Genomic DNA, 56,875 nt, shown 5'->3' with positions numbered 1-56,875 from the left:
GCCCTTACTACTACACCCGCCCCTTTTTAACCATAATTGAACACTGACTCTACAATAACAATATATTTAATAATGTTAAGCAGTATTTAGGTTGTCTCAATATTAATTTTGATTACATGATTTCTTACGAAACACTCTACTAGATTTCTTACAAAACACTCTTGGTACAATACACTGATTTATTATATGTTGAATAATTCCAGATATTAAATTATTTAGTCACATTATTTCTTAAGTATGTTATATATGTATTATATTTTCTCCCGACATGAATAATGATAATTAAGTTCTCATGATAGTCTAATTATTTCCTTCATAAGCCAAATGACTTTTTGCCTGAACATATAATTTCTTTCCTTTGTTCTTTTCAGTATAGTAACTTACAAGAATATATCTTGTTGTTGGCTATTCTGGTTCAATATTCTCAGGTACACAAAAGCAGTCTCTAATTATGTATTTTCAAGGTTTTGTTTTAATTTTAGGAAAGTTTCTTCAATTACAGTTTTTAATATTTTTTCTCTTGTTTTAATTTTTTTAATAACTGCAATTGTCCAACTTGTCATTTCTTTGCCTATCTTTAAATTTGTCACTTTCCCTTCAATATCATTTATCTCTTTTATTTTTAAAGAATGTTTTATTTTTTTCTTGAGAGAGAGTGAGAGAGCGGGAGAGAGTGCGAGAGACAGAGGCAGAGAGAGAATCTCAAGCAAGCTCCACACTGTCAGCACAGAGCTCAACACGGAGCTTGATCTCACAAACCCTGAGATCATGAACTGAGCTGAAATCAAGAGTCGGATGCTTAACTAACTGAGCCACCCAGGCTACCCCTTCTGTTCTTTTTAATATTTAATTTTTTTCTTTTCCACATTGCATTTCTTGATCTAAATGGTTGTTAGTTGTGTTTTTTTCTTTCTGTTTCTTCTTTTTAGTTTTCTTGTCTATGTTGTATATTTTGTATGAGACTTGGACTTTGATACTTTTCTTCTTCACCATTTTTTTTTAATTTGGTTTTTTGAACTTGTAAAAAGAGACAGTTCAGATATTTTCTTCTAATATCAAGAGTTCCTGCTTCAGTTTTTATGAAGTGTTAAAAAGTAGAGTGTCTTGCTTTCAGATATTTTCTGATTCAGTAGTAACTTCCACTGGCCCCAAATGGGAAGTATGGAACTCTTTTATTATTTTTCAAGATTGTTTTGTCTATTTGGAGCCCCATGCAATTCCATACAAATTGAAAGATTGGCTTTTCCACTTATGTGGAAAAGACTGTTGGAATTTTGATGGGAATTGCATTAAATCTATAGATTACTTTGGGTTGTATTGACATCTTAACAATGTTAAGTCTACCTATCCATGAGCATGTTATGTCTTTCTATTTTTTTAATGTATTTTAAAGTTTCTTTCAGCACTGTTTTATAGTTTTCAACATGCAAGCTTCTCACCTCCTTGGATAAATTTATTCTTAAGTATGTAAGTCTTTTCATTGCTATTGTAAACAGAATTACTTTCCTAATTTCCTTTGTAATTGCTAGTGAACAGCTATATGTTGGTCTAGTACTCTGCAACTTTGCTGAATTATTTTATTAACTCTGGTATCTTTCTTGTGGGTTTACTGGGTTTTCTATACCTCTGATCATGTCAATTGCAGGGGTGCCTGGGTGGCTTAGTCAGTTGAGTGTCTGACTCTTGATTTCAGCTCAGGTCATGATCTCACGGTTTGTGAGTTTGAGCCTCACATCAGGCTCTGCACTGACAGTGTGGGTCCTGCTTTGGGTTCTCTCCCTCTGTCTCTCTCTTTCTTTCTCTCCATTGCTTGCTCTCTCTCAGTCTCAAAATAAACATTTTTAAAAAGACCATGTAAATTGCAAATCAAGGTAGCTTTGTCTCTTCCTTTCCAATTTGGATGGGCTTTTCTTTTCTTATCTGGTAGCTCTACCTAGAACTTCCAGTATAGTGTTAAGTAACAGAGGTGAAGCAGGATCCTTGTCTTGTCCCTGACCTATTTATGTTTTATTTGCAATGCCTAACTGGCATAATACATTGATGTTAATGTTGTTTGTGGTTTGTCTTAGTCTGCTATAAAAAAACAAAAAACAAAACCAAACTGTAGACTGAGTAGCTAAAAGACAAACATGTATTTCTCAGTATTCTGGAGTCAGAAAAGCCCAAGATCAAGGTTCAGCAGATTTGCTGTTTGGTGAGAGACTGCTTCCTGGTTCACAGACAGCCATCTCCTTGTTGTGTCCTCACTGGCAAAAGGGGCAAAGGAGCTGTCTGAAGTCTCTTTTATAAGGGCACCATCCCACTCATGAGGGATCTACTTTCATGACATAATCAGCTTCCCAGAGGTCACTTCCTAATACAATCACTTTGAGCATTAAATTTTCAGCATATAAATTTTGGGGGAACAGAAACATTCAGTCTATAACAGGGTTTAAAGAAATATTTGTACATACCATTAAGAGAGATTCATGCCTACTATGTAAATTCAGTTTAGTGTTACTGGGACTATGGCAAAAGTCTACACTTCTTTAGGAGGGAAAATTGATAAATAAAAATTGATTAATAAATAAAGAAAGGGAAATTGATCAATCCTATCTGTCAGGGATCACAAAAAGCATCATATAAGTGGCTGCCTTGAATATTCAAAGCAGGAAAAGTGTTTGATAAGCAGGTATGAGCAGAGAGAACTTGAGAAGCTTTTTCTAGGAAAAGAGATACGACAAAAGCTCCAGAGGGCTTATATGGCTTGTTGCTCTAGGATAACTTTCAGTAGTTGAAGTTGACCTGGATTGTGGGATCAAAGGAGAGACTCTGTGAAGATGACTAGAACATACAATGTGATACGGAAAAATTTGGATTTTATCTTGGAGGAAATGGGAAAAATATAAAGATGTTTTAGATTGTCCAATCTGCATAGAATTGAGATGATACTCCACAGATGTTAGTTGACTAATTATAATATTGTGTGGTGGAAACCTGTGGGGAAACTAAGCACACTTTGCTGTCAACTGAGTGCATGGTGTTTTTGTAATCTCACAAGCCAAAGGCCAAAAAATGCCAAACGAAACTATTGTATACAAAAAACATTACCTTTCTTTCATTTAGTGAGTAAAATAAAATGAAGATTAAAGACAGACCTAGTACGATGCTGTTGACAGCTCTTTAAAGTAGGAAAAGACCCACAGCCATTGAATCTTGGAGGAGATGGTATTAGTTTTATTCCTTCTTCATGTTGTGCATCTGATATGTTCTCCTTCCATACTGAACAATGGTGACCCAAGGGACTTGCAAAATTGCGAAAGTTAGAGATCTTTAGAAACCTAGGGCTGAATCTAAGGAACTGCAAAGTGAAATAAATTTGGGGGGCATTTTCTCCTTGTCTTCACCCCTCTCTCTAGCTCTTCAGATGCTTTTAACATTTGACTACAGTCAGAGATCTAAAGTCCCCCTATAACCTCACTACATAGATCTGGGTCTTCTTGGAGGATCCCATACTCTTAAGTTGCCTCTTTTCTTTGATGTCAGCAGTAATAAAATAATACTAGTAATATTACACAGGTAATATTTCTTGACTGCTTACTATGTGTTAGGCAAACTGTGTGATCAAAGTAATTCAGTCATTACATCAGATACCTCTGTTCATCTTTCCAAATATGAGAAAAAACCATGTCATGACAATAACAGGTAATATTTCTTGATTGCTCACTATGTGTTAGGCAAACTGCCATGATCAAAGTAATTCAGTCATTACATCAGATGCCTCTGCTCATTTTTCAAAATATGAGAAAAAACCACATCAGCTACATGATATCTGGCTTTTGAAAAATTCCAACACCTTCTGCATACTTCTTGGCATATGTTACTTTGATTATATCTCCTAACTGCTTCTGATTAGGGCCTTCATGTTCACACAGGTACAGCAAATATTTAGCCTGATAACATTATTTCTGTTTCTTCCCAGTCCCCTTCTGTGAGTGTGTGTGTGTGCATGCATATGTGCATGGGGTGGGGGTGGAGTAGGAGAGACATGTGATGTGAAGGCAGAAACTTTATCTTAACTTTAACTCTATTCTCCTCTCAGTCTTTGTCATCAATGAACACTCCTGATTTTAGTTTTCAAACTTCATTGTTGTCGGTGAACTTGAGATTTCCCCCTTCCCAATATTCGCAAGCATTAATTAATCACATTAATTTATGAAAAATATGTATTTAGCAATTGAATGTGATCAAAGAGTTACATAATTAGGGTAGGTCTGTTAGTACCAGTTTCTCCAGGAAAGTTCCAGTTTAAATGCATTATTAATAGTGAAAGCACTTTTTAAAGTGTTGTAGTTTGAAAAACAAATAATATTCCTAAATTACGACTGGGGGATTCAGGGAAACTGCAATGTAAATGAACAAAAATAAAAATTGTAGTAATAAAGTTTAGGAGAGACTTTGAAGTTAATACTTATGCTTTCAAGAGGTCCAGTATATACTTAAATTAGACTCCTGATTGAATTTAATTCTATCACTAAAATTTACTTTCTTTAAGTCCCAATCTCTGGGAATGAGCTTGAGAATTGTGGATTTATTGATTTATGACTGTTCTTTTAATTCCTAGGGCCTAGCAGATCAGACAGAAAATCTCCAGTGCCTTACATCTCTAAAGAACATTGAAATGATCAGCTTTATGGACAGGAGCTTCTCAGGCTATCTTAGGTTGCAGCAAGCGTAAGTCCAATATTTGCGCTCGTGGTTTCCTGCCACACTAGGCTACTTGGTGTAGATTGATTTTAAAGATTTACCAGTTAACCATTAGAATAAAGTCAGTATACAATCACTTAAAAAAGTGTTTCCTGAGATACTTATACCGAGCCTTGTTGTACTTCAGACTATTGAAGTTCCAACTTGATGAATAATGTCATGTGGAAAAGTCGCCACACCCCTTATCTTTTAGCTCAAATTTTGGTCCAGCACAACAAGCAACAGAGTTAGTAATCCATGCTAATTTCATGAGCCAGGATCTTGATGAAATATTAGCTAGGTTTTTTTTAAAACCTCTTCTTACAAAATGCTGCAACCAACCAATCACAAAATTGGATTTTGTGGCTTATTAAGAATTCTCATCTAGGCTCTGACTCACACCTATGGTGCTTTAGGAAGATGACAGCGTCACAGGGTGAAGAAACACTGTGGGAGTTGCTTAATAATAATTAAGGCTTGAACTAATGTTTTGCAGTATCTGTCTCAGAATCTCTTTTTCTCAGCACTGTGAAGAGACTGGAGAAAGGGATATTATGGGGTTCAAAGCTCTCTGTTTGGGTCTGCTTTGTGCTCTCTGTGCTTCTTACATTTATATCACCATTCCAGGCAACATTGAAGAATACTGGAAAGTAATAGCCTTATTTACAGTTGCTAAAACCTGCACATTTATGGTAAGATTAACATTTTTTATTCTGGATATTGGAATGCCTTGTTGACTAAAAATCAGTGCTTATGAACTTTTTAGAAATTACTGTTTTGAAATAACCATTGCTTCTTTGTTAGAAAAAATTAATTACACAAAATTAACTAAAGTTATAAAACTAGCTATATCTACATCTGTGCAAACAGAGTGGGACAGAATTCTTGCTTCTAAGGAGTTTGTATCCAGATGTAAAGTTTGTGTATACTGTGATATGCATAAGTGGTATTCTTGACAGGAAAGCTTTGAAGCTTACTTGATACCTTACATTTGAGTTATATTTAACGTATTTGAGTTTCCAGTTATATTTTACTTATATATAAGTGATACTTATCAACATTATTGAGACTTGTGCCTATTTGGTGTTAATTTAGGGCTCTCAGTATTTCATTGGTTTCCACTGCTTATCTTTTTTTAAATTTTTTAAGGTTTATTCATGTTTTAGAGACAGAGACAGAGCATGAGTGGGGGAGGGGGAGAGAGAGAGGGAGACACAGAATCCAAAGCAGGCTCCAGACTCTGAGCTGTCAGCACAGAGCCCGATGCAGGGCTTGAACCCACGAACTGTGAGATCATGACCTGAGCTAAAGTCGTACACTGAACCAACTGAGCCACCCAGGTGCCACTCCATTGCTTATCTTTAATCAAAATTTCTAGATTTCAGAGATTGTCTGACTTGAAATATGCAGGGTCGATTATGAATTCAAGCAAAAACAGCTCTTGGTAAGGGAGAGATATGGTTAGAATAGCATTTTTCAGCTCTTAGAATACACAGGTTTTCAGTAATGTATACTTCTCTGAATCCCCACTACCTTCCGACTATTTGGACCAGTTTACAGAGGAGGAAAAGAAGTTCAGAGGAGCTCATGCAGCTAGAAAGTGACCACTTCAAAATTTGAAGCCACAAATGCCTCATTCCAAAACTTGTACTCTTTCTGCCAAATCAAGTGGCTCCCAGAAATGTCGTTTGATGACGGAAACAGTAAGAAGCTGAAAGGAGAAGACAAAGCAGCAGCAAATGATTAGAGAAGAGAGAACAATCTATGATATAAGGAGAGGCTGTCCCATGGTACTTTGCACAGCAGACAGTGGTTCTGTGAAAACACAACTATCTCCTCTCTGCATCTGCCGAGTCCTGCTATTTCTCTCCCTGATCACTTCTAGCGGCTGACCTTAAGCATAACTGCCTCTTTCTCCAATGCTCCTACTCCTTGATTTAACGTAACATGAAAGAAGATGTGGGGAAACAAGTGCCGACTCCATAGTCTTTTCCTTTTTCAGCTATAAATTATTCCCACCATTGTCCATCTATAACACAATTATACACTTTATAGATTTCACATTGTATATGGATTGCTCTTTATTTTTACAAAGATACTAAGAAGAGCACCCATGTATTTACTTGCAAGATTATTCTAGTAAAATTAACAGTCCTTGGCTGTTCTCAAAAAAAATTATTCTTGTCAGTACTGAATTTTGTAACTCAAAGTTGAGATACCAGAAGATAGATTACTGTATCATAGGAAATGGAAGTGAAAAGTAAAGTTTTTGAGTAAGTAATCTTGATAAATAAAATGCATTGCTATGGAGTCATATGTTAACTTGGAAGGCTGAGTTTGGTAAAAGAAAGCATGTCCAATCTTCTAAACTTTCCTTAATCCTCCATTGTACATTTTTAACCTATAAAATGGGGATATTAATCATAAATACTTTAGAGGATTGCTCTGAGAATTACAGATAATGTATGGTAGAACAGCACAAAATAATCTCTAAGGTGATACTTTTGTTATTCAAAAATACTTACCAGCTCAAAAACATAAAATGTCTGAGAAATGAGAAAAAAAAAAGCAATTCACTTTTTAAAATTCACTTCACTAAATGAAAAATTAGCTTAATTACCCATTTCCCAAAATCTTGCCTTAAAGGACACTCTACCTGATTATATTCAATTAGCATGAAATTACTTAAGAATTTTTAGTAGTAAAGAATACTTAAGATGGGTTCCGGAAGATGGCAGCGTAGGAGGACGCGGGGCTCACAGCGCGTCCTGCCGATCACTTAGATTCCACCTACACCTGCCTAAAGAACCCAGAAAACCGCCAGAGGATTAGCAGAAGGGAGTCTCCGGAGTCAAGCGCAGACTAGAGGCCCACGGAAGAGGGTAGGAAGGGCGGCGAGGCGGTGCGCGCTCCACGGACTGGCGGGAGGGAGCGGGGGCGGAGGGGCGGCTCGCCGGCCAAGCAGAGCCCCCGAGTCTGGCTGGCAAAAGCGGAGGGGCCGGACGGACTGTGTTCCGACAGCAAGCGCGACTTAGCGACTTAGCGTCTGGGAGGTCATAAGTTAACAGCTCTGCTCGGAAAGCGGGAAGGCTGGAGGACAAAGGGAGGGAGAGCTGCTGAGCCCCCGGACGGCACAGCTCAGCTTGGCGGGGAACAAAGGCCCAGCGCCATCTCCCCCGCCCATCCCCCAGCCAAAATCCCAAAGGGAACCAGTTCCTGCCAGGGAACTTGCTCGCTCCGCGCAAACACCCAACTCTGTGCTTCTGCGAGCCAAACCTCTGGCAGCGGATCTGACTCCCTCCCGCTGCCACAGGGCTCCTCCTGAAGTGGATCACCTAAGGAGAAGCGAGCTAAGCCTGCCCCTCCAGCCCCCGTGCACCTTGCCTACCCACCCCAGCTAATACGCCAGATCCCCAGCAACACAAGCCTGGCAGTGTGCAAGTAGCCCAGACGGGACACGCCACCCCACAGTGAATCCCGCCCCTAGGAGAGGGGAAGAGAAGGCACACACCAGTCTGACTGTGGCCCCAGCGGTGGGCTGGGGGCAGACATCGGGTCGGACTGCGGCCCCGCCCACTAACTCCAGTTATACACCACAGCACAGGGGAAGTGCACTGCAGGTCCTCACCACGCCAGGGACTCTCCAAAATGACCAAACGGAAGAATTCCCCTCAGAAGAATCTCCAGGAAATAACAACAGCTAATGAACTGATCAAAAAGGATTTAAATAATATAACAGAAAGTGAATTTGGAATAATAGTCATAAAATTATTCGCTGGGCTTGAAAACAGTATACAGGACAGCAGAGAATCTCTTGCCACAAAGATCGAGGGACTAAGGAACAGTCACGAGGAGCTGAAAAACGCTTTAAACGAAATGCAAAACAAAATGGAATCCACGATGGCTCGGCTTGAAGAGGCAGAGGAGAGAATAGGTGAACTAGAAGATAAAGTTATGGAGAAAGAGGAAGCTGAAAGAAAGAGAGATAAAAAAATCCAGGAGTATGAGGGGAAAATTAGAGAACTAAGTGATACACTAAAAAAAAATAATATACGCATAATTGGTATCCCAGAGGAGGAAGAGAGAGGGAAAGGTGCTGAAGGGGTACTTGAACAAATTATAGCTGAGCTCTTCCCTGAACTGGGGAAGGAAAAAGGCATTGAAATCCAAGAGGCACAGAGAACTCCCTTCAGACGTAACTTGAATCGATCTTCTGCACAACATATCATAGTGAAACTGGCAAAATACAAGGATAAAGAGAAAATTCTGAAAGCAGCAAGGGATAAACGTGCCCTCACATATAAAGGGAGACCTATAAGACTCGTGACTGATCTCTCCTTTGAAACTTGGCAGGCCAGAAAGGCTTGGCACGATATCTACAGTGTGCTAAACAGAAAAAATATGCAGCCGAGAATCCTTTATCCAGCAAGTCTGTCATTTAGAATAGAAGGAGAGATAAAAGTCTTCCCAAACAAACAAAAACTGAAGGAATTTGTCACCACGAAACCAGCACTACAAGAGATCCTAAGGGGGATCCTGTGAGACAAAGTACCAGAGACATCACTACAAGCATAAAACATACAGACATCACAATGACTCTAAACCCATATCTTTCTATAATAACACTGAATGTAAATGGATTAAATGGGCCAACTAAAAGACATAGGGTATCAGAATGGATAAAAAAACAAGACCCATCTATTTGCTGTCTACAAGAGACTCATTTTAGATCTGAGGACACCTTTAGATTGAGAGTGAGGGGATGGAGAACTATTTATCATGCTCCTGGAAGCCAAAAGAAAGCTGGAGTAGCCATACTTATATCAGACAAACTAGACTTTAAATTAAAGGCTGTAACAAGAGATGAAGAAGGGCATTATATAATAATCACAGGGTCTATCCACCAGGAAGAGCTAACTATTATAAATGTCTATGCGCCAAATACCCGAGCCCCCAGATATATAAAACAATTACTCATAAACATAAGCAACCTTATTGATAAGAATGTGGTCATTGCAGGGGACTTTAACACCCCACTTACAGAAATGGATAGATCATCTAGACACACAGTCAATAAAGAAACAAGGGCCCTGAATGATACATTGGATCAGATGGACTTGACAGATATATTTAGAACTCTGCATCCCAAAGCAACAGAATATACTTTCTTCTCGAGTGCACATGGAACATTCTCCAAGATAGATCATATACTGGGTCACAAAACAGCCCTTCATAAGTTTACAAGAATTGAAATTATACCATGCATACTTTCAGACCACAATGCTATGAAGCTTGAAATCAACCACAGGAAAAAGTCTGGAAAACCTCCAAAAGCATGGAGGTTAAAGAACACCCTACTAACGAATGAGTGGGTCAACCAGGCAATTAGAGAAGAAATTAAAATATATATGGAAACAAACGAAAATGAAAATACAACAATCCAAACGCTTTGGGATGCAGCGAAGGCAGTCCTGAGAGGAAAATACATTGCAATCCAGGCCTATCTCAAGAAACAAGAAAAATCCCAAATACAAAATCTAACAGCACACCTAAAGGAAATAGAAGCAGAACAGCAAAGGCAGCCTAAACCCAGCAGAAGAAGAGAAATAATAAAGATCAGAGCAGAAATAAACAATATAGAATCTAAAAAAACTGTAGAGCAGATCAACGAAACCAAGAGTTGGTTTTTTGAAAAAATAAACAAAATTGACAAACCTCTAGCCAGGCTTCTCAAAAAGAAAAGGGAGATGACCCAAATAGATAAAATCATGAATGAAAATGGAATGATTACAACCAATCCCTCAGAGATACAAACAATTATCAGGGAATACTATGAAAAATTATATGCCAGCAAATTGGACAACCTGGAAGAAATGGACAAATTTCTAAACACCCACACTCTTCCAAAACTCAATCAGGAGGAAATAGAAAGCTTGAACAGACCCATAACCAGCGAAGAAATTGAATCGGTTATCAAAAATCTCCCAACAAATAAGAGTCCAGGACCAGATGGCTTCCCAGGGGAGTTCTACCAGACATTTAAAGCAGAGATAATACCTATCCTTCTCAAGCTATTCCAAGAAATAGAAAGGGAAGGAAAACTTCCAGACTCATTCTATGAAGCCAGTATTACTTTGATTCCTAAACCAGACAGAGACCCAGTAAAAAAAGAGAACTACAGGCCAATATCCCTGATGAATATGGATGCAAAAATTCTTAATAAGATACTAGCAAATCGAATTCAACAGCATATAAAAAGAATTATTCACCACGATCAAGTGGGATTCATTCCTGGCCTGCAGGGCTGGTTCAACATTCGCAAATCGATCAACGTGATACATCACATTAATAAAAGAAAAGATAAGAACCATATGATCCTGTCAATCAATGCAGAAAAGGCCTTTGACAAAATCCAGCACCCTTTCTTAATAAAAACCCTTGAGAAAGTCGGGATAGAAGGAACATACTTAAAGATCATAAAGGCCATTTATGAAAAGCCCACAGCTAACATCATCCTCAACGGGGAAAAACTGAGAGCTTTTTCCCTGAGATCAGGAACACGACAGGGATGCCCACTGTCACCGCTGTTGTTTAACATAGTGCTGGAAGTTCTAGCATCAGCAATCAGACAACAAAAGGAAATCAAAGGCATCAAAATTGGCAAAGATGAAGTCAAGCTTTCACTTTTTGCAGATGACATGATATTATACATGGAAAATCCGATAGACTCCACCAAAAGTCTGCTAGAACTGATACATGAATTCAGCAAAGTTGCAGGATACAAAATCAATGTGCAGAAATCAGTTGCATTCTTATACACTAACAATGAAGCAACAGAAAGACAAATGAAGAAACTGATCCCATTCACAATTGCACCAAGAAGCATAAAATACCTAGGAATAAATCTAACCAAAGATGTAAAAGATCTGTATGCTGAAAACTATAGAAAGCTTATGCAGGTAATTGAAGAAGATATAAAGAAATGGAAAGACATTCCCTGCTCATGGATTGGAAGAATAAATATTGTCAAAATGTCAATACTACCCAAAGCTATCTACACATTCAATGCAATCCCAATCAAAATTGCACCAGCATTCTTCTCGAAACTAGAACAAGCAATCCTAAAATTCATATGGAACCACAAAAGGCCCCGAATAGCCAAAGTAATTTTGAAGAAGAAGACCAAAGCAGGAGGCATCACAATCCCAGACTTTAGCCTCTACTACAAAGCTGTCATCATCAAGACAGCATGGTATTGGCATAAAAACAGACACATAGACCAATGGAATAGAATAGAAACCCCAGAACTAGACCCACAAACGTATGGCCAACTCATCTTTGACAAAGCAGGAAAGAACATCCAATGGAAAAAAGACAGTCTCTTTAACAAATGGTGCTGGGAGAACTGGACAGCAACATGCAGAAGGTTGAAACTAGACCACTTTCTCACACCATTCACAAAAATAAACTCAAAATGGATAAAGGACCTGAATGTGAGACAGGAAACCATCAAAACCTTAGAGGAGAAAGCAGGAAAAGACCTCTCTGACCTCAGCCGTAGCAATCTCTTACTCGGCACATCCCCAAAGGCAAGGGAATTAAAAGCAAAAGTGAATTACTGGGACCTTATGAAGATAAAAAGCTTCTGCACAGCAAAGGAAACAACCAACAAAACTAAAAGGCAACCAACGGAATGGGAAAAGATATTTGCAAATGACACATCGGACAAAGGGCTAGTATCCAAAATCTATAAAGAGCTCATCAAACTCCACACCTGAAAAACAAATAACCCAGTGAAGAAATGGGCAGAAAACATGAATAGACACTTCTCTAAAGAAGACATCCGGATGGCCAACAGGCACATGAAAAGATGTTCAACGTCGCTCCTTATCAGGGAAATACAAATCAAAACCACACTCAGATGCCACCTCATGCCAGTCAGAGTGGCCAAAATGAAGAAATCAGGAGACTATAGATGCTGGAGAGGATGTGTAGAAACAGGAACCCTCTTGCACTGTTGGTGGGAATGCAAATTGGTGCAGCCGCTCTGGAAAGCAGTGTGGAGGTTCCTCAGAAAATTAAAAATAGACCTACCCTATGACCCAGCAATAGCACTGCTAGGAATTTATCCAAGGGATACAGGAGTACTGATGCATAGGGGCACCTGTACCCCAATGTTTATAGCGGCACTCTCAACAATAGCCAAATTATGGAAAGAGCCTAAATGTCCATCAACTGATGAATGGATAAAGAAATTGTGGTTTATATACACAATGGAATACTACGTGGCAATGAGAAAAAATGAAATATGGCCTTTTGTAGCAACATGGATGGAACTGGAGAGTGTGATGCTAAGTGAAATAAGCCATACAGAGAAAGACAGATACCATGTGGTTTCACTCTTATGTGGATCCTGAGAAACATAACAGAAACCCATGGGGGAGGGGAAGGAAAAAAAAAAAAAAAAAAAAAGAGGTTAGAGTGGGAGAGAGCCAAAGCATAAGAGACTGTTAAAAACTGAGAACAAACTGAGGGTTGATGGGGGGTGGGAGGGAGGGCAGGGTGGGTGATGGGAATTGAGGAGGGCACCTTTTGGGATGAGCACTGGGTGTTGTATGGAAACCAATTTGACAGTAAATTTCATATATTAAAAAATAAAAAAAATAAAAAAAATTAAAAAAAAAAGTTAAAAAAAAAAGAATACTTAAATAAGGCAAGATTCATTAAATGCATACATGTAGTAGGCACTCCTCTATGTACATTAGAAGTCCTAACTCACTTAGATCATACAACAGCCCACTGAGGGATTTGTTGTTATTATTATGATTACAATTGTATAGATAAAAAATTGAGGTAGAGCGTAATTTGCTTCAGATTATATACTCAGTAAGTGATGGTATAAGTGGTTGGTCTGGAAAAATGAGTGCAGATTTGGCTTTGACCTTTACTGGCTGCAACTTAGGGCTTCTGCATGCTTCCTCATTGTTAAAGTATAGGAATTAGACATTCTCTAAGACCCTGTAATACCATACTCTGAAATAATTGTAGGAATGTGTGTGATGTACTATTGACCATGTATTTTTAAGTTTTTTTCTTTTGAGTAAACTGCCCAGTGACATGTCACGAATTTCCTAGAAAAGTTATCAGAAATAACAGGGAGATATTTTTTTTTCAGTGCTATCAAATATGGGATTTGAGAGATGGGGGTTGGGTGCTAGGACACAGCTATTTAAAGTTGAAAACAGGGCATTAAACAAAAACAAAAATAAACTATTGGGACCTCATCAAGATAAAAAGCTTCTGCTCAATGAAGGAAACAATCAGCAAAACTAAAAGGCAAACTACAGAATGGAAGAAGATATTTGGAAATAACATATCAGACAATGGGTTAATATGAAATACCTATAAAGAATGTGTCAAACTCAACACCCAAAAAACAAATAATCCAGTGAAGAAATGGACAGAAGACATGAACAAAGACTTTTCCAAAGATGACATCCATATGGCTTACAGACACATGAAAAGATGGTTAACATCACTCATCATCAGGGAAATACAAATCAAAACCACAACAAGATACCACCTCACCCCTGTCAGAATGGCTAAAACTAACAACTAAGGAAACAACAGATGTTGGCAAGAAGGTGGAGAAGGAGGAAGACTTTTGCACTGCTGGTGGGAATGCAAACTGGTGCAGCTACTATGGAAACCAGTGTGGAGGTTCCTCAAAAAATTAAAAATAGAGCTACCCTACAATCCAGCAATTGCCCTACTAGGCATTTATCCAAAGGATACAAAAGTACTGATTTGATGGGGCATATGGACTCCAGTGTTCATAGCAGCAATAGTGACAATAGCCAAATTATGAAAGGGCCCAAATGTCCATCAACTGATGAATGCATAAAGAAAATATGGTGTGTATGTATGTGCGTATGGGTATGTGTGTGTGTATATATACATATACCCACACCCATACACACACACACACACACACACACACACACACACACACACAAATTGGAATACTACTCAGTGATGAAAAAGAATGAAATCTTGCATTTGCAACGATATGGATAGAGATAGATATATTTTGCTAAGCAAAATAAGTCAGGCAGAGAAAGACAAATACCATATGATTTCATTCATGTGAAATTTAACAAATGCAACAGATGAACATAGGGGAAGGAAAGGAAAAATAAGATAAGAACAGAGGGAGACAAACCATAAGAGACTCTTAAATACAGAGAACAGACTGGGCATTGTTTGAGGGGAGGTAATTGGGAGTATGGGTTAAATGGGTGATGAGCACTAAGGAGGGCACTTGTTGGGCTGAGCGCTGGGTGTTATATGTAAGTGATGAATCACTGGGCTCAACTCCTGAAACCAATACTACACTGAATGTTAACTAAATTGGATTAAAATAAATAAATAAAAAGCATTTAAAAAAAAAGATAACCAGGGCATTAAATAACTGTTAGTGTGAGCATAAGAGAACTTTTAAAATTTTGGATTAGATAAAATGAACAATAAAGAAGAAAAATATGACAACATTCCTATAAAACAAAAAGAAAAGAAAAGATGTTATAAGACCTGGAAATTTTCCAGGTAAGAATTTACAATTATAAAATAACTGCCAGTTAATTGACAGCTTTTGAATGACCCAGTTACTAATAAAATACAGGATACTTGAGATTTTCAAAGGCAAAAAAGTATGGAATAAAGTGTATACAGTATTACTTGGAAATAAATATTACAAATATTCTATTTCTGTCCATTTTCCTTATGTTTTATTTTCTCTTTATATGCATTTGGTGTAATATAAGATGAAAATGTTCAATTTTGTTTTGCTTTTACAGGATATGTGTTTTGAAAACTTAGGTATTATGAAACATGGGGACTTAATTTCCATGATAGTCAGTCTGGACCATACACAGCCACTCTCAGATGAAAATGTCACAGTGACCGACACAACATTTGTTGATACTCCAGTCCGTTTGTACCTGCCAAAGAGAAAGTCAGAAATCCGAAGACCAGCTGTCATCTATATTCATGGTGGTGGTTTTTGCTTTGGAAGTTTCAGTAAGTTTATCACATAAGGAAAAAACTATAACTGGCAATATGTTTTTGGTATAAGAAATATTTAATATAAATATACATACTTATATGTATAATAGGGATAAGTATAGCTATAAATATTAGATATTGAACAGACATAGACATATGTTTGGAGAAAAATAGGCAGACCATTATTTCTGTTTTTGTTTTGCTTGGTTTTGATAAGCTCTTTCTTCTCAGCTTCCATATTGAATCAGCTCATAACAAACGAAAATAAGACATGAAGGAGTCAATTAGTACAACTTCTTTTCTGTGACATTAGAATATATTCAGGAGCAGAAACGTTGAAGTGATATGGATGTTATAAACAGTAAATTGGAATCACATGTTGGTTGCTACAAGATCAAGTTTGTAAATACCAATAACAATAATGCTAACAGTTAGTAAAGCTTAGAATGATAGCTAGTCTCAATTCTTTTAAAGGAAAACACAAAATAGACATAGGTTACATTAAACTCCTTCTTATGAAGTCTAATTTCCCCGTTCATTTCTGGCTATGATTTAAGAGGAATAGGTAGAAGATTCAAGCCAAAAACATGAATAAATTTTCCTTCATGAAAGCTTTGGAAAACTCTTTGATAGAATGGTGCTGGTATATCAGGAGGAGGCACCATTCTATTTAATTAAACAAATGAAGAGAATGGAGGAAAGATAAACAGATAAGAAGTTATTTTTTTTAACCTTTTGCCTTTCTCTAAGCCTCATTGGGTTCTAAATAGTGAGAACCTTATAAAAATATGTGCATATAGGAAGCTACACTTCACCAAACAAAAGTTGTGAGGATTAGTCACAGAGAAAATTGGCATGGAAAATTGATGAGGCACAAACACTCAGATGAATATACAAAAGGCCAAAACAGACTGAAATTTTGGCTTTCCAGATTTCTCCTTCCTAGCTTTCTGACAACTAACAAATTAGAAATAATATATAGTCAGTAAAATTTCATAGTGACTTGTCAAAAGAAAATTATTTACGTGATTTAAACAGAGGTTAGAGAGTTTAGTTGGCCAGGCTCACTTGAAAATCATTTGATGACCCCACAGGTCCTCATTTGAAGAAGGATGATGGGATTTGGGTTTGGGTTTTGGGTAGGATAAGCTGGGAAAAATTGAGTCCTTGTAATTCCAGCTCAGGAGGCAATATTCAACTTTAACCAAAACTCGTGGGTGGGGCTTGGTCCCTGTGTTCATGTCCCTTGGTTGGTTGGTTGGTTGGTTGGTAGATTCCTGAAAACCATCCCAATAGTCACTATTGAATTTACTATCATCCTTACAAGTATAGGATGATAGCTTGCCTCCAAGACAATAATTAGTGAGAACAATTCTGCTTTTTTTTTTTTTTAATTTATGTATTTTGAGAAAGAGAGAGAATGCAGTAGGGGTAAGGGAGAGAGAGAATCCCAGGTAGGCTCTGAGTTGTGAGCACAGAGGCCAACATAAGGCTCAAAGTCATGATCCATGAGATCATGACCTGAGCTGAAATCAAGAGTGGGACACTTAACTGACTGAGCCCCCCGGGCAGCCCAGTCAAAGCAATTCTAGGTCAGGTAATAGGATGCGGTAAAGATCAAGACTCTTGGAAAGATGTGATTCATAGGTGAATTTTATAACATCCAGGGAAGCAGGTATTCTGAATGTCCTTCAGGAAGTCCTCATAAAGATTGCTTTCTTTCTCAAAGATTTTAAAAGATTCTGGAAAGTGAATTCTAAAGCACACACTGTGACAAGGAAGGGAAGGACAGTCATGGCGTACTTCTAGTAATGTATGAAGCCCTAAGACAGTGCTTCTCAAATTTTAGTGTCTCAGCATGACCTAGTAGACTTGTTAAAAACTCTTGGGCCTGGCCTACAGAATTTGTGATTCAACAAGTAATGGTGGGGACCGATGATTTGCATTTCAAATTAATTTCCAGTTGCTGTTGATGATACTGATCCGGGCACTACACTATGCTTGACTGCTTGTGGAGATCAATGACCTGTGCCCTGCGGTGGCTCAGAAATCCTGTCCCATGTATCTGAGTTCTGTCTCTCATTCGTGTGTCACTTACGGCCTGTTTGACTCTAGGCCTCCCAGTGCCTCCCACTCAGCTAGAGAGCAAGCTTGTTGCTATTTCAGAGGAAAGAGGGTATGAAGGATTGTATGCCCTCACATTTCGAACACTGTGTCCTTGGCTCAATCCCCCCTTCTGTAAGTTTGTTATCCACCATATCCATCCTTGGCTCACTTCTTTCTAATATTCTCACAGGAATATCAGACAAAATCTGTTGACAAAATCACTCTTTCTCCTTTTGCTCCATATCATATACCTCTTTCCCTCTTATTTGGCTTCATCAGTGTATCTCCATCAATACTCTGTTTTTTTGCTTTTTAACTTTGAAAAACATGTTATGCTCATTTTTATCTTGAAAAAATATTTTTCCACTTGGCCATGAATTCCTCTGTCTCATTAGTCCCTTTGATTTCCCTTTCCTTCTCAGACCAATTTGTATACACTGTAGGTTCTAGGCCTTCCCTATTTCCTTCTTTACCCACTTTAATTAATTCCTCGATCTCTCTACTCTAATGCATTTGATGAATACTAGTCTCTTCTCCTCTTTGACATTCTCACTGCTGCTCCTTTTTCTTTCTATGACAAAGTATCTCCTAGATTTCCTCTGTTATTCATTGTTTTCTCATCTCCCTCCCTCTCTCATTTAAAAACAAACCAAGCAAACAAAATAACAGGTTTCCCATACTTACTCTTCATGAATATTCTTGTCCCCCAGAATTCTCTCCCTATCTTTGGGATTTGACTGTACATACTCTCTTTTCCAATCCCTGATCTTCTCGAAATACCCACATGCTGCTGACATCCAGTCCTGAATTTGCTTCTCTGACACTGTTCCTGAGTCCTGATTCCACATATACACCTATCACTTAGACATTACAACTGGACAAATCACAGACATCTCAAGCTCCACATGACCGAGTATAATTTATTGTCTTGTGTCCGAATGGCCTCAGAAGAAACAAACAAAAGAACCACTATCGATCTAAAGCAACATTGAATGCTCTCAGTAAATAGCACTTATGATCAATTAATTATAGTTCCTTAGCACTTACATCTAATTACCATATCCCATTCATTGTACTTCTGAACATTTTGACTTCATTAACACAATTTAGTACTTCGTCATCTTTTACAGATAATCTTTTGTGATGTCTCTGCCTCTTCCCTGCTCAACCTTATTTCATCTTCTACACTTAGTATACTGGATCTTTCTATCATGCAAGTCTGATTATATGATTTCTTTGTCTAAACTCTTCACTTTTATCACTTAATAAATTTAAATCCATTAGCATAGTGTTCAGATTTCCAGGTTCTTACATTTTAACTTGCCAACTTAGTCGAAATGCTTTCACAGTATTTCTTTTTTTTTAATTTTTAATTTCATTTTTTTACTTTATATTCAAATGAGTTAGCATATAGTGCAACAGTGATTTCATGAGTAGATTCCTTAATGCCCCTTACCCATTTAGGCCATCCCCCTCCCACAACCCCTCTAGTAACCCTCTATTTGTTCTCCATATTTAAGAGTCTCTTATGTTTTGTCCCCCTTCCTGTTTTTTAATTTTTTTTTACATTTATTATTTTTGATAGAGACAGAGCACATGTTGGGGAGGGGCAGAAAGAGAAGGAGACACAGAATCTGAGGCAGGCTCCAGGCTCCAAGCTGTCAGCACAGAGACAGACGTGAGACTCGAACTCACAAACTGTGAAATCATGATCTGGCCGAATTTGGATGCTTAACCAACTGAGCCACCCGGGTCCCCCTCCCTATTTTTATATTATTTTTGTTTCCCTTCCCTTATGTTCATCTGTTTTGTATCTTAAAGTCCTCATATGAGTGAAGTCGTATGATATTTGCCTTTCTCTGACTAATTTTGCTTAGCATAATACCTTCCAGTTCCATCCACGTTGTTGCAAATGGCAAGACTTCATTCTTTTTGATTGCTAAGTAATACTCCATTGTATGTATGTATGTATGTGTGTGTGTGTGTGTGTGTGTGTGTATATATATATATATATATATATATATATATATATATATATATACCACATCTTCTTTATCCATTCCTTCATCGACGGTCATTTGGGCTCTTTCCATACTTTGGTTCTTGTTGATAGTACTGCTATAAACATTGGGGTGCATGTATCCATTCAAAACAGCACACCTGTATCCCTTGGATAAATACCTAGCAGTGCAATTACTGGGTTGTAGGGTAGTTCTATTTTTAATCTTTTGAGAAACCTCCATACTGTTTTCCAGAGTGGCTGCACCAGGTTGCATTCCCACCAGCAGTGCATAAGAGATCCTTTTTCTTCGCATCCTCGCCAACAGCTGTTGTTGCCTGAGTTGTTAATGTTAGTCATTCTGACAGGTGTGAGGTGGTATCTCATTGTGGTTTTGATCTGTATTTCCTTGATTATGAGTGATGTGGAGCATCTTCTCATGTGTCTGTTAACCATCTGGATGTCTTTTTTTTTTTTAATTTTTTTAATGTTTATTTTTGAGAGACAGAGAGAGACAGAGTGCAAATGGGGGAGGGGCAGAGAGAGAAGGAGACACAGAATCCGAAGCAGCCTCCAGACTCTGAGCTGTCAGCACAGAGCCTGATGCGGGACCTGAACTCACAGACTCTGAGATCTTGACCTGAGCCAAGTTGGATGCTTTAACTGACTGAGCCACCCAAGCACCCCAGAACTGGATGTCTTCTTTTGAAAAGTGTCTGTACATGTCTTTTGCCCATTTCTTCACTGGATTATTTGTTTTTTGGGTGTTGAGTTTGATCAGTTCCTTATAGATTTTGGATACTAACCCTTTATCTGATATATTGTTTGTAAAAATCTTCTCACATTCTATTGGTAGCCTTTTAGTTTTGCCAAAAGTTTCCTTCACTGTGCAGAAGTTTTTATTTTCATGAGGTCCCAGTAGTTCATTTTCTCTTTTGTTTCCCTTGCCTCCGGAGACGTGTTGAGTAAGAAGTTGCTGTGGCCAAGATCAAAGAGGTTTTTGCCTGCTTTCACCTTGAGGATTTTGATGGCTTCCTGTCTTACATTTAGGTCTTTCATCCATTTTGAGTTTACTTTTGTGTATGATGGAAGAAGGTGGTCCAGGTTAATTCGTCTGCATGTCTCTGTCCAGTTTTCCCAGCACCATTTACTGAAGAGACTGTCTTTTATTCCATTGGATATTCTTTCCTGCTTTGTCAAAGATTAGTTGGCCATACGTTTGTAGGTCCATTAGTGGGCTCTCTATTCTGTTCCATTGATCTAAGTGTCTGTTCTTGTGCCAGTACCATACTGTCTTGATGATTACATATATATATATTAATTGATGGTTACAGCTTTGTAGTACAGCTTGAAGTCTGGGATTGTGATGCCTCCTGCTTTGGTTTCTTTTTTCAAGATTGCTTTGGCTATTCAGGGTATTTTCTGGCTTCATACAAATTTTAGGATTATTTGTTCTAGCTCTCTGAAGAATGCTGGTGTTGCATTGGATATATAGATTGCCTTGGGTAGTATTGACATTTTAACAATATTTGTTCTTCCTATCCAGGAGCATGGAATCTTTTTCCATTTTTTTGTGTCTTCTTCAATTTATTTCATAAGCTTTCTATAGTTTTCAGTGTATAGATTTTTCACCTCTTTGGTTAGATTTATTTCCAGGTATTTTATTTTTTTTGCGTGCAATTGTAAATGGGATCGAGTCCTTGATTTCTCTTTCTGTTGCTACATTGTTGGTGAATAGGAATGCAACCGATTTCTGTGCAACCCAGTCAACGCACCAATTTCTGTGCGTTGATTTTATATCCTGCAACTTTGCTGAATTCATGAATCAGTTCTAGCAGTTTTTTGGTGGAATCTTTTGGGTTTCCATATAGAGTATCATGTCATATTAGAAGAGTGAAAGTTTGACCTCCTCCTGGCCGATGTGGATGCCTTTTATTTTTTTGTGTTGTCTAATTTCAGAGGCTAAGACTTCGAATACTATGTTGAATAACAGTGGCGAGAGTCGACATCCCTGTCTTGTTCCTGACCTTAGGGGGAAAGCTGTCAGTTTTTCCCCATTAAGGATGATATTATCGTTGGGTTGTTCATATATGGCTTGTATGATCTCGAGGTATGTTCCTTCCATCCCTACTTTCTTGAGGGTTTTTATCAAGAAAGCTTTGTGTATTTTGTCAAATGCTTTCTCTGCATCTATTGAGAGGATCATATGGTTCTTTCCTTTCTTTTATTGGTGTGATAAATCATGTTAACTGTTTTTCAGAACCAGCCCTGCATCCCAGGTATAAATCCAACTTAGTCGTGCTGAATAACTTTTTTAATGTATTGTTGGATCTGGTAGGCTAAAATCTTTTTGAGGACTGTTAATCAGGGGAATTGGTCTATAGTTCTCCTTTTTAGTGTGGTCTCTGTCGGGTTTTGGATTCAAGGTAATGCTGTCTTCATAGAAAGAGTTTGGAAGTTTTCCTTCCATTTCTATTTTTTGTAACAGCTTCAAGAGAATAGGTGTTAACTCTTCCTTAAATGTTTGGTAAAATTCCCCTGGAAAACCATCTGGCCCTGGACTCTTGTTTTTTGGCAGATTTTTGATTACTAATTCGATTTCCTTACTGGTAATGGCTCTGTTCAAATTTTCCATTTCTTCCTGTTTCAGTTTTGGTAGTGTATATGTTTCTAGGAATTTGTCCATTTCTTCCAGATTACCCATTTTATTGGCATAAAATTGCTCATACTATTCTCTTATTATTGTTTTTATTTCTGCTGTGTTGGTTTGTGATCTCTCGTCCTTCATTCTTGATTTTATTTATTTGGGTCATTTCCTTTTTCTTTTTGTTCAGACTGGCCAGTGATTTATCAATTTGGTAATTCTTTCAAAGAACTAGCTTCTGGTTTCATCTGGGTTTTTTTGGTTTTGATAGCATTAATTTCTGCTCTAATTTTTATTATTTGCTGTCTTCTGCTGGTTTTGGGTTTTATTTGCTGTTCTTTTTCCAGCTCCTGAAGGCATAAGGTTAGGTTGTTTATCTGAGATCTTTCTTCCTTCTTTAGTAAGGCCTGGATTGCTATATACTTCGCTCTTATGACCGCCTTTGCTGCATCCCAGAGGTTTTGGGTTATGGCGTTATCATTTTAATTGACTTCCATATATTTTTTAATTTCCTCTTTAACTGCTTGGTTCCCCCATTCATTCTTTAGTAGGATGTTCTTCAGTCTCCATGTATTTGAGACCTTTCCAATTTTTTTCTTGTAGTTGATTTTGAGTTTCATAGCTTTGTGGTCTGAAAATATGCACAGTATGATCTCGATCTTTTTGTACTTACTTAGGGCTGATTTGTGTCCCAGTATGTGGTCTATTCTGGAGAACATTTCATGTGCACTGGAGAAGAATGTACATTCTGCTGCTTTAGAATGAAATATTCTGAATATATCTGTTAAGTCCATCTGGTCCAGTGTGTCATTCAAAGCCATTGTTTCCTTGTTGATTTTTTGAATAGATGGTCTGTCCATTTCTGTGAGTGGGGTGTTGAAGTCTCCTACTATTATGTTATTACTATCGATGAGTTTCTTTCTGTTTCTGATTAGTTGATTTATATATTTGGGTGCTATCCCATTTGGTGCATAAATGTTTACAATTGTTAGGTCTTCTTGTGGATAGACCCCTTGATTATGATATAATGCCCTTCTACGTCTCAATACAGTGTTTATTTTCAAGTCTAGATTGTCTGATATAAGTATGGCTAATCTGGCTTTCTTTTGTTGACCACTAGCATGATAGATGCTTCTCCATCCCATTATTTTCAATCTGAAGGTGTCTTTAGGTCTCAAGTGGATCTCTTGTAAACAGCATATAGATGGATCTTGGTTTCTAATCCATTCTGTTACCCTTTGTCTTTTGATTGGAGCATTTAGTCCATTGACGTTTAGAGTGAGTACTGTAAGATATGAACTTATTACCAGTATGTTGCTTGTAGAGTTGGAGTTCGCTGGTCCTTTCTAGTCTTTGTTGCTTTTGGTCTTTATTTATTCGTTTGTTTATTTTTTCATCTTTTCTCCCATCAGAGAGACCCCCTTAAAATTTCTTGCAGGGCTGGTTTAGTGGTCACAAACTCCTTTAATTTTTGTTTGTCTGGGAAACTTTTTATCTCTCCTTATATTTTGAATGACAACCTTGCTGGATAAAGAATTCATGGCTTCATATTTTTCTGATTCAGCACACTGAATATATCCTGCCACTCCTTTCTGGCCTGCCAAGTTTCTGTGCATAGGTCTGCTGCAAACCTGATCTGTCTTCCCTTGTAGCTTAGGGACTTTTTTTTTTTTTACCTTGCTGCTCTCATGATTCTCCCCTTGCCTGAGTCTTTTGTGAATTTGACTCTGATATGCCTTACTGATGGTCAGTTTTTGTTGAGTCTAATGGGGGTCCTCTGTGCTTCCTGGATTTTGATGTCTGTGTTTTTCCCCAGGTTAGGAAAGTTTTGCACTATGATTTGCTCACATAACACTTCTACCCCTATTTCTCTCTCATCCTCTTCTGGGACCCCTATAATCTGATGTTGTTCCTTTTAGTGAGTCACTGATTTCTCTAATTCTTAAATCGTGCTCTTTTTCCTTAGTCTCCCTCTTTTTTTCTGCTTCATTATTCTCCATATGTTTGTGCTCTATATCGCTGATTCTCTGTTCTGCCTAATCCATCCTTGCCACCGCTGCATCTGTTTGAGATTGCAGCTCAGTTTTAGCATTTTTTAATTTCATTGACTAGCTTTTACTTCTTTTATCTCTGCAGAAAGGGATTCTTATCTATTTTCGACACCAGCTCGTATTCTTATTATGGTGATTCTTAATTCTGGTTCAGACATCTTGCCTGTATCTGTGTTGGTTAAGACCCTGGCTGTCGTTTCTTTCTGCTCTTTCTTCTGGGGTTAATTCCTCTGTTTCGTCATTTTGATGGGAAAAAAGGAATTAATGAGGTAGAAAAATTAAAATAAAAAAAATTAAAATTAAAAAAATATTAAAATTAAAAAATTAAAAACAAACACACACACAAAATGGAATAAATCATGCTAGATCCTAGGTGTGTTTTGGTCTGGGTGTTGAAAGTGCTTGATAGATTAGAGAAAAGGGAAAAAGAAAAAAGGAAATCATTTGAAAATTTTAAAAAATGAATACACTGAAGTAGACTAAAATGAAATGACGGTAGTAAAATAGAGTTTGGAAAAAATTACAAAAAAGTAAAAAATATAGTAGAAAAAATTTAAAGAAAAAGTATTTTTAATAAAAAATGATAATAAAATGATTTTTTTCTCTTTCTGTATTCAATAAAAAGAAAAGAAAAAGAGAAAAAAAAGAAAATCGGATAGGTGGACTGGCTAACAGACTGAAATACGACTGAAATTACTTCGTTTTCCCCTATAAGTCAAAGTATGAAGCACTTGACAGACCATAAACTAAGTAGGTGGTGAGACTTGTGTTCTTGAAGAGTGAGGGTGACCCAGTTGGGCGGGGCTTAGTGTCACAGCTCTGCTAGTTGGCATTCTCCATCCTCCACTAGATGGCACTGCTAGCCTACTGGAGTGGATTGTTGTGGCGCTTGTAGGTGCATATTTGCATATGTGGGAGTGATGAAAATGGTGACACCCAGCTACCCAGTCTCTAGTATCGGAACTCTGTTCTCCTTGATCAGCAATCGCGCACCCATCCTTCATCTTCGGTTTCCATCCACTCCCCACTTTCACACTGTCCATGAACAAGCCCCAGGCAGCACCTCCTTTCCGAGTTTTGTCTCAGATGCAGCTGCCTTCCCCAGCCCCCCCTTCTGAGGGACTGTGGCTTTGTCTCTATCCCTCTGTGAAGGGTCTTATTGAACAATGGCTGGGTGCTGGCAGCATGTAGGAACACTTGCTGGACCCTGCTGCTGCCGGTGCCCCGAGAATGTGGCCAGGTGCCAGCCTGCCCCGGAAAAAGTTCGTGAGATAGTGTAGCAGCAGCATTTCAGGGATTTTGGAAAATCACAACAGACATCTGGCACCAGGCTTCACCCCAAATGATCTTGTTCTAGTGCCAGAGAATGGGGCCATTCTCTGGGGTCTTCTGGGACCAGGTGGCCTCACAGCCTCCAGCAAATGTCCTTCCAGCAGTGGAACTGTTCTCCCCGTGTGGCCTGAGAACCTTCTGGACCCAACTCTGCTCCTGGGGATTCACCCTTCCCATCAGAGCATTGCTAGTATCGAGCTGTGGAGTTTCAGACTCTGCACTCCTCCTGTTTACAGTCTTAATGGAATTTAAACCCTCTCCTTTCTCCTTTCTCCTTTCTCCCTTTTTAGTTCAGTCCCTGTGGCTGTTTCCAATTTTCCACTTTCTCTTCAGCTGCTTTTGGGGAGCAGTGCTTTTCACATATTCTTCCCCCCCGCCCACCATCTCCATCCTCTCTCCGCATGAAAAGCAGCTCCCTGCCCTCTGTGGTTTCTGTCTCCCCATGTTCACCTCTCCATGCCACATACCTGCTGAATTCTGTCATTCAAGTTGTGCAGATTGTTGTGTTAATCCTCAGATCAGATTTAGTGTTGGTCTGGCTGTATTTCATGGACACACGACACACAGAAAACTTCCATGCTGTCTGCCATCTTGGCTCCTCGCTTTCCCAGTATTTCTATATCTTTTTTATCTCCTTAATGTTTTCTGTAAATTAGAGTTCACATATAATTTAATTTATACTAGGCATTTGTAGTTGGAATATTATGCTTCCTTTATAAAATACATTTTAAGATATTCTAAGATATATAAAAAGATAAATTAATGAGGCCAATTTGGCCTCATTTGTCTCAAAAGAGATGCATTTTTAAAATTTATTTATTTTGAGAGACAGTGTGTAAACAGGGGAGCAGCAGAGATGGAGAGGAGAGGATCTCAAGCAGACTCTATGTTCTCAGCACAGAGCCCAACATGGAGCTCTATACCACCAACCGTGAGATCATGACATGAGCGGAAATCAAAAATCTAATGCTTAACTGACTGAGCCGCCCAGATGCTTCTCTAAAGAGATGTATTAATACCCTTAAAGTTCTTATAAGGTCTATGAAATATCCAAGTATCTATATACACATTACCTGGGTCTTCAGTTAGCACAAGACAAATGCTCACAGATAGGAAAATATCACTTTGGAAAATATTTGGAAGTTCTCCTGATTATCATGTTGATTTCCCCTTTATTGACAAATGCAATGATTGTGATCAGTAGTTCCTAAAAAATGTGCAAATTATCATTCAGGACGCATGTTCCAACATTTTGTTCAGCCAAATTCCTGTTGTGTCTTTATTCTGTGTCTTGGCTTTATATTTGTGTATTGTTTATAGATAGTGAGAACTTATATTTATAAACTAGAAAGGACTTAGATAGCTTCTATTTTTTGACAGATCAGGACATAGATAATGTAACTATTTATTTATAAATTTCACTTTTCCTTTTTTGTTTCCTAGGCTTCCTATTTTTTCTTCTTTATAACTTGAAGTTGTTTTGAGAACTAAGAAATATAAGAATATCTTTCTCTAGTCAATTTATTTACATAAAACAGTGGTTGTTATTTTTAATCCTCAATACTAATACCTTCCTGTTTCTACCTGAGTTCTACAAGTGATATAAATTCAGTAATTGGACATTGAAGACGGAAAAACATGAGCCAACAAGTTTTATCAGAAATATGGTGTGACTTCGGACAGCTGGAGATAAAGAATAGGAAACAAAAAACTTAAAATGACTTTTGCTTTATGATAAATAAAAAGTATTGGGAGATAACATGAAGACAGGTTTGAAATATATCATTGAGGGTCTTTCATTGTGGGTATCAGTGACTTCTTATGTCTTGTACATTTTGGTGTTCATCCACCCATTGCCTTTTCTTGCATATTATCAACTCAGTCTTGAATGAAAACATTTATCTACCTAAAAGGCTAGTTGATTTACTTTTCTGTTTTCATGGTATTCACATACCCAGTATTTAATTAGTTTTTAATTTGAAGTTTTGTTAATGTGCAGGAGACATCTTGGAACAGCTTCTCTGAATTTCTAGGATGTTGTGGTAAATAAAGTAGTAGCAGATGTCACAGAGTTGCCAAAGTTATGTGGCCAGGTTACTGGTAAATTGGGTTTGGAGGTACCTGGGGTTAGAGACACATGTGTACTAGGGAGAGAGGGGATGCCTTGTGTGCTAAAATGAACATGTAAGAGCAGAAGGTTTATGACTCCTTGAATAGATGGACTGCAAACAAAATCAATGCTGTTGTTGTGGGATTGGAGTAAGAGAATAATTTTCTTTGGCTTCACCAAGCAGAGGTTTGATTACCAAATCAAGTTAGCTATGCCTGAAATATCAATTAAAAAAATAATTCTCTTTATTTGTCACCATTGCAATGTAAACCATTCCTCAGGAGTCCACTATCTCATATTCTTCTGTGATTTTGGAAATCTATCACTCGCCAGAGGCTCTCTCAAAATTAAGTTACTTTTCTTTAGACTCTGTCTTCAATACCAAGGTTATTACACCATTTCCTAATGTGACATGCAAAGAATATGGAGATTCAAGGAACCGTATTATTGAGTGCTGTGGTTTTACAGAGTCAGTGTATCTATTATTTTCTTTCCCCCCAAATTCTGAACCAACTGAAGATTATATACAAAATTCAAATAAACAACAGTCAAAACATAACCATTATTTCTAAAGAAGGCTTTGGGAGAAAGTGTATTTAGGTACTGAGTTAGATTGACTCATCTGTCGTGGCTGGCCCTGCTAACCAGCCACGCAGTTCCTCCCTATGGAACTTGCTGCCTGAAAAAGCAAGCAGAGTAAAACGCAACAAGCCACAAAAATTTCTTGGGAGAATCATTGTGTACAGGCAGCGGATGCAAATAGAAAAAATAGAATGGCCCAAGGCTACTTTCCCTTCCTCAAAACACCAATCTGCAAAGTCATCTTTTCATCACTGGAGACAGTGACAGAGGAGACACTCCTCCAGACTGTGTCAGGCTGATTCTGGTCCCTCTGAATAGAAATGGAGTGGGAAATTTAGGTTTCTATATAACACTCACATTTCTTTCCAAGTTCATAGCTACAAGCATTTCTGTTGCTGTGGTTTTTTGTTTTTGTTTTTGTTTTTTTTACCAAAAGTACTCTCACATTTCTTTCTTCATTCCAGAGCAGAGTGCTTATGACTCCCTGAATAGATGGACTGCAAACAAACTCAATGCTGTTGTTGTAGGATTGGAGTAAGAGAATGTTTTTCTTTGGCTACTATGATTTCTGCCTTCACCAGGTAGAGGTTTGATTTCCAAATCAAGTTAGCTATGCCTGAAATATCAATTTAAAAAAATTATTCTATTTATTTATCACCATTGCAATGTAAACCATTCCTGAAGAGTCCACTATCTCATATTCTTCTGTGATTTTGGAAATCTCTGAGTAACATCCCTGAGTGAGCATTTTTGGATACACTTTTGCTCTAGACACTTAAAACTCAGGTCCCAACTCAAGCCCCAAGTAACATAGCTAGATAAGAAGATATAAATAAATCCTACAAATTTGGGATGGTAGATTATATTTGGGTTGGTAATAAAATGTTTTATAATAATTCTTGTTTGGAGTAATGTAGGAGGTAAAGGTTGGGATCAGCTAAGAATTTTAAGTCATTCTCAGGAAAAGTGAATTTTACCTTCTGGATTTTGCTAGAAAATATCAGAATGTGTCAGGACAGTTCAATATTTTCTCATACTTATGCAGTCTGTATTTCTGAAGCCCACATCCCCAGGAGGGATTTTTTCGTACCTCTCTTCCCTAGTCCATAGTAACAAAAACATACTTACAGACTTCTAATCTGTAATAGTGACATAGATTTGGGTTTTTTTTGTTGTTGTTTTGTTTTGATTTTTAGCTAGGAAGCTATGAAAGTTTAGAGAGAAAACTAAAGTGACAATTTGGTCATCTAAAGAGTGATTGCCAATGCTGTTTGTTTTGATTACTCGCAGTGGCTAGAACTTCCTATTTTCAGGGATACTTCTCATTTATAACATTAGGATATATCCTTTATACCTCCATAACTTTTGAAGTAATCTAAAACTTATCATTTTAAATCTATTTTAATATAGTGATATGTCTGTTTCTGGCTTATATATTTTATCATATCCTTATGATTTGTGTTCTTTGCCCTAACGTCTAAATATACTGCATTTAAAGTAATAGATACCAACATACTTTGTTTAGGATTTTCTAAAGATAGTTTATGATAAAATTTTAAGGATCATCACACTAACATTTAATGTTAAGTACAGATATTTACAAATTTTGTTTTTCTAAAGAGCTTGAGAAAAAAAGTTAGCCCTGATAGATAACAGGCTGATAGAACCATTCTCCTATGTTTACTGGTCCATGTACATAGTGGGGGAAAAAATCCATTTGTATCCATTAAAAGAATAGTGTGATAGTTTGCCTCAGAAATGAATTCATCAGAAACAAACAATCTTCCCAGCATACTAAAAGGTTATTTATATTTCAAAATTTTTATCTAAAATCAACCCCTTGACATTATCCTTGGTGAGATATATACATTGCAAGCATGTAGGATTTTTATCCACATGATCTTGAAAAATGTAACACTTTCCCTATAATAATCTCTCAGATCTGCTGTCCTCAAACATCCATGGTGCTCTTTCAATAATTTTTTTTAATGTTTGGACCTCCAGTTACATTGAGAATATGGTATAAACTATAGAGTATCTCCAATCTAAAATGCATGTGGACTAAAAACTATGCTTACAATTGTCGGGAGTTCCTAATATCTCCTTACCCCTCACACACAATGCTATCCGCGGAATGTAGATACAAGGTTGAAAACCTTTATATGAATTTTCTTTTCTTTTTTTTTTCCATATACTAAGGAGTTAGTGGAAAACTCAAGTGTGATTTTTTTGACAGATTAAAAATAGAAACTGGTGTTAAATTGCATCTATTTGGTATTGAAAAACTACATGGAAAGATACAACCATAAATGGTATATTATAAAAAAATTGTTTAAATAAATCATTCTTTTTTAAAGCTATAGACTAGCTCCTCAACATCATTTTCCTGCTCAGTTTGAAGACAGTTTCACTGCAGTCAAATTTTTTCTTCAAGATAAAATTCTTAGAAAATATGGAGTGGATCCCACCCGAATCTGTGTTTCAGGAGACAGTTCTGGGGGCAATTTGGCAGCAGCTGTGACTCAACAGGTATGTTGCATTTATTTTTATTCTGAGAGGTAGAGGTCACAAATTATTTTTTTTCCTATACACATAACCAGTTCTTTCAGCATCATTTGTTGAAAAGACCATACTTTCTCATTGGATTACAGTGATACTGGAGTCTAAGATCATTTAACTATCAATATGACTATTTCTGAATCCTCTCTTTTGTTCCATTGACCTGTTTGTCTGTTCTTATGCCTGATACTATTCTGACTCCAGCTTTGGTCTTTCTTCAAAATTGTTTCTAATACTCTAAATCTTTTCCATAAAAATACTGGGATATCTTGTCAATTTCTAAAAACAAAAAAGCTAATTTGGATTTTGTATGGTATTGTGTTGAATCTATAGGTTAATAATCCTGGTACTTCCAATTAAAGAGCATGGTTTATGTCATTTTTTATTTAAGTCCTCTTCACTTTCCTCAGTATTTTCCTTTTTCAGTGTAGAAATCTTACAAATCTTTTCTTAAATTTATTCCTGAATTATTTGGGAAAATTTTCATGTAAAATAATATTTTTCAAGTGCCTCTTTGAAAGTATTCAGAAATCATTTGCGTTTTACACTGACCTTTTACAATCATATCCTTAAAATTTTCACTTATAAATTCTAGGGTTTTTTTTAATGTTTCCTAGGATATTCTACATAGTCCTATCTCCTGCCACTAGAGACCATTTTAATTCTTCCTTTTTAATCTTTATGCTTTTCTTTTATTAATTAGTGCACTAGCTAGGGCTTCCAGGACTATATTGAATACAATTGTCATTCTCTGAATTTTAGAAGGAAATCATTCAATATTTCACCAATAAATATGATGTTAACTAAAAGCGTTTTATAGTTGGCTTTTGTCAGGCTGAGAAAGTCTTTACTATTCCTGATTTGATGATAGTGTTTGCATAAATAGGTATTAAGTTTGCTAAATGTTTTTAATGGATCTATTGATATTACAGTGTGATTTTTCTCCTTTATTCTTTTGATGTAGTAAATTATGTCAGTTGACTTTCAGATGTAAAATTATGAGCCTCCCTGGTCATGATGACTTAAAGCTATTATATTTTGCTGGTTTCTTTTTGCTGAAATTAAAGATTTGAGGGATTGATGTCTATCTTCTAAAAGTTCTTTGTCAAAGTTTTTTTTTTTTTTTTTTTTTTTGAGAGAGAGAGAGCAAATGAGTGAGCACAGGCAAGAAGGTGTGGGGGTAGAGAAAGAGAGTCCTTTTTTTAAAAATGTTTATTTAATTTGAGAGAGAGTGTAAGCAGCAGAGGAGCAGAGAGAGAAGGAGACAGAGAATCTGAAGCAGGCTCTAGGCTCAGAGCTGTCAGTGCAGATACCAATGTGGAGTCCATTGCAGGGTCCAGCATGGGGCTCGTACCCATGAACTATGAGGTCATTACCTGAGATAAAGTTGGATTCTTATCCAACTGAACCACCTAGTTGCCCCAAGAGACAGAGAGAGAGAGAGAGAGAGAGAGAGAGAGAGAATTTTACCCCACACTGAATGTGGAGCCCTACACAGGGCTCAATCCCATGTCCCAGGATCATTACCTGAGCTGTAATCAAGAGTTGGACACTCAACTGACTGACCCACCCAGGCACCCCTTGTCAGGTTTTGACATAAAGTTATACTGGCCTCATTCAATCATTTGGGAAGCATCCCAACTCCTCCTCCAATTTTTTTTCAGAAAACCTAATCATAAATATATTTATTTGTTCTTTAAAGGAGAAGAATGGTGAGGAAAATAGAAAGCTCACAGCTGAAATCAGAAGTCACAAGATGAATTCATTTGTCCAAATGACACTCAGCTCCTAAAAGTCAAACTTATAGAGGGATGTTGAAGAGGGACTAAGTTAGGTAATTTCCACCATGTGATTGTGGGGAAATCAGACACAGGCCAGTCACACAAGTCAATTAGTTGTCTGTGTTTCCTGAGCCCAAGTCATCAAGGCTTACTAGCTTCATCATTGGCGGCACCAAAGTTTGATGTTACATATGCAAAGAGAGACTCAAAGAGACACTCAAAAGAGTCATGGGTTTGCCCTCACTCAAAATTTGGGGGAATGACTTAGAACATTGGGAGGGACTCTTGTGGGTTGAGAGGAAACTTGCAGAGGTACTCCAAGTGAACTGTTGCTGTTGGGAAAAAGAAGTAAGGGGTCAGCCGGAACGGAACTGGGGTAGCTCCCAAGTGGGGTGCAGGAGAGGATTGGCAGGGGCAGACCTTGGGAGAGATGTGGGCCATGTGGGCCATATGAGGGGAGCACTCAATGTCTGTTGTAGGTTGTGGGACTTGGAGGTGGTGACCTACAGGAGTGCTGTTTCCAGGAGCCATCCACAGAAATCCCTAGGATGAAGGTAGTGCCAGTGTTAATATCACCAATGATCACAAGGGCTTTTTTAAGAGTTTGGTATATCTCATCTCAGTGCTGAGGCTGCTCAGCAGATTCCTTCATCAGAGTATTTTGGTCCTGTAAAGAACCAAGCTGTGCGAAGAGCTCTGAAGTTATAAAAATCTTTAACATTTTTGATTAGCAAGTGCATTATCATTTTGGGAATTTGATGTTGGCACATTTGTGGGTGGTAGACATGTAGGAATCTATCAGGTTATGAGTGATATTTGCTTGTCTCTCCACTTGTGGGTCCATGGAAAAGTTTTCTCCTTGGCTATTCTCATTATTTGCAGTAAAAGATTCATCAGGAGAAACCCCAGTTCTTAGTAGAGATGTCTTCCAGCTGCCTACATCCTCCTGTGAATCACATGCCAGCTCAAGGAAGCAACAGTCTTTGTATACAGCCCTTTGTTCTTTATTAAAGAATATACGTATGTGTTCGCTAGGCATAAAGCTCTTGTCCACATCCCAGACTTTCAGGTTGTCCCAGGGAAATACATACTTCTTTGCTTTTGCCTTGTCATCTTTGTACCAGGACAAACTTTCAGGGGTAAATATAAACCAGTATCCTTTAGAGCCTCCTTTCATGATGCCACTGATGCTGATGGTTAGCTGCATCTTTCAAATTACTTAATTTCCAAATCTATTTTTCTTGTGAACCTGACTGATTCTCTGCTGAACATTTGCAAAGTTATGAAATCTTTATGACTAGTGTTGGTGTAGGAGACTGGATGTCAATCAATATCAGGACCTAGTACTTTGTCTTCCCTTCTGCTGTCAAATGTGGTCACCAATCATCCTTTCCATTTACTTGAAGAGTCTGGGGAAGTTTGCCAGTCTTTTTTTGTTTGGTGTACTTTTTGACACTGTTGATAAATATTTGTTTTCCCAGATCCACACACCTTAAGGAAGGGTTTGCAATTTGTTTCTTGACTATTGCTCAAAATGCCATGTCTTGAGTAAACAACCCTGTCCTGATACAGTGTATGTTTTTGATTGCATAGGTTATTTCTCTTCACAGTTCTTTCTCACTGAACCCCATCTTTACTGTCTCAGAAGGAAAGCCTTCATAGAAAATACAATGGATTTAAAGCCCTTTGAGAATTCCAGGGTAACTACTTGATCCCCTCACACTGTGATTCTCTTCTCAAAGTCCACGGCAAATTGTTGACCTACCTACAGCAATGCTTTGGTCTTCCTGGTGGGCTCTTCTGGCTTGAAGTGTTTGTAGGCTCCTACTTCACATTCTGTCATTCTGTGGAGGACAACTGTCCTTCTAATTTGTTCCTGAAGTTTGGCAGATTATGTCAAATGTGGTTGGTAAGTTGCTGATTAAGGAACTTCTGCAAGTATGGGGTCCCCATCTGACTGGCAATATGTTTGTAAGCTGAATGTGAGAGAAACAATATCCTTTCCTCCTTCCCATATATATTCTTCCAGCTTCTGTTTGCCACCATCACATAATCCCTGTGAAGAGGCAGCATCTTGTTCTCTAGGACATCTCTGGCATCTGTTTCTTCGTCTATAAAGTCTAGTTTGGTGATGACTCCAGTAGTTTTCAGACCTTGAGAATCAAATTCTTTCCTTTCCTTTCCTTTCCTTTCCTTCCCTTTCCTTTCCTTTCCTTTCCTTTCCTTTCCTTTCCTTTCCTTTCCTTTCCTTTCTTTTCCTTTCCTTTCCTTTCCTTTCCTTTCCTTTCCTTTCCTTTCCTTTCCTCTCCTTTCCTCCTTCCTTCCTTCCTTCCTTCCTTCCTTCCTTCCTTCCTTTCTCTCTCTCTCTCTTTTCTTTTCTTTCTTTCTTTCTTTCTTTCTTTCTTTCTTTCTTTCTTTCTTTCTTTCTTTCTTTTCTGACAGACACAGCATGAGTGGAGGAGGGGCAAAGGGAGAGGGAGAGAATCCCAAGCAGGCTCCGTGCTGTCAGCATGTGAGATCATGACCTGAGCCCAAACCAAGGGTCTGACGCTTAACTGACCGAGCCAACCAGGCACCCTGAGAATCAACTTATTTAGTTATCTTCCATGATCTTAGTTTGTAAGATTGGTATTGGCTGGGGTAACAGCCAGTATCAGTTCTCCTGCATGATGAACTGTGAAATCATTTCTCTGATTGGTGACTGATATGGTGACTGATTTCCTGTGGACACTTTATCCAGGTAGGACGATAAGGATTGGATTTCACACGTGTAGGGAATAGAGTCATAAATAAATTGGATTGGAGGAAATGTCTGCATTCCTTCTGGTCACCTGATCTTTTTCTGCTTCAATTTCATGGCACACACCATCAAAATCTGTTTTCCTGTGTAGTTAATAAATCCAGCATATTCTGCTCATAGTGCAGCACAAGAGACCATCTCGTTGCAATGCCCAACCCCCAAAGGAGAATGTCCTAGATTAGCAGGTAATTATAAAAGGATAGGGAAGACATGGATAGGGCAAGGTATGGGCCAAGTGCACAGGGCTTTGAAACCATCTCCAGGTGTTCCACTCTTCCCAAATTTCCACCTCTTCACAAACCCAGAATCTTGCTCATTAAAAAAAAAATTAGGAATGAAAATAAAATACTCAGACCACTCAGAAGAAAATTATATACAGACACATATATTTATATTTTATATATACATATGCACATTGCAAAGAGAGATACACACATTCATAATATGAAAGTGTACATATACATATGCATGTATACTAATCTGTAACACCACATACACATACAAAACCCTATTGTGGAGCCAGAATGGCAGTAGTTAGCAAAGTTTCACCTTTGGCTCTGCAGAATTTCATTACCAAAAAAAAATTTGTAAGCCATTAGACTTGTTGATTCCCGAGGCCTCTTCCAACCTAAACTAATTTGCTATGTATTTGAATTAATACATCACTTATTTGAAAAATCTTGCTGGGATGGGGTGGGAAGTGTGGTAGAGAATGAATATTGGAGACTGTCCCCTGTTTTACATACGAATCGCTACACCAAATCATACAGCAATCAAATCTTGAATTTTATCGAAAACTGGTTTTATGGATATAGAAATTCTGGAAACTGTCCAATAATTACCCAATAATGATCAAGAAGCACCTTTAACACCTGTAATGTCTGTTTGCATTTTGTAATATTTGCCAGGCTTTGTAAATGAAGAAAGCTTTTGAAATGATTATGAGATCTAGCCATAAAGATCCATCAAGATGTGAAGACCTTTCCAGCAGGGCAATCCTGAATATTAACACAGCTACCAAAAACAGATGAGATTCTCAGTACAATTTGTAGGACAGTACAAGTTGTTGTCTTGAAGTGAATTAAAATTTGACATTATCGTATTCTTTGAATTGGCTACTTGTAGAAGAACATAATATCTAATTAACTTTCTGATATATCTGATCAAAGAAATTGTTTTACAGCTGAAAATACTGTATCAGAACTCAACATGGTTACATAGTATAACAAAAAAGTGATTTCCTTTAGCATTTCTTGTTTATTTTTTTAAAAACATTTTAATGTTTATTTATTCTTGAGGGAGAGGGACAGAGAGAGGGAAAAGGGCAGAGAGAGGGAGATACAGAATCCTAAGAAGGCTCCAGGCTCTGAGCTGTCAGCACAGAGCCCGATGTGGGTCTCAAACCCATGAACCACGAGATCATGACCTGAGCTAAAGTTGGACGCTCATCGGACTGAGCCACCCAGGTGCCCCTCCTGTTTTTTATGATCATACTTTAAGTTGCTTATTCTTCATGGTCAGCTAAACTTTCTACATGAGTTGTATTTTAATCAAAAAGTTTTATTCCCCATGCTAGGTTTATTCTTTATCTGGCTAATTAAAATCACCTTTTACTTTGTAAGTATTATACCACCCCTCCCTTTTTTCAAAGTCTCATGTTTCAACAAAGCCTTTAATAGTATGTTACAGATTTACAGCCTGAAAAGCTCAGTTTCAGTAAGAATACCTCATTTAGAGATCGGTATTTTTGTGTACTCTGAGAAGACTTCAGGCGACATATTAGATATATCCTTCCTAATGGATACCAAATATATATATATATATATATATATAATATATATATATATATATATATATATATATAAAATTCATAGTGTAAAAAGATGTTCTCGTGTATATATATATGTAATTCATAGTGTAAAAAGATGTTTTCGTGGATTAAGAAGTTAAATAGATTCTTCTGTATTCTGTAATTTTCTGTTTTGGACTTTGTCCATTTTTCAATTCTCTTCTACTTACTGAAAGAGAAATGAGTATCTTTTCCCTACAATTCTGAGATTTTCTGGCAAAATCACATAATGTGTCCTAAAATTACTAATGTTGCTTACCAATTACAATGATCTGAATAATCACTATAGTCGAAAAACTTTCTCTCAACAAAGTTCCTTAATCTTTACTTTAAGGAGCAATTTTTTTAAATTTAATAGCATTTAAATTCAATTTCCTGGCCATCTCATCTAATTATATTTTAGAGTAATTTATGCATTATTTTTATTTATTTATGGCATAAACATCTTCTTAATTTTAGAAAATAATATGAATTGATTCAATACTCTGAAGTAATTATTAAGTTCCACCCTTCTCAGTTGTTAAAAACTATGTGATTCTATGTAGGAAATTTGAAAAGGTAGTGGTAATATAAGATATCTCTATTTGTTTATAGGTTAACCTTTCTAAATATATTGTTCCTACTAATTTGTATCATTTGTCATAAGGTGTCAACGTAGCCTTGTGATCGATTTATAACAATATTTCTGTGACATCTCTACATCATATTTCTATGGCCACATATGATCTTATATGTTTGCCACTTCTCTAAAAATATTTTTAATGTTTTCTTTACCAGTCTTAAGAGTAAATATAAATCAGAGACTAATTAATGATGATGCCTTAAAAAAAAGTGACACTACACACCCTTCAACCTGGGATATTTTCAGTAGCAGGTATACTATATTCTTTGTTTATATACTAAGTATACTAGGTATACTATTTATTTGTTTATTAATCTCCATGTAATCGCAACATAGCAGTGTCACATGGACTACATGAAATCCACTGAACGTAGAAATACCAGTCCTCCGTTAATTTCAATCTTGCATCACCATTGCTCTCTGGAAACCTCTATCCATCTGTGCCAGCACAATCAAGATGGTTTTCTGAAGCCACTGTGTAGTCTCAGGAGGTCTTTGTCATCGTTTGTTAGATCTTGGACCGATTATCCCTCTATTAAGACTAAGAGAAATTCTTCCATTCTTCTTTCATGGGTCGATTAGCAGTAGGTCTTTCTCTCCCTGTGTTGGCCAAGCGGAAGACGTGTCTAGGAAAAGCATCTTGTCTTGGGATTTACATCTTCATCTCAGGGAAAAAATGACTTAGTAAGTTTGCTAGATTAAATAAAAGATTGGCTAGGTTGCTCAGTTCTGTAAAACTAAAAGACCTTTATTAACAGTGCAAGTTAAGCCTGAAATTCATCTGGCTTTGAAATTATTACCTTTCAACATATGAAAGCTGTTTACCTGACACACAGTAACAACAAAGTTGCCTTACTCTGGAGTTACAGGTGGAGGTCACTTTGGTAAGTAAGAAAGTTGTTTTGCTACAGCCTAACATCAGATATTCAACTCTCATCATTTTAAGCTCTTTTTCTACATACTCCTAATGTATACCTTCCTCATTTAATCACTTTGTATTCTCCCCTGGCCATTTGTTCAACTTGCTGTGGCTAAGTAGGTCCGGGATCTCATTATTTCTATATCTAAGGGCATTTTTGTTGTTGTTCTTTAACTTCTTTTCATCACTTGAAACTCTTGCCAACTTTTGTCTTAAAATACTCACTCTCCCTGTTCTTATCTTCTCTTCCATTCACCTTTATGGGAGATGAACTCTTGGTCTATACACTCCTTTGAGTCTGATTTTCCTTAGGACTCAACGTTTGGTCCTTCTGGCTTTTATCCCATTCTCTGCTTGGTCTCATGACTTCAGCTCTGAATGATCTGCTAAAGGCTCTTAAAGTTATGCCTCCCACTAATGCCACTGTCATGAGCTCAAAACCCATGTATCCAAATAGTTTTCCCCACCTGGATATTCCATAAGCACTAGAAACCCTTACAGGCGAACCTCCTCTATACTACTCAAAGCAGTTACACTCCAGTGATTATCCTATTATTTGTTGCATGTGCACAATCCCAACTGGACTCTAAGTATTTTGGAATCTGGGACAATAATTTTTTTTTAATCTTTATATATCCAAACCCTGCCATCATACCTGTACTCTTGCTGTCTTCTTCCTCCACCCTTCAGAATACTCCAGAGTTGGACCTTGGCCTCTCTTCTGCCTGTTTTACCTGAGGGCAGCCTCTTTATCAGTCCCCTTGTGTAACACAGCACGATATTACAGATTATCCTCAACACATCTTTGTGGGAAAGATTTAGAGATTAAATAAAGACACTGGTCCTACATGCTGCTGAATTGAACCATAACTGATTATTCACCTTGGAATCAAGTTGTTTTTGCGACTTGCTGAGAAGAGTTGAACGGATTCATTCTGTCCCCTCCCTATTTATGCAGTTACTGTTTGTCTCTTTTGGAATCCTGGTTCAAAAAAAAAAAAAAACAAAAACAAAAACAAAAAACTAAGTGCATAGATACTACATCAGTGGAAGTACGGTGAATAGTGATGTTAGAAAGGATGGCAGGGGCAAATCATGCCTCTTTTGATTTTTTTTTTCTCCAAGGGCATCGTGAAGTCATAGAAAAATTTTAATCACATTTGTATTTTAAAAAATACTGTTGCTTGTTGTATTTATCTTAGCATAATACTCTCTAGCTCTAGGCACTTTGTGGCAAATGGCAAGATCTCATTCTTTTCTATGGCTGAGGAACATTCCATTGTATATATGATTTCACTCATGTGGAATTTAAATATCAAAACAAATGATCATGGGGAAAAAGAGAGAGCAGCAAACCAAGAAATAGACTCTTAACCATAGAGGACAAACTGATGATACCAGAGGGGTGGTGGGTGGGGGAATTGGTGAAATAAGTGTTGGACGTTAAGGAGTCCCAACCACCCCATGGGCTAATACCACCATCTTGGACATTAGCTTTTCAACGTATGAATTTGGAGGAATATAAACATTCAGACTACAGTAGGCTCCATGTGGGAGTTCTCCAGCTCCTACAAAAGTTGGAACATGTGCTCCAGGGTGATGCCAAAAGTCCTCTTGTGTTGGAGTTCCTTCATGGTGGCTCGTAGTCACCCAAATACTCACTGGCTATCTGTGTGTTGGTGAAGTTGGATGTGGTACGAGGTGGGGGTGATCAATGAAAAGGAAGAGTAGTGAGGGAAGCAATCACAATTGCTATGAAGCTGGGTGCACCGGATTAAAAAATAGTAGATCTGCTAAGTTTGATGAACAGGATTATCAGTAGTGATGTGGGAACTCCATATATAACTAATATTTTACATACATCTATCTTTCTATGGATGACAAGCACAGGATAAGTTGCTGTGGATGTGCAGAACTTTAAATAATACACATCTAAACCAGGGGGCTAGATGGTAAGGACCTTTGCAAACCAGTGACTGGTTTGAGCTGGGCTGTGGATAACGAGGGACTCAATGCAGGAACAGTAATGTATGCGCTAGGCAAGAGGAACCGGCCATTCTCTAGGAAAGCACCATTGCCCTAATAGATGGCCTTGGGGCATTTGGGGAATGGGAGAGGATTCAGTAATGCTTCAGACTGTCTGGAGCAGGCTTTATGTCAGGCACAAGTATTCATGACAGGCAAATACATGGGCTTCAAAGCAGTTGAGTCAGTAAACTGATATAGGGCTCTCTGGGCAGGGCATAAAGTCATGAGTGGTTTTTCTCTGTCTTTCCTATCAGCTACCCCTCAGTCACCATTCCCAACTAATGGGGGCTAGTTGTGAATAAAGAAATTAACGCAGGAGTGAAAATCCTTCTGACCTACATGTCATTCTAAGCTTTTTAGTATGATACAGAAGCCTTTTATGAACTGGTTTCGAATTTTGTTGCCAACTTTCTAGATTGAGGAGATCAGTCTTTACCATGGTGTTAATAAACTACTCTCATGGTAACAATACTATCAGTGGCATGACCTGTAACTTGAAAAACCAGTTAGAAATTTAAATTGCATGGTTTAATAAAAGAGGAGCAGAGGGAATAGTTTATATGGGAGAATTGTATTTTAGATTTCATGAGTTTAGAATTAATGGTATTTAAGTACAAAAGAAAAGTTGAAATATATCACATCCATTGTGTTCTCATTGAAATAATGTTAATTATTGGAAGGGATTAAAAATAAGAATGGGCTTTTTTGAATGTATTCTGTAACCTTCTACTGAGTTACCCAGAGGTCTTTGTTATACTGAAAACAATAATAAAAATTTAAGTGGACAATTTAAGAACAGTTACCAGTGTTTAAACCTCAAGGATACCACAACAAGCAAGATGTGTTCTCACAATTTTTTTTTTTTGCTTTTGTATTTTCATTCTTGTTCTTTTTGAAGTGATAATATCCTGAGATAAATGTCTTACACACTTTTTGCAGCCAGGTACATATGGATTGCTCACAGAATGAGAAATATGTATCCATTAATGTGATATTCACATTTATGTTACAGGAAGGTTCATTCAGGGCTTTTCAGTAGTAATGTTTATGGTTCAGTATTAATGCTTATTTGCATTCTTGCACTCTGGCCATTTGTCTTTGAGTCCATGTGGATCTAGAAGGAAAGAACAATGCTATAGATAATTCAAGAATTAAGTGTTATTGTTGGGACCTACTCATTATAAGTCTCTTATTGCTTCATATGTCCTCTGGTTTCTGGTTCTAAGAGAACACAATGTCCTCTTAGAATTAGAAACTGAGCAGCAATTTTGATTTAGTTATTTGTCTGCTTTTAAAAAATATTATACTTAGCCTTTTATTATCTTAGAACTGGTAAGACATACAATGACAACTTAGATACTATCAGTGCTTGTGGAATTCAAAATCGAGGAGAGAGATCCATTATATACATTTTTAAAAGGTAAAGGGAAATTGATCATTGACCTGAAAGAGCTAGAGAGTTTTGGAAGTTTAGAAGAGTTTGAAGATAGAGAAGTGAACTTTGATCAGCTACTTACATGCATAATCATACATTTTTGGTTAGAAATATATGTAAATATATAGAAAACATCTAAGAAGATTCATACTAGACTGATAACATGGTTGCTAAAACCATTGGTAAAATTGCCAAACTTGGTGGATCTGACCAGCAGGTGCCCTTCCAGTATTTTCAAAGAGATAACTTTAAAATGAGCTTCAAAGGATGACAGAGAGATAGGAAGAGGTATTGACTGGCAAAGCAACAAATGATATAGTAAGGACGTAGACATAGACATAGTAAGTAGTGACACATTTGCGGGAAAACAATTTATTTCATATGACATTCCAGAAAGGACAGTTAGGGCCAGATAAGGTGTTGGTTGGTGTGTTTCTGTTTGCCCTCTCCCTGTGGATGTGGGCTGTTTGTTTCCTTGTCTAGGCTTGGGACGTTGGCAGTGGGATGTTGATGGTAGACTTTGGCTCAGTAAATCATCTATCTACATGAGGGCACTTGGGAGAGATTTGAGAGTTTCCGTCAGGAAACATTGTCTTGGCTCATTTTCATTCTAAACTTGTGAAGCCTCTAATGCCCTCAGAGAGCATCATAGAGGTGGTGGGATACTATTTCCCTTTCTGAGGTACATCTTGGATTTCAGTTGATTCCCTCCTTTGAGTTCAGCCAGCCACTCTGGTGAGAGGTTGACTTACAGGTACATCTTCTAGTCACAGCAGGCGTTTTCATTTGTCCAGATATCATTGTCTCAGATGCCACACTCTAGCCTAGACACTTGCTTTTTGGAAATTATTTTCAGGTTCTCCTTTAGGGTTCTCAGGGTCATAGGTGAACCTCAGGACACCCCCCTTCACCTCTGGAAAGAAAAAAGGGCTCCATGTTACATATTCCACATTCTCTCCTTGTATGTCAAATGGAATATCAACAAGGTTTTTAAAAATAATTTCATCCCTTTGTTTTCCAAATATCACCATTCTTTCAGAAGGTAAGCTACCTATCCATTGGCTTTTTTTCTCTTTTCTGTCTCTGTACTTCTGCATTTAAATAATGTTTCTTAAAATTTACAGTATGTTGCTGGGAACTTGCTTAACAGCCAAATACTATTATTTTAAACTTTAAACTGTTTTAAAATATTTTAATTGTAATGCTAATTTTTAATTTTAATTTTCAAATTTATGATAAAATATTATTTCAATAGCTATATTTATTTTTTCCATTCACTTTGGTTTCATTCAGTCAATAATTCTTGCAGATTTATTTATAGTGTCAGTTTCCTCCAGGGTTATCCTATTTAGATTATTTGCATTGGTGATTTTTGACAAAAACCTCATTCTATGTATGTATGTATGCATGTCTCTCTCTCTCTCTCTCTCTCTCTCTCTCTCTCTCTCTTCCCATTTACCCAATGTAATGAACTCATTTGATGCGCCAACCCAGTTGACAATAAGGCATCAAATTGCTAAAGCAAATCTAGCAAGGTATGTACTATTAGTGGTTACAAAGCCAGGTTGCTGCTACTTCTGTCACCACCTGGGATTGAGATTCCTGTGGCTGCTGCTCCCAGTCTCTCAAATTGCTCTTGGGTACAGCCCAGTAGTGCCTCACTTCCTGACATTGTCTGTTTTAAATTTGTTTTTAATCAATATACAATTGACATACAACATCATGTTAGTTTCAGGTACACAGCATAATCGATAGATGTACATATTGCAGCTTGATCAACATAGTAATATGTCAAGTTAACATCTATCACCACACATAACTACAAATTGTTTTTCTTGTGATATGAACATTTGAGATTTACTATTTTAATAGCATTCAAATATACAACACAGGATTATTAACCTAGTAACCACACTATACATGACATCCCTGGGACTTATTTGTTTTATACCTGGGCGTCTCTATCTCTCTCCCTTTTTCACACACAACCAACATTTTTAAAACTTTACTGTTGAAATGAGCTTGACAAGTTTTTATGCCACTGAAGGTCATTATAAATATTGTGAAAATAATATATTATCACATCAATTTATGTAGATTTGTTTATCTCATGATTGCTTACGTTTTAAAAATTAAATCTCTCCCTCCTGAAGTTTTGGAATTTTTGCTTATAGGACATCATTATGTTTTTTTCAGGTGCAGATTGATCTTGAAATAAAGCATAAAATCAAGCTTCAAGCTTTAATTTACCCTGTCTTACAGATAATAGATTCTTGTTTGCCATCTCACCAAGAACATGAGCGTGGTATAATTCTAACAAAGGACTTGGGCATAAAACTCATTAGCTCATATTTAACCACTGATGAAACACTTACCCAAGCAATCAGAAGAAACCAACATATGCCTCTGGAATCAAGACACCTGTTTAAGTTTGTTAACTGGAGTACTCTTTTACCCAAGAAATATAGAAAAAACCATGTTTATACCAAACCAGTTCTTGGAAGACATAATTATTCATTGCCAGCACTTATGGATATCAGAGCATCTCCCTTGTTAGCCAATGATTCTCAGTTACAGAGTTTGCCATCAACCTATATTCTTACCTGTCAGTATGATTGTGTAAGGGATGATGGATTTATGTATGTCACAAGACTTCAAAATGTTGGAGTTCAAGTTACTCATGACCATATTGAGAATGGGTTCCATGGAGCTTTATCGTTGATGGTGTCACCAGTGTACTTACGTCTAGGTCTCAGGATAAAAGACATGTATATTAGTTGGCTGGATAAGAATTTATAAATGTAATATATATAAAATATATAGGGCCACCAGTTAATGGGTTGTAATTTGTGATATACAAATTATCACAGGTGTGGTACAAAGAGCAATGTCATTTGTGTTATCTGAATGGAGATTAAAATCAGTTATAAAAGTGACTGTATGTCCTTGAGCTAGTTAATTTTTCTTATTCCTAGAACTGCATGTGTAAAATGTATATAATCCTTTTATTTATAGTTTATGATAATTATGTTGGTCCTAATACAAACCAACACCTATTCAAGTTGAGAATAAGAATGGTTACTGACACGTTAGAGAAGATGGCAGAGAAATTATAATAGTGAGTGGGCAAAGGAAAAATAAAGGGAAAAAGTTACAAGGTAATTGGATTAGTTTCCTATGACTGCTGTAATGTTTTACTACAAATTTGGTGGCTTAAAACAGCAGAAATGTTTTCTCTCAGAGGGTCACCAAATCAGGGTGCTGGCAAGAGCCACACTCCCTCTGGAGGCTCTAGATGGAGCTCTTTGCCTCCTTCATCCGATGGCTGTCATTATTCCTTGGGGTAGCCAGATCACATTATCTTCAAGGTTAGCATCTTCAAATTTTTCTCGGCTCCATCTTCACTGGCCTTCATCTGTGCCTCCCTTTTAGAAAGGTACATGTGTTTCCACCGAAGTGATCCAAGATCCTCTCCCCATCTCAAAATCCTTAATTGCATTTGCAAATACCTGCCTTTTTTTCCCCCATGTAAGGTGACATTCCCACGGAGTAGGATTTAGATTTTTTTCTAGAAGGCCTTTTTTTTTTTCACATTTTCAGTCAAATGTTTTAAAAAGGCAACAGATCAACATTATAATTTGTTAAAGTTCAATCACATCTAAATATGCACTCAACGAGGGGAAGAGTTAAGATGGTGGAGTAGTAGGGGTACCCTGGGCTTGCGTCCTTCCTCAAACATAGCTAGATCACATCAAATCATTCTGAATACCTAGGAAATTGATCTGAGGATTAAGAGAACAATCTGCATAATTTGAAGGAGAGAATGTGGCAGGTTAAGAGGTGTGGAGACGTGCATTAGGGGAGAGAAAAGCTGCAGTGCCACAGGAGTAGGAAGACCTTTTTACAGAAAGGAGAGGGAAACAGGGTGAGAGAGCATGGCACTGGGTTTGCACAAGAAAAGGATTTTCTGAGAATCATTGGGGAATTGGGAGGAAATGATTATTGCAATATTTGCAAACAGTGGAGCTGAAATTCCGAGGTTTTGGAATTCTCTACCATTCGTGGGAGTCAATCTGGGAGGGCAGCACTACTCCTGGGGAAAGGAGGGTGGAAGGTCAGCAGTGGACAGCGGATAGTGGGTTGTGGGGAGCCCCTGGGTCACAGTGGGAGAGAAAGTTTCTCTTCCCTGCTGTGCATTTGGAAGATGGTATATTTCCTCTCCACAGACAAAAGACCTGGCTGGTGCCTTTGAGCAACCATTCAACAGCAGGGGACAGAAGTGTGTGCATAGGGCAGATAACCTGGTTCCAGCTTTTGGCTATGCTTCACCATAAACTCCAGGCACCTGTACATCTGTGCAGCCTATTTTCATGGACATAACAAGACCAGGCACAGCACTGTGAGGATCTCCTCTGGAGGGTTGTACAGGTCTCTGGCTCACCTTGTCCTTTAAGATTGTAATTTTGAATATGAGCCATGCACCAGAGATAAAACACAGGAGAGCTGTGACACTGGGCATGTTGACAACCTAGGCACAAATGGGTTGAAGGCAGGGATCTGATTGAAGTGTAGGACATAGGAAGGGAGATGGTTTGCTTGTCTGTGAAGTCTAACTGAACAGAGGTGGGCAGCAGCTCCCCTAGCCAGGAAAGGAGAATGGGGTGATGCCATCTTCCCCCACCCAGTACCTGGTGGGACTTCACCAACCAAAACAGTGCCGCCAGTGGAGGCTGGAACTACTTACAACAAACCTCACCCTGCTGTTCCCTACAGGTGCATCTGTACTAGCACAGGTCTGACAGAAAAGAATTTCAGAAAAGAATTCTGAAAGCAGCTGGGGACAAAATGTCCTTAAGCTACAAGAGTAGGCACATAAGGTTAGCAGCAGACCTGTCCACAGAAACCTGGCAGGCCATAAGGGAGTAGCATGATACATATAATGTGCTCAATGGGAAAAATATGCAGCCAAGAATTCCACCCAACAAGGCTGTTATTCAGAATAGAAGGAGAGAGAGAGTTTCCAAGACAAGCAAAAACTAAAGGACTTTATGAACACTAAACCAGCTCTCCAAGAATTATTAAAGGGGACCGTTGAGTGGGAAAGATACCAAAAGAAACAAGAAAGAAACAGAGACCATCTACAGGAACAGTGACTTTACAGGTGGTACAAGGGCACTAAATTCATATCTATCAATAATTACTCTGAATGTAAATGGACTAAATCCTCCATTTAAAAGACATAGGGCATCAGAATGGATAAAAAATCATGACCCACAGTTATGCTACTTACAAGAGACTCATTTTAGACCCAAAGACACCTCCAGATTGAAGGTCAGGGTGGAACACCATTTATCAGGCTAATGGACATCAAAAGACAGCTGCAGTAGCCATACTAATATCAAATGAGATTTTAAACCAAAGACTATAATATGAGATGAAGAAGGCTACAATATATAATTAGGGGATCTATCCAGCAAGAAGATATAATAATTGTAAATATTTATGCCCCTAACTTGAGAGCAGCCAAGCGTGTACATCAATTAATAACAAACTTACAGCAATGGCCAATCATCTAAGCAGATGATCAACAAGGAAACAAGGGCTTTGAATGATACCCTGGACCAGATGGACTTGACAAGATATATTCAGAGCATTTCATGTACATATGTACATACACACACATATACATAAATAAGTATTTCCTTTTGGTATGAAAATAGTTACACATTATCTGAAGACCTTTCCTCTAGAAGTTATTTGGTCCTGTTTTCATTAATGTGTAAAAAATTCTTTTTTGTTTTTCTTTAAAGACAAATAATTTTTACTAAATTATGAATCAGTGTTGATATTTCTGGTTTGATTTTTTCCCCAGGTATGCCATTTACCTCATTAATATCTAAGTTCAAGTAATTCTTTAAAAACTTTCAGTGACATCTTGAATAATAATTTTTAGTAATTGTTCCATTTCCTTGTTTTGGTTTTTCTTCTCTGGGAAATTTTATCATATCTATGTTAGATATTCTTTCCCTCTGTTCATTATTTGTAGATTTTAAAATCATTTTAATCTTGTTCTTAATCTCTACTTTGCACTCACTTTTTTTTACATTTGAGGTATAGGCCTATATGTTTTGACAAAGGCATAGTATCATGTAAATTTTTCTACAGCGAAGACACGGAACAGCTCTGTTCTGTGTTTCCTCCTGTTTCCCATAGCCCCTGCCAACTACTGTTCTGTTTTCTGTCTCTGTGAGTTTACCTTTCCTGGATTATCATATAAATGGAATCATATGGGAGCCATTAAATTCCTTTTTACTTTAAACTTTTTCCTAATTTAAGGCTGTTTTTCCCTCTGACATTTTCTGTATTTATTTTCCTTTGTGTTGATTCTGGTCTAATCTTCATTTTTGAAACAGTGTTTTGTTTTGTTTTCTGAATTATTTCTTGGTGTTATTAATTAATTTTTGAGTTTTGATAATTCTGGATTATGTTTCTCTTTCACATTGTAGATCATTGTGTTAATAACTTCAGATAATTATAAAACATTAGGATATAGTTTTCCTTTGCTTTGTGGGCAAGTTTTTCTGTTTATGTTCTCATTGTCTGTATAGAGTTTATTCTGCTTCTTATTATGTTTGCTCTTACAAATTGCTCTTATTAATTCTGAGTGATATATAACTACAATCATTTTCTGATGCTCATTTTTACATGAAACTAATTATCTTAACTTCTAGAAGGTATGGGGAAGGCATGGTTTTACAGATTTTCTCACTTTATGACTCTTGAGTTCCCTCTTTTGTTATTATTGTGAAATACTACATTTTGTTCTGGCCATTTAATCTGTATTATCTTTTCCCCTGTCCTGGTTACTTTGGATTCTATTCCCAGCAGTTTAGTCAGTGTGGAGCTCTGTGCCGGAAGAGGCTTTAATTGGTTTATGTTGAGGGATGGTAGGGTCTACACTATCCCAGCCCCTTCAGATGTAATTGCAAATGGCTTGTATTCACCAACTAATAGGGTGCACAAATCCCTGAGAGTTTCAACTGTTTTCTAAATTTTACTAATATTTCTGGTGAATACATGTTAAAATCTTAGTGTATCAAATGCTTTGTTGCTCCCCTGTGCTATCTCTTGTACAGGTATTGATGCTGCACAGGCCTTGTAGGTGTTGGTGAATTGTTCTTACCATTCATACTTAGAGGTTTGTAGGATACTTTATATTCTGGCTCATGTTTTACTTCATATAATGCTGTCCATAGATTTTTGGTTTTCTTACCCAAATTTCTGTGTGGATTCTCCTGGGGGAGATTTGGGGATTTTCAAAAATTAAGGACCCATAGTGGAATATTTGAATTCTTTTTTTTTTGAGTAACTATTAGAAAAAAAAAAAGAAGAAACATACCCAAATTGATAAGTATACAAGATTTCAACAACATAATTAATAAAAATGATTTAATTTACAAATATTGAACTCAATAGCAAATAATGTCATAATACATTCTTTTCAAGTATACTTTGAACATTAAAAATATTCTTGGCCATTAAGCAATTATTGTCAAATTTAAAATGATAGAAACCAGGTAAAGCATATTCTCAGACTCTAGTGAAATTAGGCTAGAATAACAACATAATAATTTAAAAATCCCCATCTGTTTGAAAGTAATAAATGTATTACTAAATAACTCAGAGTTAAAAACTAACTCATTATACAAATTAGAACATGTTTTTAATTGAATGATAATGAAAACACATGACTTGTGGGATGCAGGTAAAGCTGGTCTTAGAAGGGAATTTATAACATACATGATAATTTCTAATGCATACATTAGAATAGAAGCAAGGTCAATTGCCATTTAGCTAAATGATCCATCTGATGAAGTCTTCAGCTTGTATTTTGCAGAATCCCTTCTGCCTTTCACAGTCTAGTCCTCAAAATACCATAAAGTCCCATAGTCACATCAGACTGTCATACCTATGGACTTGTGCTCATACAAACTCCTCTACTTACAAGACCTTCCTGGCCACCACTTTTGTCTAGTCTCCATTTTTGCTCTGTAGACCTCTATTAGCAGCTGTAACACTTTAATTATGTAGAGAATCTCATTTAAGAAGCTCCGTTTTTAAAAATAGTTTTTCTTTTTCCTTGGAACCTGGGGGAATAGTTTGGTTGAGCAGCACAGGGGTCTTGGGGTGAGGGAGAGCTTATAAAAGGATGGAAGGTCTTAAATGGACTCTCTTTGTGACTTACACTTATTAACAGATTCCCTCTGCCATTCAATAGTGAATTCATTTCCTTCTTTATCTTCTCTCTCTTTTGAAAGTCTTAATATAACAAACACCATAAATTTGCTATTGTGTTCACTTCAACTGAATATCACCAATATGTTTTATCTACCTATATGTTTTTCCTATCCAGTCTCTGTTTCCCCTGAGAAGCAGCTAAAATTCTGATTTGGAGGTATGCAATTCTCTTTTTTTTTAATTAAAAATATTTTTTAGATATATGTAAGCAGGCCTAAACAATATGCTTAGTTTTGCTTGCTTTAGGGGCCAAATATGGAATTATATGTTATGTAGTCTTTTGAGATATGACTTTCACTCAATCATATATACACTTGCCATAGATACTGCAGGGAATGTAAGCTTATTCATTTTCACCAAGATATAAAATGTTTTATTACCAGAATATACCAAAATTTATTTAACCATTTTCTTGTTTTGGGGTATCTAGTTTTTCCCCAGGTTTTTGTTTGTTTGTTTTCTGTGTTCATTCTGGTTGTATAGCAGGATAATTTCACTCTGGGGAAAAAACCAAACACTATGTTGGTGTACATGAGTAGCTGAAGATGGTTAATCCAACTAGATAAAATACAGGAACTAAGCTAATCAATAAATTTTCTAAGAATAACTTGATCCAGGATCTCGGGATACATTCCATGGATATATGGAATAAAATAGTCTCTGCTGGATGAACACTAAGAAATAAACTTGGTCCTTGCAGGCTATTTGAATATTGTTAGATGTATTTAGATATTGCTAAATGTATTAACCAACATAAGTAACTTACTAACTTTATACACTGAAATAGTATTGAATTTGGCCAGGGTCTAGAACAACAACTGGCACTCACACATGATTTTGGAGGTGTTCACTAGACACTTGCAGATAAAGTCAATTACTGCCATCTGGTGGTGTCTTTTGGGATTCTGGATTCAAAATCTCCTTGCTGTAGGAGCAAAGTATCACTTTTTGGGACAATTGCTAGTCTCTTATAGAGCCCTGGTGCAAACATCTACCATTGCAGAAGGTCAGTAGATAAGAGCTGAGATACCATTTGTGTAATATGTAGTGTCAGAGAGATTTCTTTTTGATAACATGGATATTATACATATAGGACATATTTGGAGAGTTCAATGTATGGGATTAAATCATCTTGCTATTTGTTTCCTCTTTGTTACATTTGCTCTTTTTTTTGTTTTACTATTTTCTTTATTTTTTATTATTTCAGTATTTTTATGATTTAATTGTTTTCTCCTCTGTTGGGTTATGAGACATACTTCTTGGTTTTATCCTTTTTAGTGGTTGCTTTAGAATTTACAGTATGCATGTTTATGTTATCACATCTAACTTCAAATAACGTTCTACTTCATGGAAGTGGTAAGAACTTTCCAACGGTATACCGCCATTTTTCTCTCACATCTTTTTGGTTATTGTTGCCATATATTTCAGTGCTACTTATGTTATGAACCCAACATTATGTTAATAATTTTTTAAATTATTATCTTTTTAAGCGTATTTAAGATGAGAAATAACATCTGTATTGATCCACATTATTATCTTTCTGTAGCTCTTAATTCTTTTGTATAAATCAGGGTTATCATCTTATTTTTTTCCTTCTGAAGCGGTCCTTCTATCATTTTTTGTAGTGTATGTTTGCTTGCAGTGATTTCTCTCAAGCTTCTGTTTCTTGAATAATATTTTATTTTGCTTGAGTTTAAGAAAATATTTTAACTTTGAGTAAGATTATAGTATGATTTTTCTTCAGAACTTTAAAGATGTTGATCTCTTCTTACAAATGTTATAATGAGAAGTCTGTGGTCAATCTTATCCTTTTGTATGTAATATTTCTTTTATCTCTGGATAGTTTGAAAACTTGTTTCTAATTACTGCTTTTCAGCATTTTGAATAAAATATGACTTGCTGTGGGGCGCCTTGGTGCCTGTCAGTTAAGTGTCTGACTCTTGGTTTCCACTCAGGTCAGGATCTTGTGGTTTCCTGAGTTCAAGCCTCACATTGCTTGGGATTCTCTCTCTCTACCCCCCTCTCTCTGCCCCTCCCACACTCACATGTCTCTGTCTCTCTCAAATAAAAAAAAAATGTGACTTGTTGTGATTTATATTTTTATTCCCTTGGGATTTATCGAATTTCTTGGATCTTTGAATTCATAGTTTTCTTTAGATTTAGAAAAATTTTGCCCCTTTTACCTTCATATAATTTATCCCTTCTCCTCCTGCCCCAACAATATATCTGCTACTTCTTTCTGGAACTCCCAATTATGTTGCAGGGAGTATGGCCGGAGTTGCAAAAGATGAGTCCACAAAGTGCATTCAAATGAAGGTCCTCATAGGTGCCCGACTCCAGAATGAAGCTTCTTTTTATTAGGATAATTGCTAAAGACTATGTGCATAAAATTAGCTAAGCAAATATGTTAATCAATCTAATGGTTTAGCTTTTCAAGGTTGAATTTCGAGTTAATTGGTTTCTATAACACTAGGAAGGGTCAGGTGTGAAGGAGGATCCAGCCCTGGACAATGTTAATGGCTCTAGGCATTCCTTATGAGCTGCAGCCATGTTCAACTATGTAAACATGTCCTAAGGCCTTGCACCTTCTCCAGTCCTTCCCTTTTGAAGTCTTTTCCTTTGATGCTTCTCTCCTGCATTTCCCACACAATTACACATATTTAGTTGCTTGATATTTTCCCAGAGATTACAGAACCCTTCATTTTTCCATGTTTCCTCCCCTGTGTACTTAATTTTAAATACTTTCTATTTCTACTCATGTTCACTGATTTTTATACTAAATTTGAAGTCTGGTTTGGTAAATTCTCCCACTTGGTTCTGTTTAAAAATTGTCTCAACTATTCTATGCTCTTTGCATTAAAAAAAATTACAATCTGCTTGTCAGGTTTTTCCCAAAAAAAATTTTTTTTGAAATTTTTCAGTCAGATATTGTTGAATCTTTGGGAGAATTGGTAAATTAAAATTAGTACATTTTCAACCACGAACATGCTGTATCTCTCAATTGAATTAAGTCTTTTCTAATTTCTCTTGACAGTATTTTCAGTGTCACAGTCTTAAAAATATTTTGTTAGATTTAATTATGGGAATTTAATGGTTTTTGTTGCTATTACGAATGGTCCTGATGTTTTAATTTTATTTTCTCATTTTTGTTATTGTATATAGGAACATATTCAATATTTTATTATTGATCTTTATATATTTTATTTATTTATTTATTTTTATTTTATATATATATATATTATTTATTTATTTATTTATTTAATTTTTTATTTTTTTAAATTTACATCCAAATTAGTTAGCATATAGTGCAACAGTGATTTCAGGAGTAGATTCCTTAGTGCCCCTTACCCATTTAGCACATCCCCCCTCCCACAACCCCTCCAGTAACCCTCATTTTGTTCTCCATATTTATGAGTCTCTTCTGTTTTGTCCCCCTCCCTGTTTTTATATTATTTTTGTTTCCCTTCCCTTACGTTCATCTGCTTTGTCTCTATATAAAGTCCTCATATGAGTGAAGTCATATGATTTTTTGTTTTTCTCTAATTTCACTTAGCATAATCCCTCCAGTTCCATCCACGTAGTTGCAAATGGCAAGATTTCGTTCTTTTTGATTGCCGAGTAATACTCCATTGTGTGTGTGTGTGTGTGTGTGTGTGTGTGTGTGTGTGTGTGTGTATGTGTATACATACCATTCTTTATCCATTCATCCATCAATGGACATTTGGGCTCTTTCCATACTTTGGCTATTGTTGATAGTGCTGCTATAAACACAGGGGTGCATGTGTCCCTTCAAAACAGCACACCAGTATCCCATGGATAAATGCCTAGTAGTGCAATTGCTGGGTTGTAGGGTAGTTCTATTTATAGTTTTTTGAGGAACCTCCATACTGTTTTCCAGAGTGACTGCACCAGCTTGCATTGCCACCAACAATGAAAAAGAGATCCTCTTTCTCTGCATCCTTGCCAACATCTGTTGTTGCCTGAGTTGTTAATGTTAGCCATTCTGACAGGTGTAAGATGGTATCTCATTGTGGTTTTGATTTGTATTTCCCTGATGATGAGTGATGTAGAGCATTTATTCATGTGTCAGTTGGCCACCTGGATGTCTTCTTTGGAGAAGTGTCTATTCCTGTCTTTTGCCCATTTCTTCACTGGATTATTTGGTTTTTGGGTGTTGAGTTTGATCAGTTCTTTATAGATTTTGGATACTAACCCTTTATCTGATATGTCATTAGCAAATATCTTCTCCCATTCTGTTGGTTGCCTTTTAGTTTTGCTGATTGTTTCCTTCACTGTGCAGAAGCTTTTTATTTTGATGAGATCCCTATAGTTCATTTTTGCTTTTGTTTCCCTTGTTTTTGGAGACGTGTTGAGAAAGAAGTTGCTGTGGCCAAGATCAAAGAGGTTTTTGCCTGCTTTCTCCTCAAGGATTTTGATGGCTTCCTATCTTACATTTAGGTATTTCATCCATTTTGAGTTTATTTTTGTATATGGTGTAAGAAAGTGGTCCAGGTGCATTCTTCTGCATGTCTCTGTCCAGTTTTCCCAGTCCCACTTGCTGAAGAGACTGTCTTTATTCTATTGGATATTCTTTCCTGCTTTGTCAAAGATTAGTTGGCCATACCTTTGTGGGTCCATTTCTGGGTTCTCTATTCTGTTCCATTGATCTGAGTGTCTCTCCTTATGCCAGTATCATACCATCTTGATAACTACCACTTTGTAGTATAGCTTGAAGTCTGGGATTGTGATGCCTCCTGCTTTGGTTTTCTTTTTCAAGATTGCTTTGGCTATTCGGGGTCTTTTCTGGTTCCATACAAATTTTAGGATTATTTGTTCCAGCTCTGTGAAGAATGCTGCTGTTACTTTGATAGGGATTGCATTGAATATGTAGATTGCTTTGGGTAGTATTGATATTTTAACAATATTTGTTCTTCCAATCTAGGAGCATGGAATCTTTTTCCATTTTTTTTTAATTTTTTTTTAATGTTTATTTATTTTTGAGACAGAGAGAGACAGAGCATGAATGGGGGAGGGGCTGAGAGAGAGGGAGACACAGAATCGGAAGCAGGCTCCAGGCTCTGAGCCATCAGCCCAGAGCCTGACGCGGGGCTCGAACTCACGAACCGTGAGATCATGACCTGAGCTGAAGTCGGACGCTCAACTGACTGAGCCACCCAGGCGCCCCTCTTTTTCCATTTTTTTTTGTGTCTTCTTCAATTTCTTTCATAAACTTTCTATAGTGTTCAGTGTATAGATTTTTCACCTCTTTGGTTATATTTATTCCTAGGTATTTTATGGTTTTTTGTGCAACTGTAAATGGGATCGATTCCTTGATTTCTCTTTCTGTCACTTCATTGTTGGTGTATAGTAATGCAACCGATATCTGTGCATTGATTTTATACCCTGCAACTTTGCTGAATTCATGAATCAGTTCTAGCAGTTTTTTGGTGGAATCTTTTGGGTTTTCCATATAGACTATCATGTCTTCTGAGAAGAGTGAAAGTTTGGCCTCCTTCTGGTCAATTTGGATGCCTTTTATTTCTTTGTGTTTTCTGATTGCAGAGGCTAAGACTTCCAATCCTATGTTGAGTAACAGTGGCAAGAGTGGACATCCCTGTCTTATGCCTGACCTTTGGGGGAAAGCTATCAGTTTTTCCCCACTGAGGAAGATATTAGCGTTGGGTCGTTCATATATGGCCTTTAGGATATTGAGGTATGCTCTTTCCATCCCTACTTTCTTGAGGGTTTTTATCAAGAAAGGATGCTGTATTTTGTCAAATGCTTTCTCTGCATCTATTGAGTGGATCATATGGTTCTTGTCCTTTCTTTTATTGATGTGATGAATCATGTTAATTGTTTTGCAGATATTGAAGCAGCCCTGCATCCCAGGTATAATCCGCTTGGTCGTGGTGAATAATTTTTTTAATGTTTTGTTGGATCCGGTTGGTTAATATCTTGTTGAGGATTTTTG

At 37.2% G+C, this 56,875-nt stretch overlaps 1 protein-coding gene and 1 pseudogene across 1 annotated transcript; one reads left to right on the top strand and one right to left on the bottom strand.

Moving 5' to 3' along the window:
• The first annotated feature begins 5,279 nt into the window (after positions 1 to 5,279).
• On the top strand, positions 5,280 to 45,486 carry LOC122229956 (arylacetamide deacetylase-like 2). Its single transcript, XM_042955563.1, has 5 exons — positions 5,280 to 5,417; positions 15,582 to 15,804; positions 29,078 to 29,147; positions 30,971 to 31,142; positions 44,803 to 45,486. Exons 1-5 carry the CDS (start codon positions 5,280 to 5,282, stop codon positions 45,403 to 45,405), a joined length of 1,206 nt encoding a protein of 401 aa, XP_042811497.1. The 3' UTR covers positions 45,406 to 45,486.
• Positions 33,573 to 35,771, bottom strand: LOC122230374 (annotated as a pseudogene).
• Positions 45,487 to 56,875: the final 11,389 nt, after the last annotated feature.

Source organism: Panthera leo, chromosome C2, assembly GCF_018350215.1.
Source record: "Panthera leo isolate Ple1 chromosome C2, P.leo_Ple1_pat1.1, whole genome shotgun sequence".
Taxonomy (NCBI): Eukaryota; Metazoa; Chordata; class Mammalia; order Carnivora; family Felidae; genus Panthera; species Panthera leo.
The sequence above is the reverse complement of the archived record's forward strand: the minus strand, read 5'-3'. Positions and strand labels throughout refer to the sequence as shown.

Bases quoted from the DNA above. Each gene is read 5' to 3' on its own strand.
- LOC122229956 (XM_042955563.1), top strand. From the start codon at position 5,280: ATGGGGTTCAAAGCTCTCTGTTTGGGTCTGCTTTGTGCTCTCTGTGCT. The intron at 5,418-15,581 runs GTAAGATTAACA...TTGCTTTTACAG, and splicing joins CTAAAACCTGCACATTTATG to GATATGTGTTTTGAAAACTT. The intron at 31,143-44,802 runs GTATGTTGCATT...TGTTTTTTTCAG, and splicing joins CAGCAGCTGTGACTCAACAG to GTGCAGATTGATCTTGAAAT.